General features: G+C 41.1%; 1 protein-coding gene across 1 annotated transcript; it reads right to left on the bottom strand.

Moving 5' to 3' along the window:
- Positions 1 to 229: 229 nt before the first annotated feature.
- SLC35G2 (solute carrier family 35 member G2) lies at positions 230 to 32,779 on the bottom strand. Its single transcript, XM_065876769.1, has 2 exons — positions 32,640 to 32,779; positions 230 to 1,663 (listed from the first exon to the last, which is right to left on the bottom strand). The coding sequence occupies exon 2, from the start codon at positions 1,643 to 1,645 to the stop codon at positions 407 to 409; it is 1,239 nt and encodes a 412-aa protein (XP_065732841.1). The 5' UTR covers positions 1,646 to 1,663; positions 32,640 to 32,779; the 3' UTR covers positions 230 to 406.
- Between the last annotated feature and the right edge of the window lie 28,169 nt (positions 32,780 to 60,948).

Below are 60,948 nucleotides of genomic sequence, written 5' to 3'. Positions count from 1 at the left end.
TTGAATATCGAGGGATTTTTGTTGAACATTTATAGAACATTGGGCATGAACATTTTACTAATTTTTGAACTTCAGGACCACAGAATTTCCATCTGAAAGGAGTCATTTCTTCAAGTCTTATGTTCTTTAGTGATAAAAGTTAACATTTCTCTACCCTTTTATTATTTATAATAAATAATCATTTTTATAATAAAAATTGCCTGTTATTATTAACAGCAAAGAGACCAGATTCATGATATTCCACATAATTTAGTATATGTTTTTAATTTATTAGACTAGAATAAATTTTTCCACATCTGCATATATTAATTATATAGCACTCTGTCAGTTATACAACACATTTCCAGATGAACATTAAAATGTCCATTTACCTATTAATAACTGAACATTAACAATAATCAGGTATTCACTTAATGGGAGAGTCTAGTATTTCCTGGTAATCCTGCCTTCTTAAATTCCTCCAGTAAAGTTTATAGCCAGCAAGGACAAAAACACTAATCATAATGATTACCCCTCCAAAGACATCATAGACACTAGGAAATATATGTAACACTAGAAGCTGCAACACCATGGCTACCACAATCTCCAGATGTTGCACGGTGCTGACCAAAGCTGGATGGAATTTGTCCAAGGCATAATAAACTCCTAAGAAGGCTGCAGTAGAACAAATGCATATAGCAATGAGATAACTCCAGGTTTCTCCATCTAATGGGATGATGGGTTCTTGAAGAACGAACATAGTAGATACTCCCCAGACTGTCCCAGTCCAACCAAAGGTAAACAGTGCAGTCCACATGCTGATCTTCTCCTTAATGGATCTGTATACTATCATGGAAAGAGCAGTGGTCAGTCCAGCCATCACAGTCATAGTGTACCCAAAGGCTTCTTTCCAGGCATTTAACAAAGAATTATCTTCATCAACAATGTTGGGGATCATGACAAGACAAACACCTAAGATGCTGCAAACAACTGTAGCCGTGTCAACATAAGCCATTTTCTCATCTACAAGTAAAAAAGCCAAAATGGCACTGAAGACTGTGGTTGTGGCTCTCCACATAGTGGTCCCATTGCTGGGAGGAACTATTGAAAATGATGTATAAGCACAGGTGATAGAGATGACATTGCATACACCATAAAAGAAGAGTCGCAATCTGTATCCACTGGGTCCAAAGGGGGCTTCCTGGTAGTAACACACAACTAACACAGATAAGACCTGCAAAACAGAACGGATAAAAATCAGTTCTAGAGATGGAACTTTGGAACGATCAGAAACAAGCCTAGTGATAAGAGCTACACATCCATGAGCCAAAGCAGATCCAAACAGCACTATCCACATTTTTCTGGATTGAAAAATATTTTTTTCTGCAAAGCTTTGGAATTGTCCAATCTCATTGGTCATTGGGTCTTCTGTTGGTGGATGTTGAGTATCCATGGTTCCAAAGAAAGTTCTTCCTTTTCTTTTCATTTCACTCAGCAGGCCTTTCTTTGGATTTTCTTCCATAAAATTTCCATAGTCTTCATTGATTTCTTCATATCCATCATCCCCAGGCTGAGGATAATGAGAAGTATATTTCACCATCACCGTGTTTGGGTGTATTTTCACCCGTTTTTTAACTGGATATTTTTTGGAGGGAGAAGTATCCATTTCTTCAGGCAATCAATTCTATTTAAGAGGGAAAAAAAAGACAAATGTACATATTCATCACTTGAAATATAGTTTTAATCTCTATTATAATCATATGTACCAATTCAATAACAGATAGTAGAGGTTGTAACAGGAGTTTTTTTAAAAAAAGTAATAGGAAGAGATGATCTGGCAATATGCCTTATCAGATGTATGAAGCCCAATGAAATTGTCTACCCTTTTTTCACTCTCATCTTAAGTCTGCCCCTATGTCTCATTCTGATTTTTCTTTGTCTCATTAAGCTGTATTTTCTTTACATCACAAACAACTGATATTTTTCCATTTGTTCATTCCTCCCTCTCTACGCATCCAATAAGATAAACACAGAAAAATAAACGACAACATAGATCAAACCTTTCCTTCTCATTGTGTCCATTTGTCTGTATTATAAATTATAATGATTAAGTCCAAATTCTTTTGTATAATCACTTCTGTATGATACCCAAACTAGTCTTATATTACAAATTATAGTGATTTTTTTTAATGTTTATTCTGGCTTCCCATACATTTTCAGATATATGGGATGCACTGAAATTAGAAAATAAATAAAATGGATTTCGTGACATTCATGCATTTTTGCTATATACAGCTTTTCTGATGAGCAACTGGGCAATATGTTTAAGATTTTAACTAAAACTACCCTTTAATTCAGCAATATCACATCTAAGATTTTACCCTAAAGAGATGATCACAAGATGCATTTTACCTTATGTTTTTTTTTAAAAAAAGGAAAAAATAAGGGTACATATTTATATTTGTTTATATAATATAAAAAGTATAACAAGTGAATTATGGAAAGAGACAAAGGAAGCTAATAATCATTGGAGTGGGACAGGAAACAAGAATAGAAGGAAACATTTTTACTGTATACTTTTTACTATATTTTTTGAATCATGATAATTGTTTAAAATTAAATTACAAACTAAAAAGAAAAGTTCATCTGTTATTGAGAAAAAGAGAGCATACAAAAAGGTGGGGAAAATGTATGAATAGGAGAGTTCATTGTAGCTTACCAGAATGACCCTCGATACTATGCTATGCAGCCATTAAAAATGACAATGCGGATCTTTACTGACATAGAAGGATGTCCATGACATATAAAGGATTTGCCATAGTGCTGGCATATAGTAAACTCTCAATGAATATTAATAAATTCAGCTTCCTTTCACCTATAATTAACTCTTTTGAAACACTGGGTGTCTTCTACAATGTTATTCTTTCTTTGAGACCTGTATTTGTTCACTTAGTTCTCTTTAGTTCTTTCCCCTCTCCCCAAGAACAATTTCCTATTTCCTTCCCAATGACTTCACCCCTCCCCTCTAAAACATAAAAAATTTTAAAAAGGAAACCTTTTTATTTTTTGTCTTCATGACATATTCCCTGTTGCTTGCCGAAAACTCACCAGTTCTAGGATCTTAAACCATGGTCCAGAAATCAAATCCTATTTTGTTCTTTAACACCATCTGGGTAAACCAACTGTTCCTATTTACTCCTTTCTCTTCTAAATGACACCACCTTCAGTTGGAAGAGTCATTTTAAAAAACACCACCTGTGCCTCCAAGCCCTTCAGTTCCTAGCATGGACCCCCCCCCCCCACTTGCAGTCCTTCATGCATATTGCTATCAGGCTAATCTGGATGTTCTCTTTTTTCAACTTTTATTAGGATATTTCCACTTCAAATTATGACTTTAGCTTCAATAATCACAAACTGAATTAACAGTCTTGGTCTCCCAAATAGATTTTCCTTCCCTAAATTCCTCACTTATGTTTGAAATACCACCATCTTTCTAGTTCCCCAAGCTAGAAACCAAGGAATACTCAATTATCCTTTCTGCCATCACACTCCATTTGGTCATCAATCTTATTGTTTTTGTCTTTGAAATATTTCTCAGATTTTTCCTTTCTCCTCCAATTCCATTTTACCTTTGTGATTCTGGATCAGGTTTTTATGAATTCCCATCTAGAATATTGCAACAGCATCCTGACTAGCCCTCTTGGATCCCAGTCCTTCTCCCCTAAAATCCAACTATACTATACCACTGTCACATTAATGCCTTTAACAGATTCAAAACAAAACAAAAAACTTCCCTCAAGCTTTCCATTCAAGAACCTACAAGCTTTCCTACCAACTACGTCATTGGTCTCAACTCCTCTGCCTAACTCTCAAGACCCTGCCTAGTCTAGCCCCTATCAATACTTAGCTCCTTAACAAACATACTTTGCTCTGATCAGTCCAGTGTTCTCCCTGTCCTGACTCCCCACATGTGCATGTTTCTCTAAGCTTTTATTCTCACTAGCTTCCCCTCTGCTCCCACTTTCTAAATACTGCTCATCTTTTAAGGAGGCCCAGTCCAAATCTTGCCTTTTAGAAACAAGCCTTCCCTGACCACTGTAGCCACTTATTTTTTTCTTCTTTGTTTAACATCTGCAGTAGTTCTTCTAATTTTTGTAATCTCATCATTTTGTTATTTAGTTGTCTCCATCAGTGGAATTTTGTCTCCAGTCATTGTACCCAAATTTGCTGTTAAATCTCTTTTCCTTGCTAGTCAGCAAATATCTTAATGATACCTCAGTTAGATCCCATAACTTCCCACTTGCTTAAAATTGTTAAAGTTGTGTCTTATATCCTTTCAAAGCTTTCCCCTTCCCACTGCAGGCCAGATTTGTAGCCCCAGGGGAACAAATAGGGGAAGGACATATTCTGTTGGTTTACTCCTTCTCCCTTTCCCTCCTTTTGGAGTCCTTGGGAGGGCAGTATGGTCTGGGACACCTCCTCCATCTCTCTAGGCTCCAGCTCCCCTGGTGTATTGGCATAGGGAGGAAGGAAAAGGAAAGGACACATATCTCATACACTGGCTGCTGTTGTGTGATGGCTTTTTGATATATAAACTTGGCTAGGCTGAACTACATTCTCTAGTTATTTAATCAAACACTAATATAAGTGCTGCTATGAAGGTTTTTGCAGATGTGATAGAAGTCCCTAATCAGTTGACTTTAAGTTAATAAAAGAAAGACTATCCTGGGTGGGCCTGACCTAATCAAGTAAGCCCTTCCAAAAACGGATTAGGCTTTCCATGATTTCACAGATTCCAAACAATTCATGCCATTGGGGTTCTAGCCTGCTCATGACCTTCCTTTCCTTACTACCTGTGGACAAGAAGCTTTGGCCTTTGCTCATGGGTTCCAACACGCTCCTGATCTTTTCTTTCTGACTGCCTGCCCTACAGACTACAAACTTCCTTATCCAGCCACCACAGTTACATTAGCCAATTCCTTGTAATAAATCTCCTATTGGTTCTGTGTCTCAGGTTGAACCCTGACTCTAATACATGGTGAAATTCTCTCTTTGATTATTGTCTTTGTTTCTGTGCTAACTCTGATAGGCCATTGATACTCTGTAGGTTGCAGGCATCCAAATGCAGGCTATCTTACGTAAGTTCTGTAGAGCCTCCCCAGTGCACAAATTCCTGATGTGGGGGAGTCTCCTGCCCTGGGGATATGGCCCACAGGTTTTTTGTTTTTTTTTTTTTTTTTTTTTTTTTTTTGGCTGTGTTGGGTCTTTGTTTCTGTGCGAGGGCTTTCTCTAGTTGTGGCAAGCAGGGGCCACTCTTCATCGCGGTGCATGGGCCTCTCACTGTCGCGGCGGCCTCTCTTGTTGTGGAGCACAAGCTCCAGACGCGCAGGCTCAGTAGTTGTGGCTCACGGGCCTAGTTGCTCCACAGCATGTGGGATCTTCCCAGACCAGGGCTCGAACCCGTGTCCCTTGCATTGGCAGGCAGATTCTCAACCACTGTGCCACCAGGGAAGCCCAGCCCACAGGTTTTTGCTGTTTGGGTCCTCTTGCCGGGTGGGCAGTTCTCTTGGTTAGGCACCAAAAGTATTCACTTGACATAGGAAAGTCACATATCCTTACTACTCCAGTGAGTATATAGGCCACTCACCACTGCCCCCTTCTCTTTCCTCGAGCAAGCAAAGAGCAAATTAAAATGTGCTTTCTAAGCAGACTTCCAATTGGAGAACGAGAAAGCACACCCAATCATTGTAAATAATGATCTGGTAACTTTCACCCTCAGTTGGCTCTAAGGAGGAACATCCCTCTCCCCTCCCCATTAGGAAAAAGCACAACATTCTTCTTAGACCAAGGACCCACAATAGATAATATGATCCCTTTGACAGACTGCATTTTCCAAAGGGAGTCACTAGTCTAGTATCTCCCATACTACATGTCTGGTTTTGTAAAATGTGAGTTTGACATTATTAAATAGAGAGGTAGGGTCTATATTCCCTCCCATTAAAATTAGCCCTGCTTTTGTGACTGTTTCAATGAATAGAGTATGGTAAAAGTGACCTATTATGACTTCTGAGGCTAGGACATAAAAGGAAATATAGCTATTCCTTCCTAGCTGCAATACTTGTGCTTGGAGCTCTGAGCCACCAAGTAAGCAGTCTGACTGCTCTGAAGGCACCATGCTGTAAGGAAGCTCAAACTAGCCCATGTAGAGAAACCACATGGAGAGGTCCTGAGGCCACCTGAAGAGAGAGAAATTCCTGGTAAGCCCCCAGCTGCTCCAGCCCCCTGCTGTTCGAACTCCAGCCACCCATCTGTCTTCAAGTATATAAGAGACCCTGAGTCAGGATTGCCCTGCCAAGTCCTTTCCAAATTCCTGATCTATAGAAACCATGACAGATAATAAAATGATTGTTGTCGTTTTAAGCCACTAAGCTTTGGAGTGATTTGTTACCTGCAATAGATAACTGGAACACCCTATTTCCCTCCCTAGTATTTTAAGGAATCGGAAGGAGGAGTGGTCTTAGTGACAGTTAAAGTAAAAGGCCTCTTATATTTGGACCAAAATGATTGGCTTTTGAAACTGGGATATTTTGTCCCCCATTGTGAGATCCTGGATTCTAATTCTGAGGTAAGAGGAAACTTTTTTTTTTCATTAAAGTATAGTTGATTTAGAATGTTCTGTTAGTTTCTGGTGTACAGCAAAGTGGTTCTGTTATATGTATGTGTGTACATATACATACACACACATATATATAACTGAATCACTTTGATTGTTATATATACGTGTGTGTGGTGGCGTGTATACATATATATATACATAAAATGAAGAGGAAAGTTTTAGTCAACATCCTGTTAGGTATAAATTAATGTATTTAATCCTAGTCCAACTGTATACTTTAAACTGTTATTTGAACTGTGTCATCTTTGTTCATTTCTCTCAGTGGATTAGTCTATAACAGATATATTCCAGGTATTTCTCAACACCATTAATATTATATTGTATAATATAATATTATATTATATATTATATATAATTATATATTATATTATATATATTATATTATAATATTATATTATATATAATAATAAATTATTATAATATTATATTATATATTATATATAATTATATATTATATTATATATTATATATAATCCCTGCTAGGGATTCCCTGGCGGTGCAGTGGTTGAGTCTGCCTGCCCATGCAGGGGACACAGGTTCAAGCCCTGGTCCGGGAAGATCCCACATGCCATGGGGCAACTAAGCCCATATGCCACAAGTGCTGAGCCTGTGCTCTAGAGCCTGCAGGCTGCAACTACTGAGCCTGAAGGCTGCAACTACTGAGCCCACGTGCCACATCTTTTGAAGCCCGCGCACCTAGAGCCCGTGCTCGGCAACAAGAGAGGCCACTGCAATGAGGAGCCCGCACACTGCAACGAAGAGTAGTCCCCGCTCACTGCAACTAGAGAAAGCCCACACGCAACAACAAAGACCCAACACAGCCAAAAATAAAAAAAAATAAATATATATTTTAAAATATTATATTGTATCCCACTGATGCAAAAGCCATCTTATACTAAAGGGAGACATAAAGATTTTTTTTTTTTTGGCCACACCATGTGGCATGTGGGATCTTCCCGTGCCCCCTGCATTGGGAGCGTGGAGTCTTAACCACTGGCCCCCAGGGAAGTCCCAGGATCTTATTCATTCTCCCTAGTTTCATTTAATTTCAGCCTTTGAAATATAATTTTTGAAGAGAATCTGGAATCCTGACTAGTAATTACATTTTTGCACATTTAAGTCTTTCAACCTGTGAACATTTCAATAAATACTAACTGAGGTACCATGTGCCCAGCACCATTCTAGGCTCTATAAATATGAAGATAAATAAAACAGCCATGGCCCCAACACTCATAGAGCTTATAGACTAGTGGAAGAGACAACAAGTAATTCAAATTTAATATTTTAGTAAGTTAATAATGCAAGTAACTACATGAAGTACAAGAAACTGTTGGAGCACATACAAAGGGCATGTAACCCAAATATGGGGGATCTTTGCAGGTTTCCAGGTGGAAAGGATGCCTGAATTGGGACTCTAAACATATGTAACATATAGACAAGTAAAGAGGAGGAGAAAAACAAAACTTTTTTCCAGAGATTAAAAATTTGAGTCAGAAATGTTGGTTTTGAGTTCTAGCTCTGCCACCAACTAGAGCAATAACTATGTCTATTTTAAGAGAAAGTTTTAGATGATAATTGTTGGGGTCTTTTAACTCACCTCTCAGTTTGTCTGTTTAATGATTTCACACTTCTAGTGTTTTGATATCTCTCCCATGTGAGACCACCATGCAATTCAGTGATCACAAATTTCTACCACCTGCTCAAAATTGTTCTGACCAATATGCCAACTCAGTTCCTCCTCCTTCCTTACAGAGAGGAAGAATCTGAACTAATTTCATGGCTCCAGTTCCTCTGACATTTATGTGGGGCTGGCCCCTCCCAGGCAGAGGTGTCCATTTCAGCTGCATAGAGCAACTCAGCTGAGAAGAGGGAATGTCAAACAATAGGACCAGAAGACTAGCCTATCCAGCTACAAATGTATCAACCTGAAATGTTGGACAAATGGACTAAAAGGATACATAGTTTGGTGTCTGCTTGAACAATGGGCGCAATTCAGTATTGCAAGCCTGAAAAAGCAGTATTTGTATCTAAAAGAGGTACTGTTTCCTAAGCTACATCCCACAGCCTAAGGCCCAAGATCACCTCTCTCCTAAGGCTGAGAAAACGAACAGTGCCATCCCTACTGTCTTGGTGGGAATCCTTAGAAAATCTCCTTATGGTGCCTACAGCAAATGCCACTTGGTAATCAGAGCTTCTTTCTTTAGTTACCAGACTGATCCCTAAAATGGTAAACAGTCTTAGATATAAAGCTGGCTAGTACAACTTGATTATAATACAGTGGTTTAAATGTGGGCATTGACGTGGTATTTGACACTCATGAATCAGACTGGCTTTGAACTAAATATTTATCACAAACTGATAAGTTACTACATTATACCTGAGCAGCCCAGTCCTGAGATACCTTATTCCCCCAGTGTGCTTGGACAGTCTTGCCCCTGAATGAAAATGAAAAGACCACACCTAACTGGTCACCTGAAAGGGAAGACCCAACAACCACCTTTCCAGGATATCGTGAGACATCAGGACATGCATAGGATCTGTGCTGTTAAACATATCTCCTGAGAACTATTGAGAGAAGCCATTCATCCCTCCAAACTGATGAAAAGGGGCCCATATTCTGAGGCCTCAAGGCTGTGAGCATGAGTCTACCAATCCTTATGATGAACCCAGCTTAGCATAACCTTTAACACCCCTCTTTGAATAGGGATTCACTCTCCCCACTGCAACTCATGAGGATCAGGAGAACTAGAGGCAGCATTTAAGTCTGCTTGTACTTTATTAATACTCTTTGGGACTGTATCTTTGTGTAAAGGCCCACTGCTTTAGAGAGGAAAGAACCTCCTTCTAAGCTCCAACCTCTGGAACTAGAAAATCAGTTCTTAAATAAACTAATAAAGTAGAACTTGAAAGACAAGAATAATGATAATAAGTGAGAAATAACAGAATAGAAGATAAAGAGCATGCCTTTCTTAAATCAGTCACATTCAGAAAGTGAGGGATTTATCATGAAGAAGTAGATGTTTGCCCTTCTTAGAAGGTTGATAATATTCACATTGTGTGTTAAGTGGCAAATGATCAAAATGAAATAAGTCAAATCATGAAACGGGACAGTTTTATGAAGATGTAAAAGAGGGGCTGCAAGAAAAGTTAATTGTATAATATTTCAAATACTCAAATTAAAAAGGAACTACCATAAGCAAATTCAACCAAAGGGGGAAAAAAGAGGAGACATACCATCTAGTAGTCTTCTATGGTAAACCAACTGAATCTCTATAAAAATATAAAAGGAAATTTCAGAGCAACCAGGACAGAATCATTCTTACTCAGATGTATTACTTAGGATAGATATACCATATATAATGGCAGAAATTGCAATTAGAATAGCATTCATATTGCATCAGATTATTGCCTGACAAACAACAGTCCATCTACGTCTCTCTTAGAAAAGCAAAAAATAAGGCACATTATCAATTTCTCCTTTGTAACACTTAGATTAAAGCATCCTTGCAATAGCTCTCAGAAAAAGACTAAGAAGACAAGATCTTGATTTAGCCAGAGATCATGAAAACATTTTCAGCTCTAATGGAAACAATCAGAATTAGCATAAAAGCAAGAATGGGAAAACAAACAATAAAGAAAGGCACAACTGATGGCTCTAAAATCCAGTGAAAACAGAAGGAAATATGGAAGAAGTCAATAATAACAATACTATCAATAGCCAGATGTATTGATATTTACATTTGTACAGACAACGTGCTAAATTCTAAACATGCGTTAACTCAGCTTTGAGAAGAAGTGAAATCTTAGGAGGTTTTGGAGTGGGAGAGCATCGTGGAAGGGTGGAAAACAAAATATTTGGAGAAAACTAATGGCCTACCTCACTTTGAACTGCAATAACTTAAAAGGAAGTAAAGGTAAGTACTCACTTTAGGAAACTAACTCGGTACATATTATTGAACACTGTATGTGAAGGGCACCAGGTAGGCCACGAGGAGCAGGTCAGTAGGTCTTATTGTTGAAGACAATTTGTCCCAAAGTTTTGTCTAGAACTCTGTCACCTAGTGCCCCAAATTAGTCTCTCCTCCCTGCTCTTCTCTCTCTTTCCTCTCCCCAATCCCCTCCCTCTTTCTCCATTTTACCTTCTCAACGTTACTCCTGTCTCCCACAGACACAGCCCTGTCTGATATCCTAGCCCAGAAGTAACTGCCACTTATTCATGCAAATGATTTCAGGGAAAATGATATTTATTTTATTCCCTTAAAGGACAAAGTATTATCACTGTCAGAGTCACATTCCACTTTCATAGCAGAATAAACTATTTTCATTTTCCTGAAATCATAATTTCTCTGGCAGGAAGCAAGAGTGATGATGACAAAACATCTGTGCAGAAAGTAGGAGAAAAGCCTCAATCATGTGAGCACCCCTGCCACTAGAACTCCACCCTAAGAACTAGCCTCCTGTCATCCAAACCAAAATGTATACATGTCACTCCTCTGGGCCTTTTACCAGTGTCATCTGGTACTTAGCCCCTGCCTCCTTTTGTCATTTTTTAAAAATTTATTTTATTTAATTTTTTTTTTGGCTGTGTTGGGTCTTCGTTTGCTATGCATTGGCTTTCTCCAGTTGAGGCGAGTGGGAGTTACTCTTCCGCGCGGTGCCCAAGCTTCTCGCTGCAGTGGCTTCTCTTGTTGTGGAGCATGGGCTCTAGGCACGCAGGCTTCAGTAGTTGTGGCATGCGGGCTCAGTAGTTGTAGCTCACAGGCTCTAGAGTGCAGGCTCAGTAGTTGTGGCACACGGGCTTAGTTGCTCCACGGCATATGGGATCTTCCCAGACCAGGGCTTGAACCTGTGTCCCCTGCATTGGCAGGCAGATTCTTAATCACTGCACCACCAGGGAAGCCCTCCTTCTGTCATTTTATTCTCCTTGTGTATGACATTGTTAAGTTTTAAAAAGCAATGGTTCCTCAGTTTTAAAAAGCAATGGTTCCTCAGTATGTGTTTTTAGAAAGAGGGACAACCTAGTGCCCCAACCGATGAGTGGATAAAGAAAATATGGTATATCCATACAATTGAATATTACTCATCCATAAGAAGGAATGAAGTTCCAGTACACGCTACAACATGGATGAACCTTGAAGACATTATGCTAACTGAAATAAGCCAGACACAAAAGGACAAATACTGTATGATTCCACTTATATGTGGCATTTAGAATAGGCAAATTCATAAAAAGAGAAAATAGATTAGAGATTACCAGGGGCTGGGAGAAAAGGGAATGGGGAGTTACAGCTACAAGGTTTCTGTCTGGGGTAATGAAGAAGTTTTGGAAATAGATAGTGGTGATGGTTGCACAATATTGTGAATGTAATTAATGCGATTGAATTGAACATTTAAAAAATTTGTTAAGGGACTTCCCTTGTCTCCAGTGGTAAAGAATCACGTTCCAATGTAGGGGACGCAGATTCGATCCCTGGTCGGGGAACTAAGATCCCACATGCTGCGGGGCAGCTAAGCCCGAGCGCCGCAAACTACAATGCCCATGCTCTCTGGAGCCCGCACGCCACAACTACAGAGCCCATGCACTCTGAAGCCCGCATGCCACAGCTAGAGAGAGAAAATCCACATGTCACAACTAGAGAGAAGCCCTCGCACCGCAAGGAAAGATCCCACGTGCTACAACTAAGACTTGACGCAGCCAAAAATAAAAATAAATATTTTTAAAATGTGTTAAAATGGCAAGTTTTGTATTATTTATATTTTACCACAATTTTATTTAAATAGGAAAAAAAAAGAAAAGAGGGGCTTCTCTGGTGGTGCAGTGGTTGAGAGTCCGCCTGCAGATGCAGGGGACACGTGTTCGTGCCCCGGTCCGGGAAGATCCCACATGCTGCCGAGCGGCTGGGCCCGTGAGCCATGGCCTCTGAGCCTGCGCGTCTGGAGCCTGTGCTCTGCAACGGGAGAGGCCACAACAGTGAGAGGCCCGCATATCGCCAAAAAAGAAAAGAAAAGAAAAGAAAAGAAAAGAAACGGGGAAAATGTAGTGCTTCCTCCAGTGTGGGGCAGGGGAGAAAGGAAGGCATTGGTATTTTCAAAAACCTCCCCAATAATCCTAATGTATAATTTTCTTGTGGGAGAACCACTCAACTAGATTATCTAAGGACCTTCTGGCTTTAAGATTTAATGAATCTGTATAGGTATACATATAGCTGATTCACTTCATTGTACAGCAGAAACTAACACAACATTGTAAAGCAATTATACTCCAATTAAAAAAAAAAGATTTAATGACTCTGTGGCTGCTACATGATTAAGGAAGACAGAGAGTGGCACAGGGATGGAAATTTAAAAACAAGGGGGGGCGGGTGGATACTGAAGCCAGACTGTCTGGATTTGAATCTTAGCTACAGAACTTATTAAATATGTGACCTTGGGCAACTTACTGAACATCTTTACCTATTTCCTCTTCTGTAAAATTTCGATATTAATAGGGTAGAATAAAAATATTAAATCAGTTAATACATACAAAACACTAAGTATCTTGCACTTAGCAAGTGTTCAATAACTTTTAAATCTTTTTTCACATGATTCTGTCTGCCTGGAATGACGTGGGCCTCCCCCTTTCTGCCCTTGTCTACCTGTACAGCTCACATTTGTGCTTCAGTGATTTGCTCAAGTGTTACTTCCTCCTTTGCAAAGCCTTCCCTGTTCTCTCCAATTTTTGTGCCCCATTGCCCCTGCATTCATTTGTTTATATCCTGTCTTTCTCACCAGACCATACACTTCGTGATAGCAGACTTTCTCACCATTATATCCTCAGCCCCAACACAGTGTCTGGCACATACTGGCACTCGATAAATGTTTGTTGGATGGAATGGAATGGATTTGAAAACCAAGAAGAGGAAGACATGGAAAAGAATGGGGAATGATGTTGACTACTGACATCTCTATAGGATCTTATAGGCCCACATACCCACTTCTGGTGTCTTAGCATCACTGCTCAATCAATGGTAGGCAGCTGAAAACCTGCAGTTTCCTGTGATCATCAAACTGCAGAACTGTTCAGAAGAACTCTCCCTGTCCTCTGCCTTTACCCTCTTTACTAGTCAGAGTTCTCCAGAGAAACAAAATTAATAGGATGTGTATATATACACCTATATAGAAAGAATAATTTTAAGGAATTGGCTCACGCAATTATGCAGGCTGGCAAGTCTAAAAGCTTCAGAGTATGCCAGCAGGCTGTAGACCCAGGGAACAGTTGCAGTTCAAGCCCAAAGGCAGTCTGCTGGCAGAATTCCTTTCTCCTTGGAGGATGTCAGGTTTTTTTCTTCAGACCTTCAACTGATTAGATGAGGCCCACCCTCCATTATGGAGAGCAATCTGCTTTACTCAAATCCACTGATTTAAATGTAAATCTCATCCAAAAACACCGTCACAGAAACATGAGCATAATCTTTGACCAGCCAGGCTGACACATAAAATTAACCATCACAGCCTCATCCTTTGCTTGTCCTCCATAAGCACAGAAGTTTTGGCTATTCCAAACTGCAGGAAATTCTCTATGTCATGCTCTTTCATGGCTCTGGGTTTTTACATAAGCTGTTCCTTCTTTATGGAATACTCTTTTCCTGCTTTTTCACCTGGTAAATTACTGCTCATTTTTCAAGGCCCAGATTAAATGTTACCATCTCTGGAAAACTTCCCTAGGCCCATTTCCCACCCCAGCCTGAGTTAGATGCCCACCTCAGTTCTTTAATCATAGAATTTATTGAATGCATTGAATTACAACTGTGTTTTTGTCTTTCTCTTATGCTAGATCTGTGAGGGTTTTTACCCCACAGGTATTAAAATTAGATATTATTAATTTTTATATTTGCAGCATCTAGCTCAATGCTTGGCATGAGATAGGTGCTTAATAACTGTTTGTTGAATGAATGGACTACTTTTTAATGAAGCAAATTTTGTTAAGAACAAAATATAAGTAATATAAATAAATGGATTTAAATGGCTAGTAACCCAAATAGGGAGCCTTATCCATTAAAATACTTTAAAGTCCTTAATAACATTTCAAGAATAATAAAACATTAGGGTGAGCAGTTTAGCTATTAAGAGAATGTGTGTGTTTAGCTTCTCTGCCTCTGGCTCTATTTATGCTGCTAGGTCTCCCATATTTTCTTTAATATTAAATTCCTCAGGCATAACTGGAGCTGTTCTTTAAATAAAGTTTATCCACTTTTCTTAATTAAACTATTATCAACCAGTTAAGAAGGGTGTGGAGATACATGTCTTTCAGCATCACCAGGCTGAACTTCAGTTGCTATTTCCCTGCTTCCCAGAGCATGTCTCATAGCTTGGCCCAGTCAAGTGAGTTCCACCAACAAGACCACAGCAGTTCCTCATCAGGATTCCCTGGGCTTGCTCAGGACAAGCTTGACTGAGAAGCTATTTACCACCATCAGCCCTTTAGAAAAAAACACATTTTGTTTATTCCTATTACAAAAGCAATATATGTTTATTGTAGAAAATTGAGAAATGTGAGAAAGCAAAGAAAATAAAAACAACTCATAATCCTACCACCCAGAGATAACTACTGACCCTTCCAGGTCTTTTTCTATTTGTGAACATTGTTTTCCCCAAACATGGTATCAACCACTATATCCTATTTTATAACTTCCCCTTTACTTATCAGTGCATTGTACACATTTTTCCATGTCATTAAATATTCTACAACATCATTTTTAATGGCTAGTTAATATGGATCCAATATTGGGTTCTGAACACAACAGGTCAATCATTAACTTCAGCTTTCTGAGAGTTTAAAGGTAAATGGGATGACCAGCTGCCACCGATCCTTTACACAGGGGTAGATCCATAACCATCACAGGAAAAGTCACATATGTGAAAAGGTACAGATAACAATGTTGACGTTTTCCCTGAATGTAAATGAGGAAACAGTTTTTGATGGCCAGGGGAAGATTGTGAAAGAATAAATAAGAGATAAGTAAAGAGGATTCATGTTTCCTCTTTGCTCTCTGTTCAGACGTCATCTACAGAGAGAAACTAGCTGAGACCAATAGTGAGATAAAGTGTGTCTTCATTCATTTTTTTGTGTTTATTTAGGATCAATACACTGTTTGGTTTTGAAAGGATTTGAGGCAAACATTCAACTAGAGTTAAAGGAAAAATGAAACCACAGGAAATATCAAGCACAGATGCCTCGAAGTACCTGGGAAGTAATCTTTTGGATTGTTTCATCCTGAATATGGCTCTAGATTCTCTAATTATAAGAATAGCTATGATTATTTAGCCTCTATTCTGTGACAGGCATATATTAAGAACTTTATTTTATCATTTAAAGGTCAAAACAACTCTATGAAGTAGGTATTATAATCTCCATTTTAGATATGAGGAAATAGGTTCTGAGAGGTTGGGTAACTTGCCAGTTAGTGGGTGACATAACTAATTAATGGTAGAGACAAGATTCAGGTCCAGGTCTGCCTTCCCAAGCCCTTTCCTCCATACTATTCTGCAAAGTAACCATCCATGGTAGGCAGAATAATGCCCCCCAAGCCCCACCAAGATGTCCACATCCTAATTCCCAGAACTTTACCTTATATGACAAAGGGGAATTAAGATTGCAGATGGAGTTAAGGCTGTTAATCAACTGACCTTAAAATAGGGAGACCATCCTGGATTATCTGGTTGGGCCCAATGTAATCACAAGGACCCTTAAAAGTGGAAAACAGAGACAGAGAAGATGTGACAACAGAAGCAAAGTCAGAGTGATGCAATGTGAGGACTCAGCCTGCTGTTGCTGGCTTTGAAGATAGAAGGGAACCATGAGTCAAGGGATGTGGGCAGCCTCTAGACGCTGGAAAAGGCAAGGAAGTGGATCCTTCCCTAGAATGTCCAGAAAGGAATACACCCTGCCAACACCTTGGTTTTAGCTCACTGATAACCCGAACTGGACCTCTGACTTACAGAACTGCAAGATAATAAATTCATGTTGTTTTAAGCCACCAAGTTTGTGGTAATTTGTTACAGCAGCAAACAGAAAACTCAGACACCATCATTTTGTGAATCTCTAAAGATCAGATTTGTATTCTTAGAGAAAAGATCCAAACACTTAGTACTGGTGTGGAAAAGAACTGCCTGCATGTAATCCATGATTTTCCCCAGAAAAGAACTGTTGATCTTCTTAAGATGTAGAAAAGTGTTGGATGAGACTACAAAGTTCTGGGTCAAGTGACATGGACAAGATTATTTTAGCCTGACATAGAAAATATTTGCTGGCTGCTTACCCCTGTGATACTGTTTGAGACATCTGCTTTTAACAACCACATCCTCATGGATCACCTAGAAATAAAGTGAATTATAAAACACCTCTCAAGGGCTGAGTAAACTGCCCTGTTGGATGTAGTCATTAAATACTGAATCAGAACTCTGGTTGGATACCACCAGATAGGACTTTGGATTAATAACCAATGCTGGGGGACTTCCCTGGTAGCACAGTGATTAAGAACCCACCTGCCAACGCAGGGGACATGGGTTCAATCCCTGGTCTGGGAAGATCCCAAATGCCGAGGGACAACTAAGCCCACGTGTCAAAACTACTGAGCCTGCGCTCTAGAGCCTGCGAGCCACAACTACTGAGCCCGTGTGCCACAACTACTGAATCCCACATACCTAGAGCCCGTGCTCCGCAACAAAAGAAGCCCGCGCACTGCAATGAAGAGTAGCCCCCACTCGCCGCGACTAGCGAAAACCCATGCACAGCAACGAAGACCCAACACAGCCAAAAATTAAATAAATAAATAAATTTATATATATGAAAAAATAACCAATGCTGGACAACAGGTCTAACCAATTCTTGAGGCAGCAGATTTGAGCTTGAATTCTACCTCTATCACTTTCTGCCTGTGCATGTATCGTGTAACCTTTCTAAACTTCAGTTTCTTCATTTGTAAGATGGGCTGATATTACTAACTTGGAAAGGTTATTACTAAGGATTTAATGAAAAGATGGATCAAAAGCATCTAGAATCATACCTGGCACATAGCAGGTGCTCAATAACTATTAGCTTGCTTCCTTCATGTTAGTCAAAGTACTGTGAAGATTTTCTTACTAGTATAGAAGAAATGCTTATTTTCCTCTCTGATTTGTTTCTATAGCAAGAAGGCTTACTTATAGTTTATAAATTGCTAACTTTGTAACTTTTTTAAAGGATAAAACAATGCACTCTAGGAAATGTGCCTGGAGGCCCAGATTAAAATCTGCTCCTCCAGCCCTTCCAATGATTTGAGAGACTTCTGATTCCTTGTATTCTATCTCTTCCTGATTGAAAGAGCCAGAGTGACTTTTGTTATCTGTAACTAAACCTTGCCAGATACACAGATGCACTGTGTATTATACCATGTGATATGTAAAATTGAATCCCACCAGTCAAGGAACCTCTCCTGCTTATTCTGCTTTTAACAATATTATTTTAATACAGATGCCAATAAAGCATTAATATTTTGAAATTTATGGAAGAGTATTCATTCACACGTAATGCCAGTCTAATGAACCAAAGACTGAAGATAATCCCTTCCAACAGTCTTAAATTGCTATTAATTCTTTTCTTGATGAGACAGGGTGGCGAACAACAGTAATTCATAGTAGACAATTTGCTTACATTTTGTTCCTCATGTGGTTATTGTTTCAGAAAAATAGCCTAAAATTTATCAAGAAAGATAGAATAGATTTTTGAAAGCATCAACCAGGATTGGTTGGTAGTCTGGAGTAAGAATAACATCAGATTTTCATAAAGATGGGTAGACAGCACTTTGAGCTCATACTGAAGAAATACATGTCAATTGTAAATAACTTAGGACTGCTAATTAAGACAGAATCCGAATAATTCCTTCAAGCCATCTTCTACTAGAAACCTTTTAAATTTTATGTGATTACTTAGATAGTTCTCTGGAAATACAACTATCAAGGCAAGTTTATTATAACTTCCTTACACATTCTGTCTACTCAAATCTTCATCTAGGCCCAGCTAGCAAACCAGGCCAAGAGACAAATTTTAGAAGTCCTTCAGACCTCTGATTTTTTTTAAGTGCTGTTTCTGAGAAGACTCAGAGCCACAGAGAAGTCAGGAGCCATCACAGTATGACTCCATCTCCTCCCACATCCATGCTGGGCAGGACTTTTCAGCACATCTCAAGTTTTCTGGGTTTTGCAACAGCCCAGGGTAGCTCCTTAAATCTGCCATGCCTACTCTCTCAACAGATCTAGGCACCACCTAAAGGGAGTTTGCCAAGTCACAATCTCCTTTGTGGTCTGTGAGTTCCACGAAGGCAAGAGAGTTCTCATTCATATTTGTATTCTTAGCACACAGAGCACACTTAACAAATATTGAACAAAAATAAAGACTCATTCCTGAACTGCATTCTACAACTGCTCCTTGAACTCTGTCCCATCCTGCTATCAGTTATCACAAGCTCTGCTGTTCATTCTCCCATTTCTGTCCTGGTTTCACCTCTGAGACTGTCCTCACACTGTTATCTTTGCTGCGTGGCTGCAATTCTGAGTCTCTGTGCTAGAGATACTGGTTCCAGAACCCTGAGGAAGCCTTCTCCTGGTTTGGCCTGCCACTGGACTCTATGCTGGCCCCGTGCTGGCCCAGGATTGTCACAGCAGCCCAGCCAAGATATATCTGGGAGAGGGGTCAGCATCCCTGCAAACTTCTTGGATTGAGACAACTTTCATCTGAGATACATTATTGAAGAATTTTCAATCTAAAAATAGGAAAGCCCTTCAACCCCATTCCTCATGCCTCCTTGTCTTGTGAAAGAGATCCTGAACCACCCACCAAGAAAGAAATAAGGAAATGGCAATGAAATCAGACTGAATGAACAGAGGGAGTAAGGGTATTCACTGAAAGGTTGGCATTGAGCATTTGGAATTTAAAAGACCAAAAAAAGTCTTGGTTTTACCTTTTTTTTTTTTTCCATTTTCAAAATGTTTCGGTGGCTAAAATAAGTTATACTTTGAATTCACTTAAGAGCAATGAATGTTAATATATTAGAAGTTACTTCATGAAATAAGGACAATGTCTTTACTTCAAAATACTTCAAAGTAGTCATCTGACTATTTGACAGAAGTATTATATTTTATTAATCCTGTGTTGAAATGATTGCTTAATTACTTAGTATTTTCATTTACACTAGCCAGAAGTGATTACTTTCCACATTTTAGATTTTTCAGAGTAAAAATGATACAGTCTTAGACTGGACTTTAAATTGGCTATAAACTGGGTTTTTTTCACACATAATTTGTGAATATAACTGATGGTAGCTACTCTTAGGTGTTTGTCCCCAAAATGTTACATTGGGGGTCCTTGGGGATGAATTCTGATCTTTATATTCACATTGTTGACCAGTAATAAACTGACATTTGGCCTAAAAATTAGTAGGATATGTAATCCTTCACTCTATCCATGCACTTCTTGCTCTTGAGAAAAAATAATTTACTCTGGGAATCTGACGTATAGCTAGCTTCTTGCATTGTGGAATTTGATTTTGGTGCTCTGACCCTGATAGTCCAGCTCTTCACTAGGGCTCACTTTTGTATTACTGTAGCAACAGCTAGCTTTTGTCTCCATAGTCAATGACTGCATCTCCTGACCCTGCCAACCGTCTCTCAAATTCATCTTCTTTTTTTTGGTTTTTTTTTTTGGGTTTTTTTGCGGTACGCGGGCCTCTCACTGTTGCGGCCTCTCCCGCTGCGGAGCACAGTCTCCAGACGCGCAGGCTCAGCGGCCATGGCTCACGGGCCCAGCCGCTCCGTGGCATGTGGGATCTTCCCGGACCAGGGCACGAACCTGTGTCCCACGCATCGGCAGGCGGACTCTCAACCACTGCGCCACCAGGGAAGCCCTCAAATTCACCTTCTTACTTAGAAGAAACAGGGGAGGAATGTGGATGAACCACTCTAAATCCATCATCATTGCTCTGTTTTGCTGGTGACAGGTCTGTGGTGACATCCTGTGTGAGGATCACTCCCTGTGCTAACAGATGCACAACAGCACCAGAACGGTATGACAGCTCACTCACTCCAGGTGAGAAGAGGTTTGGGGCACACTAGGCTGAATGATAAACTCCTCAGCACGCTAGCTAACATCACTTAGAAGAGGAATACTTAGGTGAGAAAGAATCCTTATTCTGGGCTGAATAGCAGAAGCTGCCCAAGTGGATGTGGGTCAAGGCTCCTTAGATGGAGCTGACATAGGCTGAAGTTGGGGTCGTGGCTGGCTGAGCTGGGGATGAAGGCTGCTTAGCTGAACTAAGAAGGGCAACAGATACTGGATTCCAGAGTAGGCCAGGCCGGGAGGAACAAGGTAGAATGTGGTCTAAGTGAGCTAAGAAGAATTGCGCTATGCTGGGCTATGGGAGAATGAGAGCAAGGCCTCAGGATGTTGCTGGGCTGTGTCAGTCTGGGTTATAGGAGAGGAGAGAATTACAGCTAAAGGACTTGGAGATGAGGTGAGGTAAGGAGAGAGATCGGATGGGATGGGTATGGGGTCGGGGAGAGGCAGGAAGGAGTAGTGGAGAGATGCACCAAACAGGAGGCTTAGCGCAAGTTTGAGCTGGAGACTCAGCTGACAGCTCTAGGGCAGGAGTTTAGGAAAGGGATAGCCAGGGACTATCAGCTGTGCAGGAGCTGCTAGGAGTCAACAGCTGGCTCTGGGAAGGACAAAGAATGAGAAAAAAGAAATCATTAAATTTGTAGGAGCAGAAGGTGGGTGGGAAAGGGAGGTGGGGATGAGAGTTATCATTCTGGTTAGAGCTGGCCTAAATATTCTATGTTACCATCACCTTGGAAGTTCTGGGCATGTTAGTTGCTGTGTAGGCAAAACTGGAGAAGCCCGTCTCCTCTGTACTCAATCGTGGCTAATGACTTTAGTAGACTCTAATGAACCGTGCATACCAGGAAAGGAAAAGGTTAACTGAGATTGAAAAAAAGCCTTATGTGGCAGTTTTCAGATAAGCAGGTTGACTTGGCTTGTGTGAGGGTGATGATGCCTGATTTGGAAAAGAGCAATTTATGTTGTACCGTTTTAAAATCCATTCTGGCACACTGTGATGAATGTGTTGGCTGGCAGCTAAGAACTTGCTGGAATGCAAGAGTCTTTCACCGATTATAATCGACACTTCCCCTTCCAGGAAAGAGCCTTTCTCATCTCTGAAGCAGTGGACTTATCAATTTGCATAAAATATGCCATTCTCATTGAATATATATTTATCATCTACCACTTACTTTCCTACTGTCTTTTTTTTTTTTTTTTTTTTTGCAGTACGCAGGCCTCTCACTGCTGTGGCCTCTCCCGTTGCGGAACACAGGCTCCGGATGTGCAGGCTCAGCGGCCGTGGCTCACGAGCCCAGCCGCTCCGCGGCACGTGGGATCCTCCTGGACGGGGCCACGAACCCGCATCCCCTGCATCAGCAGGTGGACTCTCAACCACTGCGCCACCAGGGAAGCTCCCTACTGTCTTTTTTTTTAATAAAAGCAGAATTAGTTTACAGTGAATCAGCATCTTTAAATTCAGCTGTGCTGGGTGACTCTGTCAAGAGTGGCAGGAAGTCATCGCTAGAAGGGGGAGGGGAAGGAATAAAATGATCCTTTTCTGTTTCCATGATCTTTTCTGTATGTATCTAAGTGGTTAAATCACCAATTAGGTTAGATGCTAATTAAATATAAGACAGATTACAGCGCTGTTCTGATATCTTGTTAAAGTTGTACTTATTGGTTGTTTATTCTTTACCTAATTCTCACTAGAAAGGATCAAATAGCCCAGCTGAGTTCAAAGAAGGCTGCCAACCCCCCAGGTCTTACACCAGTCCCTGAACAAAAAAGGAACACCCAGGATCAACAGCCTACTCTCAAATCCCTCAAATACTACATATACCACCTGCTCACATTTGCCCTGTTCTGGCTGCTGTTTATCCATGAAAAAGCCAAGCCTGAATTTTCTCAAGGCCAAGATTTATGAAAATGCCAAATGAATCAGTTCAAAATTGTACACATTTGGTTTCATTTGATCATAACTGATTCTTCACACTGTAGACACCACTCACATCTCAAATTTTATTAAACTCAAATAACGTAAAGCAATTGAAAAATGGTGAACAGATGGCATCTTGTTTCAGACCAAACCGTAAGTCAGATTTTGAATGAAACTTGACAACATCTGGTTGCTTAAGTGGCATACCTAGATTTATTAAAGTCGTTCCACTCCTTTAATGCTATTTAGAGAACACACACAAATATATAATGCTACTGCAAAGCTGAAAAGAGACTTTATAAAGTCCCATCACTGGCAGGGACATTGTATAGGAAGGAAAAGCACAGTATAATCCATCGCATCAGGAGTTAATTTTACCAGCAACAGTACCAAAATTTAAAATGTGTGAACTCTTTGACCCAGCAATGCCATTTCCAGGAATATATCCTAAGGAGATCACTAGTAAAGTACATAAAGATGGCAAGCAATGATATTCATCATGGCTTTCTTTACACAATGAAAAACTGGAAATAACCTAATTGTCCTTTAATGAGGGACCTGTTAAATAAAAACATCAATGCAATATTATGCAGTCATCAGAAAAGATACTGTATATGTATATATATTGACATTAAAAAACCTTCATGTCACATTGCTAAGAAAAAGAAGGGTATAAAAGAGTATTCATGGTATGACTTTACATAAAACAATTTATATATATACTTACAGATGGTGAAATTTCAATTATTCAGCACTTTCTTCTTTTTACTTTTTAGGTTAATTTTCCACATAAGCATGCATTTACTTTAAAATCCAGGAAAAAAATCAAGCTATTTTCATTAGAGGAAAAAAAGTCATTACTCGGTATTTCAGTTAGAAAAAATGTCACCCAGGAAGCCAAATGTAGCTCTTACATTTCTGTGCCTTCTGTTGCAAAGAAAATTGTGGATAAACAGACCATATTACAGAGAGAAACTGGATGGATGGTGTGTAGAACCCAAACCAAAACAAAGGTGAAATACTACATAAACTAAGGAGGATGCCTTTATTATACATAGTGTTTGAAAGAATTAATTCATTGCTCATGTGTGCGTGCATTACTATATTTTCAGGACTAACAAAAAAAATCGTATGGATTCTAAATGGCAGCAAAGAATATAATCAACACTGGTTTTTCTTACATAAGTTACCACTCTATAAATCTCTGTGTTAATGTGGAAAAATCTGACCTCAACAGATGGACCTCATGCTGTTTTCTAAAACATGAACAGATTTCTGATCTTCTGGACCAGGAAATGGAGTCAGCACTAAAACAGCGGACACCATCATCCATCTCCTAGAATTTCAATTTAAGGAGCTGCTAATAAAAGCAATATTTCCTCTTTAAAAATAATAGCACAGTGATATGTTTGTGTCCTAACGGAATGTGCTCTCAATATAGTAAAAACATAGTGGAGATTTGTTGCAGTGGAGGTGCTGGCTGACTGATTACTGAACTGCACCAATTTTGGAGAATCCCCTGTCGTTCTTGGCAGGTAGCATCATTTGGCAGCTTCCATCCTTCACTCTCCAAGTTTCTAATGGAAGGCACAGTCCTGAGGGCTGCCACTCTGCCTGGTTAAATCTTCATCCCATTAGCCCAAGGGCCCCCTTTCCTTGAGCATCTTCACAGGAGCAGTTTCACAATAGATACCCTTGGGCTTGAAGTCCCAATAAAGGGCTCTCAGTCACGTAATTAGCAACTTTGCATTTTTCCCCCCCAGCTCCACCACTTTCTAGCTGTGTAACTTAAGGCTGTGAGGAGGCTGGTGGAGGCAGCAAGACTGGGTCTGAGGAGGAACTGGGGCCAAGGGGATGGCCCATGAGGTCAGGATATTGGTTATATAAAGGGAGAATGAGGAAATAGTTCAATACCCTGAAGATAATGGGAACCAGATTTCTCACCATCAGAGAAAGAAGATACAAACAGAAAAAGGGTGAAGACTAGAATGAGCACTGTGGTGTTGGAGTGCAGTTGAAGATATTAGAATAAACACATTTTAATATAAATAGATGAATAGATATAGAAATAAATATAGATGTGCTGAAGAGTTTCCCAGTTCTGTCTGCTAAGATGGCCCTAAAGTTACAATACTCCAGTAGCAATGACCACACCTAGCACCCAGATCTTGCATTCTCTACTAAAAGGAAGCTGGGCTCTTTGGAAAAATAGCTTTTGAAATGACTGAAATGGTTGGGGCAGGAAAAGTACAAGACTAGCCTGGAACATCCTACACTAGAAAGTACTCTGATCATAGAGATGTCAAAACAACACAAGAAGCAGCTTGAATGGGATTCGAATGACCAAATCCGTAACAATTTCAGCATCAAAGTCAATAATCATTAATCATAGTAATTGGTTATAATCCACCTAATAGAATAGAAATCCACAAGTCCAAACTAATGTAAATAAATGAATAAACAAACAAATAAATAAATAAAGGAAGAGAAAACTCTCCCTTACAACAGAATACCAACTAGTAAAGGTCAAATGAATGTTGGAATTGGAAAAATTGCCATTTGGCAATCATCATAGTAATAATTTATTTGAACAAGAACCATCATAAAATAAGTGACCGAAAGACTGTTGAAGAATAGGATGCTTACATAGTCTCAAAGTGCCCCCCACAAAAGGCTTATAATTACAAAGGGAAAAATAACAACTTTACAGTGGAGAAGTTATCACCTTAACCAAGTCATCAAAGTTAACATCACCAGCAAAAAGACAAATCAATATTGTATCCCTTAATAAGATCCACTGAAAAAAACAGTATTGCTTCTATCATCTTCCTGACAAAAATGTGTAACTATGCCCAAAATGCATAACGTGCATCAGACAAACCTAAATGAGGAACATTTACAAAATTAATGGCCTGAACTTTCAAAAATGTCAAGGTCACTAAAGACAAGGAAGAAATGAGGAACTGTCACAAATTAAAGATTAAAGAGACAGGACAACTAAATGCAATTCATAACCCTGGATTTAACTCCAGACAAGAAATAAAAAACATTTTTCTGAAGAGGAAATTATTGGGGGAAATGGCATATATTGAAGGAGGTCTGTGGATTCAATGGCAGAATTATATCAATCTTAAGTTCCTCACTTTGGTGACAATTCTGTGGTTATGCAGGAGGGTGTCTTGTCTTTAAGGAAAACTACTTAAGTGTAGCCTTCCTACTTAAGTACTTAGGGGTAATTAGGCATCACATCTGCAGCTTATTATCAACTGGTTCAGAAAAAAAGAGAAAGTATATGAATGAATGACAAAGCAAGCATTGTAAAATGTTTATAATTGGAGAACTTGGGATGAAGTATATGTAAGAATTACCCTTCACCCCAAGAGTTCATTGGACTATGCATGCAAGTTTTCTGTAAGTTTGAAATTATTTCTAAATAAAACATGAAAAAATATACTGGGGATAACAGAATCTACCTAGATTTTTTGGGAGAAGTACATGAGTTAATATGTGTGAGGTGCTTAAAGCAGAGCTAGGTATACAGTAAATGCTAAATAAATGTTAGCGATGATGGTGATAGTGGTAATGAAGTCCTGAACTTTACATCACAACTCATCTGAATCAGGACAAGTTGACTCTGGTTCACTTACTTGTTTTCTCTTTTTAGATTCAATTTAGAAATTGAAAAAAATATTTATTTACATTTGAGATGCTAACAACATTATTAAACTTGTTTACTGTAGTTTAAGCACACAGTGTTCATGTAGAACAATATTTTATAAACTGTTGTCCTCAAGAAAAAAGGATGTTAGTAGTATGTTTTAAATAATCAAGTTTTTGAAATTTTCATCCTTCATTAATTTAGGCAATATGATAATAATGAGATTATATGATAAGTACATACATATATATATATTTCTTTATCCAAATACAGTATATACATTAACATGTGTATGTTTATTATAGGGTAACTATATACAAATTATAATAATATGCATAGAATTAAAGACCATGAGAGTTGAAAAAGGCTGTGGAGTTCATCTACTCCAATTTCTTTGAAAGTAACTCTAGCCTCTACAGCAACCCCAACAAATAGTACAGTTTCCATTTGAACTTACAGTCACAGAAAACTTATTCCTTCTCAAGGCAGCCACCTGGGAGTCATTCTGATTGTTAGAAAATTCTTTTTTAACATTGAGTCAAAAATCTCTCTATATGTAATCTCCAGTGTCTGTTCCTACATATTTGCTCTGGGATCACTAATTAATTCTCTCTTCCACATGACATTTCAGTATCAGGAACTACTATTTCCTACCCTCCCCGTCCCAGGTCTCCTATCATGAGTTTTCTCTTCTACAAACTGAAAATCTTCTCTTTCTCAATTATTCCACGTATAATCGTGGTTTTCATCTTACCACCTTAACCATTCTTCTCTGAACATATACCAGTTTCTATGATCTCTCCGAGTCAGGAGATCCTGTTTCTATGAGGGCAGCCTGAGATCACACCAGCTATTCTGGCAGCCTCATGCATTTATGTTTATTCCTTCACTTGGTCAATATTTACTAGGTGCCTATGATGTGGAAGGCACTGTGCTAAGATAGTATGAGAGATAAAATTAAGAAAACAGGGGGCTTCCCTGGTGGCGCGGTGGTTGGGAGCCCGCCTGCCGATGCAGGGGACGCGGGTTCATGCCCCGGTCCCGGAGGATCCCACATGCCGTGGAGCAGCTGGGCCCGTGAGCCATGGCCGCTGAGCCTGCGCGTCCGGAGCCTGTGCTTAGCAACGGGAGAGGCCACAACAGTGAGAGGCCCGCGTACAGCAAAAAAAAAAAAAAAAAAAGAAAACAGGGACTACCCTGGTGGCGCAGTGGTTAAGAATCTGCCTGCCAATGCAGGGGACACGGGTTCCAGCCTTGGTCCGGGAAGATCCCACATGCCGCGGAGCAGCTAAGCCCCTGCACCACAACTACTGAGCCTGTGCTCTAGAGACTGTCACAACTACTGAGCCCGCGTGCCACAACTACTGAAGCCCGTGCTCTGCAACAAGAGAAGCCACCACAATGAGAAGCCCACACACTGCAGTGAAAAGTAGCCCCTGATCACGGCAACTAGAGAAAGCCCATGTGCAGCAATGAAGACCCAAGGCAGCCAAAAATAATTAATTTTTAAATTTTTTAAAAAACAGATAATGGTAATAAAAGATAACATTTTTAAAAATCTAGAAAACATACGCTTTCTCTTAAAGAACTTACATGTTCATTTTGGAGAAAAGAAATATGCTAACAAGTACCACAAAACAGACACAACAAGTGCTATGCACATTAAAGGAAGTTATACAATTAAATATGTATTTGCTTTAACATCAGAGTACTAGAGAACAAAGCAAAAGTAATGACAATTTCAGACTAGACAATTTCAGACTAGCATGAGAACCAGTAAAAAGCAGCAGCTTGTGATTTAAGCAACATTAAGAGAGAAATTTCCAGATTAGGAGAATTATTCACAGATTCAGAAGACACAAACGGTTCATAGTTTTACTCTTAAGAGCTCTGACAATGGGATCAATAATCACTTGTCCAGAGTGATTTACATGCAACTTTATAGAAAGGCAAGAAAATAAATAGACTAGACTACTATGCACCAGGCTTATACCAAGGGCTCAGTGTGTATTATTTTACTTAATCCCACAACAACCCCAACAAGGCAGGCACTAATGTCAGTCCCTCTTTAAAAAGAAAAAAAATTAGTGAAGATCAGCAAGCTTCAGTAACTTGCCCAAGCTTACAAGGAGCTTACTATAGCAGTCAGCCTTCAAATCCAGACTGTCAGCTTCCAGTCCAACTTAAGGCCATCAACTACTTACTACCCAACAAAGCAATATCTGGCAAATTCCCACCCACGTCCCCAAAAACTTCCAGGCGAACTACTTGGAGAAGGCTCTCACTAAACAATCTGTTCCTCCTCTGGACTCAAGAACAGTTTCTACAGGACTCTGTTACAGTCCTTGATACAAGGTATCAATGTGAATTGTGTATGTAACACAAACCCCTGATAAAGTGTTCCTGCTCCAAGAACAGAGATTGTGTCCTTATCTTCTTCTTGGAATCCCCAGGCCCTAGGGCATTGCCAGACTCAACAAATGCTAGGAGAATGGCATAGCTGGTCTCCTTTGAAGAAAGTCACCCGTTTAACCAGAGACCTCTAATTCTGGGTCTAGTTAGTTGTGGTACAGAGCATTGGTTGCCACAATGCTGCAACCTAACTCTATCTTCTATCTCTTAACTCTAACTAAACTAAGGGAATCTGGGAGTTCCCTGGGAGTCCAGTGGTTAGGACTTCACATTTCCACTGCAGCGGGCACGGGTTTGATCCCTGGTCAGGGAACTAAGATAATGCGAGCCTCATGGTGCAGCCAATAAAATGATTTTTTTAAATTTTTTTAAAAAAGGGAAGGGGAAAGATATATTTGACTACATAAAAACTGAAATTTTCCATACAGCAGAAAATATCATAAAGTTTAAAACTAAAAAATCAAGAAAAGCTTGCAACATGTAACAGAGTCTTCAGTATACAAAGAGTTTTTACAAATAAGAAAAAGAATATAAGAAAAATAGAAAAATAAGGATATGAGCTGGAAACTCACAAAACAAAAGTAAGTATGACCAATAAATATATAAAAAGATGCTCTTTACTGCCTACCCAATTGGAAGAAAACCCTGATTTTGGTGATAGTGTGGGGATACTGACATTCTAATTCAGTGTTTATGTTGGTATATATTGGTACATCTTTTCTGTAGAACAATCTAGAAATAGTGTTCTTCCAACAAATATTTCTTGAATATACATATATTTGACACTGTGTAGATACTGAGAACATAGTAAAGAATAAAGCACACAAGGGAGGAGACAGGAAATAATTGAACAAATAAATAAACAAATCAATGTATCAAAGCATAAAATGTACATATCCATTGAACGATCAATTTCACTTCTAGGATTTTTTTTCTAAGAAAATAGATAAGTGCACAAATGTTTGTTCAAAGATATTATTGCAGAACTGTCTAATAACAGCAAAAATTGGAAATAAATAAGTGTTCATTATTATAAGGTTGCTTAAACAAATTATGTTCTGCCCACATAGTGCAATATTATACAACACTTAATGATATGACCTAGTTTTATATGTATTGGTTTGAAAGACATTAATGATAAATTACATAGTGAAAATGCAACCAACAGAAGATTGGTCCATTTAAAATGCATGTGTGTTCATCTAAGAGAAAATCTGTTAAAGTATGGAAGTTCCATAAAAAACTAAAAATAGAGTTACCTTATGATCCAGCAATCCCACTCCTGGGCATATATCCAGAAAAAATGAAAGCTCTAATTCAAAAAGATACATGCACCCCAGTGTTCACAGAGGCACTATTTACAATAGGCAAGACACTGAAGCAACTGAACTGTCCATCAACAAATGAATGGATAAAGAAGATGTGAGATATAGAGATATAGGTATAGATATAGATAGATAGATAGATACACAAGGGAATATTACTCAGCCATAAAAAAATGAAACAATGTAATCTGTAGCAATATGGATGGACCTAGAGATTATCATACTAAGTGAAGTAAGTCAGACAAAGACAAATATTATATGATATCATTTACATGTGCAATCTAAAAAAATAATACAAATGAACTTAATTACGCACAGACCTAGAAAACAAACTTATGGTTACCAAAGGGGAAGGGGGAATAAATTGGAGTATGGGATTAACAAATGCACACTACCATATATAAAATAGATAAATAACAAGGATTTACTGTAGAGCACAGGGAACTATATTCAATATCTTGTAATAAACTATAATGGAAAAGAATCAGAAAAAAGAATATAATGCATATATGTATAACTGAATCACTCTGTTGCACTCCTGAAACTAACACAATATGGTAAATCAACTATGCTTCAATTTTTTAAAAATCTATTTACAATGGTTTTCTCTGGTTTTATGTATTTCTCGGTCACCTAAATTTCTTACAGTGAGCATACATTTTATGAGAGAAAAACCACAGATATTCAATGTTTTGAAAAGTATATATGTAATCTTTACAGAGTTCACAAACCATATCCCACCAGTATATTTGAAATTGTCAGCATTATGATACATCTTAGTCATATTTTCTTCAGATTATAACTTTCCATAAGATTGTTAGCTAGCTATTGTTCTGTATTAAATTTTTCATTAATTCTTCTTGTTTAAACTTCCTTTAGCAACATCTTTTTTGTATCAATATCAATTTTACATCTTTCTAGACTATCTTTGTTCTGGAATTTAAATATGTGTAAATACTTCGTTGCTCAGCAAAATACCAAACACTTTAATTCACCTGTTTCCAAGGTTCTGTGACTTGGGAACAGATAACTATGGAAGTTAATGGTTCTGCGGAGTTCAGAAACACTTAACCTGTCAAAAAATAAAGATGGATTACACAAGAAGCTCTGGGAAAAATGTGTGACTTGTAGTGTGTGATGGCACTGAAAAGCAATGAGTGTATTTACATGTGCGTAATGTTTGTGTGCATATACACATACATGCATCCTACATATGCTATGCATATGCATAGGTGAGAGTTCATGTTTATGCTCACCCTGTGTCCTCCCATGTAGGTAAATCAAACCTGTTATGCATATGCTTTATCTGCACCCCAGGGCGAGCCACATTTGCCTTCATGTTATCTGCGGGAAACCAGCATCAACCCATCCGCAAAGGGTTTCAGTGTCGAGCCAGGGAGCCGGCGCCACTCTGGCCACCTGCCTTGGAGAGCGGCTACTCAAAGGTGCGGAGTAGAACCGCAAGGCAGGCCGCCGCCCGGGAAGTAAGCCGACGAAGGAGCTTGAAGCACTTCAGCACCACGGACACGGGCAACCCCAATCGAGTCCTTTCGAGCCGTAAAGCTGGCGGAGACCGCCCCTTCCCCAGGCGCCCCCAGCCCTCTTCGCCTAGTGCGTCACTATCTCCGGGCCCTCAATCGTCACTGAGACGCCAGCTTTCCATCCCGCTCCTCGCCAAGCCCGGCAAAAGCCTGGCCGGAGATGCGGGTCCGCGCAGCGCTCCCACTCGCCCTTCCTGCTGGCCCGCGGCACCCTGCCATCCTCTTCTCTCTAAAGAGGCCAAACGGGCGCACGAGGCGTAGAAATTCTACAGCCCGGAGCCGGGTCAGGGAGGGTCCTGTTTTCCTCCCCGGTGGTGGGGAAGGCTGAGCGGACTTGCTCTGAGCCTCCACCCGCTACATTCGGCCGCGGCCTGGCCCTTCCTCCTTGCCCTCGCCTTTCGTTAGGCAAAGATTTCTCCAAACCATTTAATCTCCGCGAAAATCTCAACCCACATAGACTGGCGTCCAAGAGGCAGAGACAGACAACAGAGTAAAGGCAAATACTCATTCTCGGCCCTATTTCTAAAACCATCCAGCATTCTTAAAAGTTTGTATTTGAAATTGATCCCATGGCGCCATAGGGACTCTCCCTTGTTTGGGTGGGTTCCTGGGCGAAAGGAAAGCAGTAGCTCCTGGCCTTTATCAGAGAGGCTGGGGAAGGACCCATACATGCGACGGTGGCAGGAAACGGGGGCGCACAGCTGATACTGACCCTACCGAACCCGCGTCCAGGTTTTCCAAGAGAGCAGTGCCGGGAAGTGGCGGCCCCGCAGCCGTTCAGGCGTCGAGCAGAGCCTCCGCAAAGGCTTGTAAAGGGGGCGGGGCGCTTCGCCCAGGGCCCGGCCTAACCCCAAAAGAGGGACTCGGCCTCTTAAGTGCCTCGGCTAAAAGCGAGCGTGTGGGGTTCGGGGTACGCTCCCACTCCTTACGGGTGGGGCGGCCCGGCAGGCAGCGTCAAGGTCCCAGTCCACTGCTGCCGACCGGCTGCCGGGGCCCGGTTACCTGTGCGTCGCGGCGAGGAAGGAGCGCCCGGTGCTCCGGCCGGGGCTGCCCGCTGCCGCGCGCCTAGTCCAGGCTCTGAGCCCACTGAGGCCACCGCGCGCTTCGCCAGGAAAACCGCGGCAGGGGCGGCTGAGGCCGCCTGGCTGGGCAGGGAGAGCGGCGCCACAGGCACAAACCCTGCGCCTGCGCTCTCCGCTGCTCCCCCTCGCTTCCCACCGGCAGGTGCCCAAGTGGAAGACCAAAGGGGAGCGCCGGGGATTTGTGCCCCTTACTCGCGCGGTGGGAGGGCCCAGGCGCCGCGAAAGTGCCTTCCGGGATCGCTTTAGCCTATGCCCTTCGAGAGACCGGGTCTGCCGGAGTGACATGGTTTTGAAGCAATCGCCGGTCTGCCGGAGTGACATGGTTTTCTGGAAGGGGGCAGGGAGGCAGCCTCAATCCATTTCCACCTGTCCCTTTGCGTTTAAAAGTCGCAAGTCGATTCCTTGATATTTAAAACATGTCTAGCATCAGTAAATCGTGGTCCGGGAAGGTCTTCGGGCATCCCCCGGCTCCACCTGGTGTTTTACCGATGAGGTCTCTGGGGCAAGTGTCTTGACGCTGCAGATCTGGTTCCTGGACGGAGGTCTATATACCCCAATCCCGTGCTGAATGAATACAGCTTCTTGGAAACAGGGTCACGAGGACAGGCAGGAAGGCCATCAGCATAGGCCAGGCAAGAAAGGGTGAGGCCTGAACCAAGGTGCTAGCTGTAGGAAAAGATAGGAAATGACTGCTGGTTTTTCCTCTGTCCTTCCAGATCCACTCACCACCCTGTTCTGTGACTCAGGACTGACTTTTATGGACGACATCAACTGTCCTCTGGCTTTTGTCTGGTTTTGGCCAATGGGAGGCATGTGCAGGAGGTCCATCACAGGGCAGAGTGTTGATCACAGGGCAGGATGTTACTCAGGACCTCTCCCCTACATTCTCAGAGGGCCATTCTATTAGCAGTGGCTGCATTCTTTATCCGAACGCCATGACTCCAATCCTGTGGCCCTCTCCTACAGTTCATTCTTAGTCCTGTTTACCACTTGCTGCCCTTGCCCCTGCAGGCCTGGCTCCCAGATGTTTCCTTTAAACCTGCCCACACCTTTTTAAATAGCCTCTTCCTTAAATTCTCAACTATCCCCTGGATGTGCCATGCCATCTTTATCCTACCACCTTTTTCCTACCATTCCAGGACACTATAATACTTCACTGCAGTTGGGAAGATTCATGAGAAAAAAAAATGTGTCAAAGAAAGATGAGACTTTTGGGACTTCCCTGGTGGTCCAGTGGTTAAGACTCCATGCTCCCAGTGCAGGGTGCCCTGGTCAGGGAACTAGATCCCGCATGCTGCAACTAAGAGCCTGCATGGCACAATTAAAATATCCTGCATGCTGCAACTAAAGATCCCGCATGCCCCAACTAAAGATCCTGCATGCTGCTACAAAGATTCCACATGCCACAACTAAGACCTGGTGGAGCCAACTAAATAAATAAATAAATGTTGGAAGGAAGGAAGAAAGAAAGAAAGAAGGGACTTTTAAAAGGTGAGATGTCTCCCAGAGTCATCTTGATAGCTCCCAGGCTCCAGGCAGCCATCATTCTAGGTGATCTCCCCACCAAGTCCCCCAGCCTGAGGGTATCAAAGACAGTTTGAATAGACCCAAGAATGGGATTCAGACTACTCAGAATCAATGTGTTCCACAAAAGGGCTGGGGGTCATCTAAGTGTCCAGCACAATAGAACTTTTGGGTGCCTCTTGATGGGAAGAGACAATCTAGATCTTTATGGAGCAAGTGCTGGTGCTCTCCCAACTGCAGCTGGCCTGCTTTTGAATGAGTTGATATCCTTAGGACACTTAAAAGAGTCTTGGGCACAGTGTCTGGAAAATGTGTTTATGAAGGAGCTGCTGAGTGATGCGGTTGTTGATGAGAGTCTCTGGCTGTTTCAGTAGAAAACCCAAAGAATGTTCCCAAAGAGGGAGGAAATAAAAGGCAATAGAGTGAGTAATGATTGCCCCTAGCACTCCATGTCAGCTGGGTCTGAATCCAAGGCCTGACCATCTCTCTGGCTTGTAAAAATGTTCAAACTGGTTTAACTAGTTTAATTCTTTCCCCATCCCACCCCTTCAAAAAGCACACAGACAAAAACAAAACAAAACATCGAGGCATTATCTTGGTAAGACTTACCCAAAGGTAACCCCAGGAGTAGCTGCTTGCAAACAGAATTAATATCTCCCCTATTTGTACTGAATACAAATGAGACCAGAACAGAAAATTAACAAGTATCTTTGGCCTTGCTTCATTTTGAAGAGGAAGGATCCTTTGTTGTTCAGAAAGCAACCTGGGCATTAACTGTGCTGATCTAGGTAAGGAGTAAAGGAACAGAAGCAAAAGGAGCCTCAGAAGGCTAGACTCATCCACAAAACTCAGCTAGATTTTATGTTTCTCTTGGAGGAAGCGGGGGAGGAAGAGAGCCAGAAAAGTTTTGAGGATGCGATTGAGAAAAATGAAGATGTAGAGTGATCTGAGTTTGAGAGGTTTAAGACTAGGAATTTAGCACAGCTGCCATTCTGAATGATACTGAGAGACACTGAGAAACAGGAAGAAGGATTTTTAGATGTTTTGTTATGTGTAATAAGTGGAATTCTTCTTTTGTGCTATAATATTGAGGACTTTTTCCGACAATTGTCAAAAACGCAAACTGATTTAACTGAAAAAAATCTATAAATAGATAGCTTCAGGTGTGGCTGGATCCAGGGTGCAAACAATGTCATCAGGATATGGTCACTCCTTCTCTCTCTGTGGACTTCAAAGAGTTTATTCTCATGTAGTGATTTTTCCCCACCTCCCCACCTTTCGCCAGTGTTGAAACTATATCATCCTTATAGCTAATCATTCCAGTAGAAACAAAGCACATATTTCCAAGTAGTTCCAATAAAATCTTATTACGTCTCATTAGCAAATTCTGGATCATATACCCAACCGTATGCTTTAGTCTAGGGACAAAGAATGGGGGAGGAGTCATTCTCCAAAGGAAACTCAAGGTTCTATTATCAGTAAAAAACCCATAAAGTGATGGGCAAATTTGGGTGTCACAAACTGTGATAACAATATGAAACAATTTCTAAGAATATACTGTTAAGATAGGAAATACACAAACAAACAACAACAAAAAAAAGAAGTACAGACCAGTGTGGACTGTAAGTTGCTGTTCGTGTAAAAGAGGGGGACTAGGGCTTCCCTGGTGGCGCAGTGGTTGAGAGTCCGCCTGCCGATGCAGGGGACACGGGTTCGTGCCCCGGTCCGGGAGGATCCCACATGCCGTGGAGCGGCTGGGCCCGTGAGCCACGGTCGCTGAGCCTGTGTGTCCGGAGCCTGTGCTCCGCAATGGGAGAGGCCACGACAGTGAGAGGCCCGCATACCACAAAAAAAAAAAAAAAAAGAGGGGGACTAGAGAGTGAGAAATGGACAAACAGACAGACCAATAGGCAGGTAGAAACATAGAAATGTATAGGGACATACAAATATACATGCCTAGACAGAATATCTCCAAAAGGATACACAAGAAAAAAAAAAAAGTGATGAGCAGATGAAAAAAGAACATGTCCATTATAGGTACCTCTCAAAGAAACTTCTGTTAAGATTTATACTGCTTTTCAATTTTTTGATACTAGACTAGTGTTTCTTTTGAAAATGACATCATGTTGACATGGAGAGCAAGGCAGCTGAAATTCTTTCAACCTAAAAAATAAAGTGAAATATTTTGCTGTTCCTACAGAAAGAGATGTCAGAAAAGATTTTTTAAATATATTTTGTTTTGTTTCCATATACATACAGCCTTTGTTCAAGAGGCCTGTTTTCTGATCCCAAAAATTGATTCAAATTCCTCAAAGCCTGAAGAAATTACTAGAGTTCCTGATTACCATTGTGAAAATACGTGTTTCCCCCATCAGCACCACCACCACTTCACTCTTGCAGTTAGACACAAAGCTCAGTTCTTGTAGCACTCTGGGCCAAGCAACTAAAAATTGGTTTGTATATCCACACAGGGAGGCACACAGTAACACCCCATTTTAGGAACATTCAGACTTTTATCAACCTCAAATACCTGGCACACCACAAATCTTGAAGTAAGTGAGGCAACTTGCTGTCTCAAAATTCAAGCACTTGCCTTAGTCTTCAAATTGTGTACAAAACAAAGGGCACCAACAATAAGCACAGTTATCTATTTTCCCCCAATCAATTCTTTCTTCATTATCATTTACTACTCTATTACCACATTTGCTCACTTCACCAATTACTAGTTCTGAGCTTCAGATTCCTCATCAGAAAAGGGGACAATAATAACCTACTATACAGGGCTGTTATGAGGATTAAATTAACTAATACATGTAAAGGGCTTAGGACAGTGTTGGGCACCCAGCAAGCACTAAATTAATGTTTACTATTAAGATTAGAGGGGCCCAAAAGTAAATCCCTCTAGATAAGTAAAACGAGTAAAAAGTCTGTATGGAGATCATGTCTGAAGAGAATGCTGTATAAGGAGAGTAGCTGTTTGTTCAGCTTCAGAGACCATAAGGAAATGTGAATCCAGTGTTGAAAGATCTTCTATTTTTTAAATATGGGATAGAAATCTTGATTTTTTTTAAAATTCTTTCTGGGATAGATTTTTTTTTTAATTAATTAATTTATTTATTTTTGGCTGCATTGGGTCCTTGTTGCTGTGCAGGCTGTCTTTAGTTTCGGCGAGTCGGGGCTACTCTTCGTTGCAGTGTGCAGGCTTTTCACTGTGGTGGCTTCTCTTGTTGTGGAGCACGGGCTCTAGGCACACGGGCTTCATTAGTTGTGGCACACAGGCTCAGTAGTTGTGGCTCACGGACTCTAGAGCACAGGCTCAATAGCTGTGGCGCACAGGCTTAGTTGCTCCACAGCATGTGGGATCTTCCCGGACCAGGGCTCAAACCCATGTCCCCTGCATTGGCAGGCAGATTCTTTTTTTTTTTTTTTGCGGTACGCAGGCCTCTCACTGCTGTGGCCTCTCCCTTTGTGGAGCACAGGCCCTGGACGTGCGGGCTCAGTGGCCATGGCTCACAGGCCCAGCCGCTCCGTGGCATGTGGGACCTTCCCGGACCGGGGCACGAGCCCGTGTCCCCTGCATCGGCAGGTGGACTCTCAACCACTGCGCCACCAGGGAAGCCCGGCAGGCAGATTCTTAATCACTGCACCACCAGGAAAACCTTGGCTTGTGGGATCTTAGTTCCCGGACCAAGGATCGAACCTGGGCCCACAGCACTGAAAGCGCCGAGTCCTACCACTGGACCACCAGGGAATTCCCAGAAATCTTGATTTTTAAATGAAATTTTCTGGTTATTAAAAATGCAAATGCATTCATGATTTTTAAAAACTCAACAAACTAAGAATAGAAGAAACTAACTCACCATAATAAAGGCTATATGTGAAAAACCCACAGTTAACATTACATGCAATGGTAAGAGACTAAAAGCTTTTCCTCAGGAATGAGACAAGGATGCCCACTCTCACCACTTCTATTCAACATAGTACTACAGGTTCTAGCCAGAGCAAATAGGCAAGAAAAAGAAATAAATGACATTGAAATAGGAAAGGAATGATTTCTGTTCACAGATGACATGAGTTTATATGTAGAAAACCCTAAATACTCAAAAAAAGACTGTTAATAAATTAATTCAGCAAAATTGAAGGATACAAAACCAATGCTCAAAAATCAGTTGTATTTCTATACACTAACAATGAACACTCTTAAAAGGGAATTAAGAAAAAAATCCGTTTACAATAGCATCCAAAAGAATAAAATACTTAGGAATAAACTTAACCAAGGGGATGAAAGACTTGTACAATGAAAACTAAAAAAACTTGGCTGAAAGAAATTAAGACAAAAACAAACAGAAAGATACCTTGTGTTCATGGACTGTATGATTTTAAATTACTAAGATGTCAGTACAGCCCAAAGTGATCTACAGATTCAATGTAATCCCTGTCAAACCTCCAATGCTGTTTTTTGCAGAAATGGAATCCATCCCAAAACTCATACAGAACCTTAAAGCCAAAAAATGTTGAAAACAAAGAACAAGTTTGAGGTCTCACACTTCCTGGTTTCAAAACTTACTGTAAAGCTACAGTAATCCAAATAGTGTGGTATTAGCACAAAGACAGCCACATAGACCAAAAGAATAGAACAGAGAGCCCAGAAACGAACACATATATGGTCAAATGATTTTTGACAAGGGTGCCAAGACCATGCAGTAGGTAAAGGACAGTCTTTTCAACATTTAATGTTGGGAAAACAGAATATCCACATGCAAAAGAATGAAGTTGGATTCTGCCCTTACACCATATACAAAAATTAACTCAAAATTGATCAAAGACATAAATGTAAGAGATAAAGCTATAAAACTCTTAGAAGAAAACATATGGCAAAACTCCATGACAATGGATCTGGCAATAATTTTTTGGATGTAACACCAGAGGAACAAGCAAAAAGAGAAAAGATAGCTAAGTTGGACTTTATCAAAATTAAGTGTCTTTTGTGTGTCAAATGACACTATCAACTGGGTAAAAGGCAACCCATAGAATGGGAGAAAATATTTGCAAATCATGTATCTGATAAGGGATTGATAACCAGAATATATAAAGAATGCCTACAACTCAACAACAACAACAAAAGCAACTGATTAAAAAGTTATCAAGGACTTCCCTGGCAGTCCAGTGGTTAAGACTCCCCACTTCCACTGCAGGGGGCGTGAGTTCGAACCCTAGTCGGGGAACTAAGATCCCACATGTTGTGCAGTGCAGCCAAAAACAAAAAGTTATCAAAAGCCTTGAATAGACATTTCTCCAAGGAAAATATACAAATGGCCAATAAGCACATGAAAAGATGTTCAGTATCACTAACCATTAAGGTAATGCTAATCAAAACCACAATGAGATACCACTTCACACCTATTAGGGAGATTATTATCAAAAACAAAAACAGAAAATAATTAATGTTGGTAAGGATGTGGAGAAACTGGAACACTTGTGCATTCCTGGTAGGAATGTAAAATGGAATACTGACTACAGAAAACAGTATGGCAATTCCTCAGAAAACTAAAAATAGAATTACCATATGATCTAGCAATTCTACTTCAAGGTATTAAATGTAGTGAAAGCAGGGACTTAAACAAACATTTGTAAACTCATGTTTGTAGCAGCCTCATTCACAATAGCCAAAAGGTGGAAGCAATGCAAGTGTTGTCAGATGAATAAACAAAATATAGAATGTACATAAAATGGAATATTATTCAGCCTTTAAAAAGAAGGAAATTCTGTCATATGATACAGCATGGATGAACTCTAAGGACATTAGGCTAAGAGAAGTAAGCCAGTAACAAAACAATTAATGTCGTATGATTTATATGAGGTACCTAGAGTAGTCAAATTCATAGAGACTGAAAGTAGAATAATTGTACCTGGGACTGGGGGTGGGTGGGGGCTGAGGAAGAGAGGATGGGGACTTAGTGTTTAATAGGTACAGAGTTTCAGTTGGAGAAGATGAAAAAATTCTGGAAATGGATGGTAGTGATGGTTGCACAGCAATGTGAATACACTTTAGAACTGTATACTTTAAAATAGTTAAAATGGTAAATGTATGCTATGTATATTTGCCATAATTTTTAAAAAGTTAACTTAAAAATGCAAATACATAAACACTGTCAAGCACATCCACAAGTCATAGTACTCACAGAGGAAACTATGGGCTTACAAAAAAAAAATTAAAAATCACATGAGGAATCACCAACAGAGAGAGTCAAGGAGATGCAGCAGGGAAGATTAACTCTGGTCCTGGTTGCTTCTTACTGGCACTATGGATCCCCCGATGTCTGGCTGTGACTCCCAGAGGATTCCCAGCCCAAGTAATTTGCAAGTGTCTTTTGGCTGCGAAGTCACTTTGCTGCCACCATGGTGACAGACCAACTAGCACCATCAGCTACTTTCTATATCCCTCACAGTGCAGGCAGGAGCCCCTGGATCACTTCCATACTACACAAGAGTATGAGGAGAGTCACCTCGATGACTCCTTGTCTATGCCACACTGCACTTTTCCTCTGCTTTCGTCATCCTGTGTTGGTGCAGAGGCACCTTGGGGGGCTTCCTCCTCCCACATTCCCGACAGGGAGTAGAACAGAAGCCCCTTCTACTCTCAGCTTCCTCCACAGTCTATTCAATAGCCTTGGAATTTCTGCCTGGAAAGTTAAAGTCACAATACAAGGGTCTACCTCTTTACTCCCAATCTCTCTCACTTTCTTCTCCTTTCTGCACTCAAATAGCAAAATGAACTTTGACTCTTTTTTTTCTCATTAAACTCCTTTTTTAGGAGTCCTAATCCTCCCCACCCTCATGGTTAGTAGGTACCTTTGGCTGACTAGAGAGAAAGTCATATACATGGAAATGCAAAAGAGATGAACATGTTGTGTATTATTTTAAATTAAGTAAAATGGACAATGGCAATAAAGGGTTATAATTGCTCGTATAACTGAACAGTCCAGAGTCTTAGGCCAGGCTTTAAGCAAATGCTTAAATGATGGGATTAGGACTCAGTTTCTCTCTGTTTCTCAAATCCACTTCTTCATTGTTGGCTCCATTCTTTGCAGGCTTCTCCCCTCGTGGTTTCAAAATGACTATCAGAGGCTCCAGGACCCACATGTTTTCATCAGTGTCTGTCCTTGCCCTAGGGCATGGTTTGAACCCTAGGGGCTTTACAAGGAACAGGAGCCTGCCCATGTGGGCAGGCTGCCAGTCTATGTGTCCACACCTCCTTAAAGATCATTAAAGTGGTTAATAAACCGCCTAACAGCCGAAGTAGAGTTTGCTCTAATTTTTATCACATTCATTATTATTATTTATTTATATTAATAATATATGTAATATATGGATCTTTCTGCTTCAATTTGACTGTGAAAATACTCACAAAGTAAAAGAAGGGGGTCTGCTGGGAGGTAGGGGTTCACCAGAACCAGGTCCAGCAGAAGTACTAGGGGTAGAGGGGGCTCACCCCGGCTTCCTACCTTTGCGCCTCTGCCATTTCATTTTTTCTCCCCTCTGCACCCTCTCTAAACAGGTGAAGAACAATAACCAGCCTGCCACCAAACTTTCTATATGCAAAATAAGTTCTCTCTTCTCGCTCCATTAATCCTCAAAGACTTTTCCACTTTAGAACTTGAGATGTGATTGCTCACACTGGGTATTTAATATCATTTGTAATAATCAGTGTGATAAAAATTAGAGCAAACTCTGCTTCAGCTATGAGGTGGTTTATGAACCACTTTAGTTATCTTTAAGGAGACATGGTTGCGCAGATGGGCAGCCTGCTCGCGTGGCAGATGGCGTTGGGCACAGGCTCCTGACTGTGGGGTCGGGGGGTGGGGGGGAGGCCTGAGTGGGGAGGCCTGAGCTCTATTGTTAGCTCTGCTGCTCTGCAACTGTGTGACCTTGAGCAAATCAATTAACCCCTCTGGACCTACCAGTTCCTCAGCTCTAAATAGCAGGATTAAACTTGATGTTCTCTAAGCTCTTTTCACCTGCAGCATTCTAAAATGTTCAGAGAAATTGATTTTGTTTTGTTTTGTTTTGTTTTGGGCTGTGTTGGGTCTTCGTTGCTGTGCGTGGGCTTTCTCTAGTTGCTCTGAGCGAGGGCTACTCTTCATTGCGGTGCGCGGGCTTCCCCTTGCGGTGGCTTCTCTTGTTACGGAGCAGGCCGATAGGTACACAGGCTTCAGTAGTTGTGGCACGCGGGCTCAGTAGTTGTAGCTCGCGGGCTCTATAGAGTGCAGGCTCAGTTGTTGCGGCACACAGGCTTAGTTGCTCTACAGCATGTGGGATTTTCCCAGACCAGGGCTCGAACCCATGTTCCCTGCACTGGCAGGCGGATTCTTAGCCACTGTGCTGCCAAGGAAGTCCCTGATTTTGTTTTTAACAGTTCACAAATGAGAAGTTACCAGTAAAGAGTTCTTATCTTTTCTAGAACTGGAAAGATTGCCAAGAGACACTCATTCAGGCTGAAAGGAGTTAAGGAAGAGGTGGAGTGTAAACAGTGAACTAAGGGGTGATCAGATGGTGGAGGACAAGCTCCTGTGTGGGTCCTGACCCTCCTCTGAGTCTCCAGTGAGCCTCAGAGAGCACCCGCACAACCTCGTTGGCTGTGTGCACTTAAGCGCAAGAATCCCCGTGCTCTTTGGCCTGGAGAGAGGTTGCATATTCTAGATTCATAGGATTCCCTTCTTCTGAAGCTCCTCCAGAGACCCAGTCCTCTCTCCCACTATCTCTGTTTCCCAGAGGAGGGCCCTAACTAGGGGGAACATCCAAGGTGTGGTCCCATGACACCTAAATTAGGATGACAATTGGAAAGTTTGAAGTAACCTCTGCTCTCGCTCAAATATCTCACTAAAACAACTAGGAGGGGATTTTTTAAAAAGACATATATCTACAAGGACCAAGAGAAAAGGAGACAACAACAACGGAATTTTGGAGGTTAGAAAATGCTTGAACAAGCAGTAACTGTCTTAGCAGACTCTAGTAAATGGAATCCACAGTCAGTGATGGTGGAAGGTAAGAAACAGCCCAATTTACACTGCAAAACCCAAAAGATCATGAATTGGCAGCACCAGATACCACTGGAAGTGAGGTTGAAGTAAGGGATAGAGATAAAAGGGATGGATTGAAGGTTCTTTTAAGAAGTTGTCAGTTCCCCAGATGTCCCTCCCAATCCACACAGCAAGGAAATGACCTCACCCCCACTCTCGAAGGAGACTGGAGGCCTTCCCTCTGAGAGCAAAGAGGACTGCTCTCTGGAGAAGGAAAATCTGAGGATCTCTGCACTGGGGGACATCAGGCCCAACTGGGGATAGGGAGATCCACATGGAAAACAGGAGAGTGTGAATGTTCACATACTGAATGTTAAAACCACTAGTTCTCTTCTATCTCTTACCTCCCAGAATAATGGCAGCCAGGCATGTACTCTCCAAGAACCTGGAGGATCCTTCTCTGAGTATTCTAACAAGCTCAAGAATGAGACTTCAAAATTCTGACATAGGGATTCGCTAACCACTGGCCCTGCTAGACCACTGTACAGTGAAACGCACAACTGACAAACCCCAACCCATGCTCTCAGAGCTCCCAATCAGCTTTTTATGCCTTATCTTTAAATATTAGCAGAGGCCAAAAATCACCACATATCTGAGGAAAGCCTCACAGAGACCAAAACAAACAAAGATAATTTTGAGGAAACAGAGCCTAACCTGGGAGAAAAAAAATTTTTTGTAATAACCAAAATTCTCAGAGAGAGTAATATTACATCAGTGAAAGAGGAAAAGTGTATATTTATAAAAAGGAATATTCAGAGAACACAAAGGGAGACTTGAAAATTTAAAACATGATAGTAGAAAGTTTTTTAGAGTTAGTAAAAAGATGGAAAGGGACAGTTTCCCATGATGTGAAACAAAAGGACAAAAAGATGGAACACTGGACAGAAAAAGTAAGACAATTAGAACACCTACTCAGGAAATCCAAATAAAGAGTCCAGAAAGATAGAACAGAGAAAACAGAAGGGAGGAAATAATCCTTGAAATAATTCAGGACAATATCTTAGAGTTTGCAGATCGAAAGGGCCTATAACCCCACATGGTTCTCAAAAACAGGCTCACTTCAAGGCATATCTTAGTGAAATTTCAGAATCCTAGGGACAAGCAGAACATCTTCAAGCTTCTAGAAAGAAAATAAACAAAAACAAAAAAAAATTTTAATAGGACATATAAAAAATTAAAGACAACACAAACAGATGGAAAGACACATTGTATTCTTGGACTGGAAGGATTAATATTGTTAAAATGACCATAGTACCCAAGGCAATCTACAGATTCAATGCAACCCCTATCAAAATATGAATGACATTTTTCACAAAAGTAGAACAAACAATTTTAATATTTGTATGGAAACATGAAAGACCCCGAATAGCAAAAGCAATCTTGAGAAAGAAAAACAGAGCTGGAGGAATCAGGCTCCCTGGCTTCAGACTATACTGCAAAGCTACAGTAATCAAAACAGTATGATACTGGTACAAAAACAGAGACAGATCAATAGAACAGAATAGAGAGCCCAGAAATAAACCCATACATTTATGGTCACCTAATCTATGACAGAGGAGGCAAGAATATACAATAGATAAAAGACAATCTCTTTAATAAGTGGTGCTGGGAAAACTGGACAGCCATATGTAAAAGAATGAAATTAGAACACTAACACCACAGACAAAAAGAAACTCAAAGTGGATTAAAGACCTAAATGTAAGACCAGAAACCATGTTTCCTAGACGAAAACATAGGCAGGACACTTGTTGACATAAATCATAGCAATATTTTTTGGATCCATCTCCTAAAGCAAAGGAAATAAAAATATATAAAGGGGACCTACTTAAACTTAAAAGCTTTTGCACAGCAAAGGAAACCATTAACAAAACAAAACGACAACCTACTGAATGGGAGAAACTATTTGCAACTGATATGGCCAGTAGGGGTTAATATCCAACATATATAAATAGCTTATACAATGCAACATCAAAAAAACAACCTGATTTTAAAAATAGGTAGAAGAACTGAATAGACATTTTTCCAAAGAGGAAATGCAGATGGCCAACAGGCACATGAAAAGATGCTCAAGATCACTAAACATCAGGGAAATGCAAATCAAACCCACAATGAGATGTCACACCTGTCAGAATGGCTATCATCAAAAAGAACACAAATAACAAATGTTGGTGAGGATGTGGAGAAAAGGGAGCACTATTGTACACTCTTTGTGGGAATGTAAATTGGTGCAGCCACTGTGAAAAACCTTCATACAGTTTTTCACAGTGGCTGCACCTATTTACATTCCCACCAATAGAACTACCGTATGACTCAGCAATTCCACTCCTGGGTATATATCTGAAAAAAACAAAAACACTAATTTGAAAAGATACATGCACCCCAGTGTTCAGAGCAGCATTATTTACAATTGCCAATATATGGAAGAAACCCAAGTGTCATCAACAGATGAATGGATAAAGAAGATATCATACACACACACACACACACACACACACACACACACACACACACACGTATACAATGGAATACTACTCAGCCATAAACAAGAATGAAATTTTGACATTTGCAGCAACATGGATGGACTTGGAGGGAATTATGCTAAGTGAAATAAGTCAGATAGAGAAAGATAAATGTATGATATCACTTATGTGTGGAATCTAAAAACTACAGCAAACTAGTGAATAAAAAAAGAAGCAGACTCACAGGTATAGAGAACAAACTAGTGGTTACCAGTGGGGAGAGGGAAGGGGGGAGGGGCAATATAGGGGCAGGGGAGTAAGAGGTTCAAACTATTATGTATAAAATAAGCTACACGGATATATTGTACAACATGGGGAATATAAGCCAATATTTTATAATAACTATAAATGGAGTGTAGCCTTTAAAAATTGTGAATCACTCTTTTGTACACCTGTAGCTTATGTAATATTGCACATGAACTATAATAATCAATCAATCAGTCAGGAATTAGAATTCTTAGGGCTTCTTGACAAAGTCCCTGCCATGTGCTCCAGGCAAATTTTCAGGGCTCTACTTGTCTCTCTTTCTTTTTTCTTTTTTTTTTTCTGGCCATGCTGCACAGCTTGTAGGATCTCAGTTCCCTGACCAGGGACTGAACTCAGGCCATGGTTGTGAAAGCCCAGAATCCTAACCATTAGGCAACCAGGGAACTCCCTTCATTGCTCTACTCTTAAATATGAGTCAAAGACAGAGGCCAAAGGAAAATTATAAATGATGGTAGTAGAAGACTAAGACTTAGAAGACTAAGTACTGTTTAAAAGTTTAAAACTCCCTCCCAAAAAAAAAAAAAAAACAAAAAAACTCCCTCCCCTCTCCACTACTCCCTGAGCAGCCAGTGGGATGGATAGGGCCAGAGCCAAGGACCTGCCTGCAAGCCATCTGTTCACTTTTCCCTCAGACTTCACCTCTGTCACCCAACCCTTCACTATTCACTGCCTCCACCTCTCTCTCTCTCTCTCTCTCTCACTCGCTCTCACACACACACACACATGCATGCGTGCTGGCTTGATTTGAGAACATGCATCATGCTGCTTTTCTTGATAGCAAACATTGTTAATTATGGCTCTGCCTAGGAAATAGGCAAAGATCCCAAGAGCTCAGGCTTTGACAGTAGGGAGCTACACTTCTTTCTGGACAAAGAGTCAGACTAGATTTAGTGACAAATTCTAAATTGCTATGAGAATTTCCCATTTCCTTGAAGCATAATGCTCCATCGATTGATTGCAAGCTGAGTCATATACTGAGTCTGCTTCTCACACTGTCAGTGGGAAGTGTAATTCCTGAATGACTCCCAGCAGACATTTATAGATTTTTCAGTCTGTTGAGTTATAAAAGATATCCAAAGCCTTTTTTTTATGAAGACCTTTAAATAAATCTTGATCTTAACAGCTAAGTCATTGAACATAATTACATTCAACACACTGGGAGTAATCTGCATAGAAGCAAGAGTTAAGTTAATGAGGATAGAAAAACAATTAAGTAAGTGTGTAAAGAAACAAAGAACAGAGGACTGGAGACTGGAGTTCTGCCTTGCAGTTTGCTCTTGTTTAAGAGGTAGAAGAAAGAAAAATAACTGTTTAAGGAGATAGGGCAAAGAAGGGAATAGGGACTTGGTTAGAGTACCAGGACAGAAATCAGAGAAAAAGAATACTTCAAGAAAGTGCTGGGGAATTAGTGCTTCCCCATCCTCACTACAATGCAACAGCCCTTAATCAATGACTAACTGAAGTTGGTGTATAAATATCCTGGATCCCACACTCCTTAGGATAACTCTGAGCCCATGTTCTACACTGACTCCCAGAGTTCCCCAGAAGCATTAAGTTCTAGTCACTCACATTGGTAATTGACTTGACAGGGTACCATTTATTGGCTTTCTTCCTTTTTCTTTCTCACTTTCCTACACCCCTACTGTTGCTTCCTGGCATCATCTCCAAAAGACTGGGATGAGAAAAGGCCACTGATAAGATTCTTGATAAGATTCTTGAGAGATCAAGATCTGTAGAATGGAAAAGGCAGAAGCCATGCTGCTGGATTCTAAGGGGAGAGTTGGAGATGAGGAATAAGAGACAGGAATGGAAAACTGTTTCCAGAAGTTTAGCATTTAGAGGAAGTAAAGAAATGCGGGGGGGATATTAATGGGGCAATGGGACTGGGCAAAATTTTTTTGTTTACATCTATCTATGAGAGATCCAATGCACATTTTTAGACATTTGGCTCTAGGACCATTTGTGTCTTTCTGGAAGCTCCCCTCCCTCTTTAGGTTCACCTTCTACCTCTCTTCTGTTTTTATCACCTCTTTGGATAGCTTCTCTTCTTTGCCCAGCTTCTCTTCTTTGCCCAGATTTGAATGTTTGTTTTTCTGAGGATTATGCACTTGGCCCTCTCCTCATCTTTTTCATACCCTCTTTCTGGGTAATCTAACCCTCTCTCATGACTTGAACTTCCACCTATACACTGCTGATTTCTAAATTTGTATGTTCAACTAAGACTCCTTTCCTGGACTCTACACCCAACTGCCTACTTTATCTATCCAGCAAGCAGCTCAAAATAATCATGCAAAAATTGAACTTCCCATCTTCTCAAATTCATTTTTTCTTTGTATTTGATTGGTGAATGGTACTAACATTCATCCAGTTACCCATATTGGAAAAGTGGAACTCATCCTGAACCCCACCCTCTCTTTCATCACCTTCATTCAGTCAGTAATTAAGTTGAATAACTCCTTTCCTTTTCTTTAACATTTCCCAAGTCCACCCATTCCTTCCATCTCCACTGTTCCTGCCTGAGTTCAGGCCATTAGCATCTCTTCCATGATACCATAAAGGTCTCTTAAGTGGTCTCACTGCTTTTAGTCTTAACCCATTCATATATTCTTCACACTCCTGCCAGATAGATTGCCTGCTGTTTAAAACATCTCCAGTCTTTTTCACATGCATGTGTTGGGTGGGTGGGGTGGGGCAGGGGGCACTGTATGAGAGAGAGAGAGAAAGAGAAAGACTCTACAAGAATATTCATGGTCAGAGTTGGGGAAAATTGTGTCAAGGACCCCAGAATTCTGGGTCCGTTCCCATCTCCCTTTCTGTAGGTTCAAACCAAGATAACAACTCTACCAAAGGTAATTATTCCATTGGAATCTTTTTCTGGGTTTAGCCCCTGTGAAAGAGGATAAAGATAGGAAAGACATCCCTGGTATTTTTTATCTATGGATGATAGCCACCAGTGGAGGGCCCAAGGTTAAGAAGCAGAGCTGAAGGAAGGTCATGATACAGAGACAGAAAGCTCAAGGTACAGGAGCCCTCCTAACACAAGCATCTTCAAGGCAAAGGCCAACATGGCAAGACACAAGAAGGGGATTTCTTTTTTCTTTCAAAACTCTTGTTTAGAAAGTTGATCGTGGACTGGGGAGGTAGACATTCCCATCCTAGATCCCACATGGATCAGCAACAACATCTCCTAAGACAGTGATCTTCAACCTGAAGCCTGTGTAGCGCTAGAGGCACATGAAGACTTTATTTCTTTTTTTCTAAATGATTGACGTGGGTTTGTACCCTGCAGGTTCTCCTATCCTACCTACTATTTTACAGTTATCCTTCTCTCTCTTTACAAAAGAAAGTCAGACCTGAATCTTACTGTGGTGCACCAAACAAGGGTGTGCATGTATTGGGGTAAAGGGGGTACATGTTTGGGTGTTGGTGCTAAGAAAGTAAATCACTGGATAACAAAACTTTTTGTAAGCCAGATATTTCCTATTCTTTCTTCAATAAAACTGTAGGAGGATCTAAGCAAGCTATCAGCTGACAGCTCAAAGAAAATAAATTTTTATAATATATCATTCTGTTATTTTGTGGTGTATAACTTAAGAGGAGTTTGAAGCACTGAATGCATTTGTTTATAACAAAATGCCTTCCATTTCCATCATCTTATTTATATAAATAAGATTTTCAGGGCTCACACATATATAAACAAACAAAAAAGGAATATGATTGATACTGGATACTGTCTCATTCCAGCAATAAATAATTTTCATCTATGCATTCATGAACCAATTTTTAAAATAGCCCTCTACCTCATTAATAAACTTACTTCAATAAATTTTAGTTTTGATATTTAGTATTACTTATCAAAGTCTGTGATATATTTATATTGTTTTAATCAAATATGTACTTATATTAATTGTAATGATAACTCAATCCAGAAGAAATATTTAAATGAAGTGTAATGGTCATAGCAAATGTTATAAAATTCCATTTCAATTTATATACATAATTTTGTCACAAAGAAATATGATACTGTGATCAATAAAAGATTTTCAAGCATAAAAATATAATTTTGTGAAGGAAGTGCAATGGAAGTATAAGTTCAAGAAGAAAAAATAGATGCAATGCAATTTTGCAATGCAAAATTTTCTACTGAAAAAGACGTTGCTCGTGTATGTTTTAAATGAACATTGGTTGGAGGATGGTATTGCATTGCTTGGATATTTAGATTCCACAGGATTCATTTAAAAGAGTGATATAACAGTTTACTTACTTATTTATTTATTTATTTATTTTTGGCTGCGTTGGGTCTTCGTTGCTGCACGTGGGCTTCTCATTGCGGTGGCTTCTCTTGTTGCAGAGCACAGGCTCTAGGCATGCAGGCTTCAGTAGTTGTGGCACGTGGGCTCAGTAGTTGTGGCTCACAGGCTCTAGAGCACAGGCTCAGTAGTTGTGGCGCACAGGCTTAGTTGCTCCACGGCATGTGGGATCTTCCCGGACCAGAGCTGGAACCCGTGTCCCCTGCACTGGCAGGCAGATTCTTAACCACTGCACCACCAGGGAAGCCCATAACAGTTTTTTGTTTGTTTGTTTGTTTGTTTGTTTGCGGTACGCAGGCCTCTCACTGTTGTGGCCTCTCCCGTTGCGGAGCACAGGCTCCGGACGCGCAGGCTCAGCGGCCATGGCTCATGGGCCCAGCCACTCCGCGGCATGTGGGATCCTCCCAGACTGGGGCACGAACCTGCGTCCCCTGCATCGGCAGGCTGACTCTCAACCACTGCACCACCAGGGAAGCCCAACAGTTTATTTTTAAATGCCAATATTTATAAAGTGCCAGAAATTATATCCTTTGCCATGATTAAACTTATGATAAACATGTTAAAGGTCAACTCAAAAATATGCAAAATATGCACAGTATATACAGTTTTCAAATAATTTTAGGGAATTTAAGAGTAAAACTGTTTGAAGCCCACTGAGTTAAGATTCTGTTTTGTTTTAAGTTAACCAAGAGCAAAAAGACCACCATCACCATAAAAGTGTTCCCGGTCCTGATAATGCTCCTTACCACTGGGGATAAACTTCTTAGCATTGAGCCAGGATCATAAAGTTCTGGCCATTTCAGATTCCATCAGCTTCCTATTTGGCTAGCCACCTCTCTTCGCCTCATTTTCCACTCAGCATCCCCTGTCAACTCCAGAGTAGAGCCACATGAGATCCTTACAACTCCCCCCCAGAACACCATCACATTCCAAACCTCAGGCCTTTGCTCAAACTGCTCCTTCTGCCTGGGATGCCCCTCACCTCTCTCCTCAGCTCCCCTTCTCCATCCAACAGGGAATTTCTCCCTCAAATTGTCATTCATAACTGGCCCTTAATTTAGCATGACCAACCATGCCAGTTTTCCCAGGACTGAAAGGTTTCCTTGGGGGACTTCCCTGGAAGTCCAGTAGTTAAGACTTCGCCTTCCAGTGCAGGGGGTGTGGGTTCGATCCCTGTTTGGGGAGCTAAGATCTCACATGCCTCGCGGCCAAAAAACCAAAACATAAAACAGAAGCAATATTGTAACAAATTCAATAAAGACTTTAAAAATGGTCCACATAAAAAAAATCTTAAAAAAAGAAGAAAGATTTCCTTGGGATGAGGGACTTGCAGTGCTAAAACCAAAATAGTCCCAGGCCAACCAGGATGACTGGTCACCTCACTGTTCTACGTTCAAGGGACTGACAATTTGGCTTGGGAAAAGTGACCCCAACTTTAGGGTGTTAACTTCTGTCTTCTTCCTACTGACCACCTTTCACCTGTGGAAGACAATCAGTCTTCCATGCTCTGAGAGCACATTCTTAGGATAATACAATTCAAATGCTTTAAGCATTTAAGTCACTGTATTCCCAATTACCAACTCACACTTCAAAGAGCAGTTACTCCGTGATCTTAAAAGAAACACTCTCTTCTAATTAATTAAACTCATTAAGCTTGCATATTCAACTCCTGCCAGTGCATGCCTTAGATTACCACTCCAAAATAATTTATCTACAAAGATTGGGACTCTTAATCTCCTAAAAATAATTTTGGGAGAGGCATTATAAATTTCCTGTGACTGTATGAATCTGTGTTTGGGGACGTGGAAGATGGAAGGTTGATTCTAAACCACTGAAGAGTTTCCAGAATTTCCCAAGTTAGAATGTAGTCAGAAGGGAAGAAGCCATAGAGACATGTTACCTGACTGAACCTCAGTATCCAATCCAATAAGCCTAATAACACCTATTTTATTAAATTATTGAAAGGATGAAAAGAGGCAGTGCAGCAACTTAGTTAGGATCACAGATTCTGGAGTCAGGCAGCCTGGGTTTGAATGTTGTCTCTATAGCTTACTAGCTATGTGACCTTGGGCAAGTCACTTAACATTTCTGTACCTCAATTTCATCAGATGATGAAATTTACATAGGAAGGGCTAAGTAAGCGTTTGCTATTAAGTGCGGATAACAATAGAAGATGCCTCGTAAGCTTGTTATGAGAATTAAATGAATTAATATGTGCAAAGTGCTTAGAGCAGTGCGAGGCACATAGTAAGCGATATATGTGTTTGTCAACTAAGTGCATGGAAAGTACCTGCAACATTAATAGGAGCCCAGGAAATGGAAGCTATTATTGTTTTTATAGACATTCTTTCTTAGTGACATCTCTAAACTTTCAGAGAATAACTGGATTCAACAGAAGTTCAACAAATTACTGAACCATGAGAATAGATTTTCTAACTCTGCACTGAGAGTCCTTTGTTCATATTATTTAGGGCTCACTGAGAAAAGACTTTGAGAGAAGAGGTTTTTTTGCATTGATAAGAAAGTCTGACAATTGACAACATAATTATTTTAAATAAATTGTTTTATATTAGCAAGGGTATTGCTGAGGTTTTCATTCCAAGTATTTTATATCCATCATTGTTCTGCCTGTCTGGGAAGAGAAGCCAGCATTTGCAGCATGGTTCAGAGTCCAGGTCAGCAGGCAGCCTTCCTCAGCAGGGCTCCCCTTGGTACACAGGACTGTGAAACCAATTTTGGGTTACCATGGTGACTAAGGGAGCTTCCGGAAATTTTTCCAAATGAAACATTCATTCAGGACATCAACAGTCATGGCCTGGAGGGAGGAACAAAAATGTGCTGTCCCTGACCCCACCAAGTTCACAAGTCTATTGGAGAGCAAGAGTATTTTCTCAAAAATCATTATCTTAAAAAGATGATTTTAAAACATTTTAAAGCTTCTGAAATCAGATGTGTCAATGGATGAGTTCTTTTAATGTTATAGGTTCCCGTGACCCAGATATCTATTGCTAAGTTAATAGATTAAAAGATGTCTTACAATCTGTAACTTTTGGGAACTGAAGAAATTTGGTATACTAGTGTGCCCTTTGCTATGACTGAAGCCCATACAAAGGACAGAAGGGACCAAGCATTAGAGGGAGGGAGAAGCAGCATGAGTGTAATTGAGCTCCCCAGGAAGCTTTCTGCAAACTTCTGCCTTGGTTCTTTTTTTTTTTTTTAAATACATTTATTTATTTATTTATTTTTGGCTGTCTTGGGTCTTCATTGCACAGGCTTTCTCTAGTTGCAGCGAGCGGGGGCTACTCTTTGCTGCGGTGTGCGGGCTTCTCACCGCAGTGGCTTCTCTTGTTGTGGAGCACGGGCTCTAGGCGCACGGGTTTCAGTAGTTGTGGCACGCAGGCTCAGTAGCTGTGGCTCCCAGGCTCTAGAGCACAGGCTCAGTACTTGTGGTGCACAGGTTTAGTTGCTCCGCGGCATGTGGGATCTTCCCGGACCAGGGCCGGAACCCGTGTCCCCTGCATTGGCAGGTGGAGTCTTAACCACTGTGCAACCAGGGAAGTCCTACTGCCTTGGTTCTGAATTATTTGGATACAGAGAAAGATACAAAACTCTACCAGCAGGATGCAAATCAAATTGCCATCTCTCTCTCTCTCCCTCTCTCTCTCTCCACATGGCATACCAGTCTTACCTTATGACAGAAAGATGAGAGGAACAGGACTTGGTGGTGGCATGGCTCGTACCCACAGATGGCCAACCTGTGAGCACTCATCCCTGGCTCTTGCAGCCCAGGCAGCAAGGAGCAGACCTCCTTGAGGAGACTCTGTAGCATCAGCTTTTAGCGTGCTGATCAGGGACACCTCCAATCACACTAATAAGGAGCTCTACAGTTAAGGCCCTACATACACCACAAAGTGTCAGCACCGTACTCCTTCTTGTGGACTGGAGGGATAGTACTGTCCAAAACCAAGAATAGCAAACACTTACATAGCCCTTCCTATGTAAACACTCTGACACTGTTCTAAGAGCCTTACATAGCTAATTCATCTAATCTACACAACAACTTTATAGGTAGATACTATTACTATCCCCATTTTACCGATGAGAAGATAAAGGCATAGAGGTGAAGTAACCTGTTGGCAGCCCCACATTCTACAGGGTGCTGAGATTTGAACTTGGTCTGACTTAAGAGTCCAAGTTCTCTACCTTCTGCTGCCTCTCAGCCTTGCTGTGAGTTAGACAAGCACACATGGGGAGTCCAGGACCACGCACAGACAACTCTTTACTTTGACTTTCATGGTATATTCCCACCCTTAGAGAGTAGAGAGCAGGGAGAAGGAGTAAAGGTGGGAAAGCCTTCTATTGAACTTCAATGTTTAGTAACTCCCACAGGTGTGGGATGAGGTGGGGTGAGGGTCCCTGACTCTCAGACCACCCCATGTGGCCAACTCCTCATAGCTGAAAAAGGAACTTCTCCCCTTTGCATCCTTTCCAGCCCTCCATCCACAGCGCTTTCATTCATTTACCCAGAGGCCTTCAGGGGCCAGGAATGTTAACATAAATAGAGAACTAAAGAACAAATTCTCAAATTTAAAAACATTAAAACCTATGCCTGACAAAGAAAACACTTCTGGAGATAGAATGTAGACTGGGGAAGTTGCCACGTTGCAATCGCTGGTCTATTTCTTTGTTTCCTACTCATAGCCAGAGCCTCACCCCTTTCTGGTGCTCAGCCTCCAAGGAACTGTCACCTAGTCATCCTGCCCCATCTTAATCCCTTGCAGGATAGGCCAGATGAGGCTTCGTTGATCTGGGTCTTAAAGGATGGGTAGGAGTTTGCCAGGGAGTAGTCTGAGAATGAAGAAATATGTAGAAAGAAATAGCGAGAGCAAAGGCTGAGAGCTAGAAAACTTAAGAGACTCCTTGAGGGTCTGTGGGTATTTTATGTGACTGGAGAGTGTGGGTATCACATGAGGCTGGAGAGGGAGGCAGGGCCAGGTGTCAGCAGGATTCCAGCATCTACTGAAGAAACTTAGCTTTTGCCCTGGTGTCGGTGAGAAGCCCTCAGAGATTTTAAGTTGGAAAGTAAGATGCTCTGATTTCCATTTAGAACCTTCACCCTGACAGCTGGGAGCTGCAAGCAGGCCAGGCTGTTTGAACCAAAGCAGAGGCTCTCCGGATAGAGTGCAGAGGTGCCAGAGATATTTAGCTTGTAGGAATGATAGTGTTCAGTGATAGGGGAGGAGAAGGGGAGAGAAAATTGCAGTGCAGATAAGGTTAGAGCTGGCTCAGGAAAACAATCTAGAACATGATACTTGAATGTCTTCGTACAATCTGTACCATTTTGACTTAAACTTACCCTTGAATTGTCTCAACCTACTATGAGTAAATCCCTGTAGAACTGCTTAAAAAGCTCATTCTTTTCCAGTCCAGTTGTAATTGAGATGTCTAGTAGAGGAAACAAACACAGAACCGGTTTGTGAGGAAATGTGGAGGTAACACAGGCAGTAACATGGCAGCAGCTGATGGGCACGTAGCCTGTGTGACCTCCATGATTCCTGGTGGCTCCCATGCTCTCTTGGTTTCTCTCTCTCTCTTTCAGAGCTTCCAACTGGCACTGCCCCTCTTCAGTCCTCCAGTCTTTAATTAACTGGATCCTCAGGGGCAGGCACCTCTGGACTATTTAGTCAATGCCCTGATAGGGCGGAACAACACCTAGTCAGAGGGACTCCAATATCTCCAGATTCAGGACAATTATCAGAAGAGTGAAGGGCCAGAGGGTAACAGGGAAAACTGCTCTTTGAATTGAGGTCCCCCTGGGGAGATGAGCTGTGGGTGACTCAAGGCTCAAAGGTTTTGTTCAGAATGAACCATAAGGATTGGGAGGCATGACGGTCAGCTTTAAGCCACTTCACAAGGGACAGTGCCTGGGCACCAGAGAGATGAAATTCAGCAAATAAGAAAAGGCTGTGGCCTTTAGCTGCAGGGGTAGCGAATCCAACTGTCTACAGGGACCATGCAAGAGTGGAATGGGCTAGGGAAGACTGTGGCACCCTGCAGCAGGGGTGCTTCATGTAGAAGGGCCAGCTCCTACTCAGATCCAGCCAAGACCATGTGGGAAGGGAGAGCTGCCAACTTCTCAAGAGGAGGGAGAACTTCAGAGTTTTATGAGCCATCTCCTGATTTGGGGATGCTGGCAATTAATTCAAAGTTTAAAAACATTGAGCAGGCCAAACAAAGCTCACTTGTGGGACAGATTTGGCCCAGCAGCTACCAAGTTGCAACCTCTGCTCAGAAACTTGGACATTAAGCTCTGAATTCCAACAATCTGGAGCTAGAGCAAGAAAGACGGTGGAGCTATTAGGAAGTTGGAATAAGGCAAATGGTTCATCAGACCTTAGGAGTCATTAGACCAATTCCTAATTGCATAGATGGGGAAACTGAGGCTTGAGAAGACAAGTACTGAAGGGCACGCGGTTTCAGGCAACCTATGGCATTTGCAGCAAGAACAAGGAGACTCAGATCAGGTTCCAGAAAAGCAGCACTGAGCCAGCCTGACTGGCATTTGCTCCTCTCCCCTCAGTCTCCTGTTTGCTTATTTGTTTCTGTTGCCTACTTTGCAGCTGTGACTGATACATACGTCCTCTCCTGAACTCTGCATTCTCCCCATCGGACTCCCGGAGACTGTCTTGAGCTTCATCTGGAGCCCTGCCAAGACCTCTCGGCCTGGAGCTGGTGCTATTTCTAAGTCTGCTGGCACTGTGGGCGCCACACACACACCCCCCCCACTGTCCCTGGGCTCCTCCCTGGGCCTGTGTGAGCCCCACCTGTGCCGGCTGTGACACACAGCTAGTAAGGGGCAAAAATATGGCTTGATCTCAGTCTGCCTGAGTCTTATGTTCTGTCCACTCAGACACACTGCTTCCCAGGCTTACTATCTCCCTGCAGAATGGAAAGGCAGGTTTGAATATCATTTTTGTGTGTGAACTATAAAGTGAGTTTGAGTACATTTCAGTTTTGCTTTTCCTTGCCCGTTTTGCCCTCTCATAGTCAGGGACAACTTCCCCGTTAGGCACGGCAAGCACAGTATCGAGGGTCCGTGGTACTCTAAAGGGACCACAAAATGTTTTCATCTTCATTTCTGTAAAACTCATAATAAAAATAAATACAATGAATATATAAAACCGAATCCAGTGTACTTAATGCCAGTGAACTGTACACTCCAAACGGTAAATTTTCTGTTATGTGTATTTTAACACAATAAAAAAAAGCGAATGCAGCCTGGATTGTATTCATCTTTATACCAACACAGTCATAAAATACAATTTTTAATATTTTTTATGGAAAAAGGGTCCACAAATTCAAACTTCCAGGGCCCATGAAAGTCATAATTCAGCCCTTGCTAATAGTGAGTATTTGGCTAATTCATATCAAAGATAAGTTTCATACTTATGGACCAAACCATATGGACTGCCACTTGTCCATGGCCTTGAGAGCCTAAGGTTACATGTGTGAAGGTTACACACCATGATCCAGGCTCCTAGCACCTGTCACCTGGTGGCAGCTACAGAGATTGTTCAGGTGAGATGCTGAGGACAGTGGCTATGAGAACTTTGTTAGTTCCAGTCTCCACAGTACAGGTTCCCCTTTCACACAGTGAAGCCAGATCCTTGGAGGTGATCAATTTTATTCCAGAGGGTTTTTTTTTTTTTTTTTTTTGGCCGCACCGTGCAGCATGTGGGATCTTAGTTCCCAGACCAGGGATCGAGCCCTTGCCCCCTGCAGTGGAAGTACGGAGTCCTAACCACTGGACGGCCAGGGAAGTCCCCCAAACTGCATTTTTGACGCTTTTTAAAATTAACAAATCTTCCTCTTGGTTTACCAAAACAGCCTTCTGGTGGCTCTCCCTGACTTGACTTTTGCTCCCATCCAACCCAGTATGACTTTTGTAAACTTTTATCTCCCTAAAATAAGATTATTCAGTGACTCCCAATATTGTCATTATTTCAAAAGCTTGATGGAAACCCCACTTTTACTCATGGCAAGTAAAATGAACTAACTCGAAGTTGCTTGAGTTTGGGCTAGAATTGTACCAGCATACTTGGTATAATTAATAAATTTTGAGAAAACAAATGGATTTTTTTCTTTCACACATGGGCCCTTGGGGAAAAGTTCATGAATGGGTCCTGGGAAGTGCAAAGGCCTGGGGTTCCCTGGAAATGTCTCAGCAGAGCTGGCCTGACCCTTCTGGGAGGTCAGCTGCTACTCTAGCCACAGAGAAATTACTCACTAGCTGACTACAGGAGAGGGGGAGGGGACGATGAGGAAACATCACATTAAAATTCAATGCAAAGTGAAAGCTTGTCTTGAGCAAGAGTGAACGACTCAGCAAGAAACCTTTTTCCAGGATTTGGTTACTGCTCTCTGCAATTCCTATATTAAATAACAAGCACATACTTATTATTTACTTGAAGTAATTTCATTACTCACCAGATGGCAAATAAGCAACAAACACACTTCCTGGAATGCTTTTTAAATCCTAAAGCGAAAGGACTGCTTAGGGTCACAGATACTTGGTGCATCTGGTCATTGAGGGGAACTTGGCCTTTGGCACGTGAAAGAGGTTTTGGTTTTTAAGTCTAGTTCTGCTTGTTTGTCTCTATAGTACATAGTTATCATCTCCCCCTCCCAATTTTGGGGGGAAATAATAAATACATACTCAGTTCACTCTTTTCTTTATTTAAGTAATACTTACTAGATATCTTCATTGTGCTATTCTGGACCTAGGGGCTGCAGCAGTGAACAAAATCAAGGTCCTTGATGAAACAAATTCAGGAGTTCAGGTTTATGCGGTATAGGTGGGCATGTGACCTTGGTTATTCCTTAGCATAATCTCTCTCCTTAACCATCATTCAGTAACGGACTCAGAAATGTGCATGTGTCTCAGATGAGGTTCCCTAGAAGCAGAGCCTGAGGCAAGGATTCAGATGTAAGGATGTGCTCTTAGGAGAAACACGTAAGGGAGTGAGGGAAGCAAGATAGAGAAGAGGAAGGAGACGAGAAGAAAGCTGATGTCAGGTAAAGCCCAGATTTGACCTGATTTTGTTTCTGGAAGGAGAAGCTTGCCTCTGGAACACAAATTGCACAATAGAGTTGTTTCTGCCTGGAGGCAAGGTGCTGCCCTTTTGTACCTCCTTGTCTGTCAGTCACTGGTCTAGAGATAGAGGCAGTGTAACTTTCCAGGCATCCTTGGGTTAGGAGGCTCTTATTAACGAAGGGCAACTCTCATAAGTTAAGGTCACAGGTTTAAGCTGCTAGCCAAAGCCTCAAAACAGCTGTGGGTGGTAGGAAGAGGGATAAGGATGGGAAAAGTGTAACAGCTGATAGAGGGGATCTGGATGGAGCACCAAAAACATCTACTACTCTGTGTGTCTCAACCAGGCTAATCTTAGACTGTGAGATTCACTTCTGCGACTTCTGTGGGAACCACTGGGAAAATAACCACTCATTTTGCTCATTGTGAAATTAGTAGGATGTATGCCTGCAGCTGCTTAAGCCCAGGAGGAGTCAACTGAAAGGAAATAAGTATAGAGAAATGTAGAGAGACAGAGTCCTGATGACACTGAGTCTCACAACCAGCTGTACAAACAGGCACGTGGCCTTGGCCATGAGTGATGTCCAGCTGGGCAGAGTGTAAAAGCTGAGTCCCAGGGGCACAAATATTTAAAGAGAGAACCAAAGAAGAAGCAGTCATGGAGGATACTGGGGTGTCGGAGAAATGGGAACCTAAACTGAAGAAGACGTTTTGAGCCTGTATCAGTAAGGTTTTGCATAAATTCCTTTAGGGAATTAGTTTAGTAGAATATTTCTGGGTGGCACATTCCCCCTTTTTCTAGATCTCCTGCGACTGCGAAATGAACATGTTCATTTTTGCCTCAACACCCCCTCTTGGAAATGATCCCTTGCGTAGCTCCTACTCAGCCTGGGATCCTGCCTCCTCTGGCCACATTTTATTAGAACCTATGGAAACCAATCCAAAGGCAACCAAATTCCCTGAATAAGCTAAGCTGAAAAGCCCAGTGATTGTCTCTGATGGATATTTTAATTAAAAAAACATACAGTGTGAGCCTAAATCAGCACGGGGACAAGCCAGCACCACAGCTAGTAGGAAGCTAAAATAATGAGAGAAGAGTCACCTTGGGAAGAAAAAAGAAACCGGTCCTCACAAAGAAACAGATTAAATAAAGCAAATGCAAAAGAAGTGGAAACCAAGAGCCATGCAACTTTGTGAGAACTGGAGGGGTAGCATCACATCCTGACTTTCGGTTTTGAGTCCCATGTCACCAGCACAGTCTCATTTCCTGACCTCAGATGCTTAAGACATTGACGTCTTATAATAATGTATGCTCCACATAAGGTAACTCAAGTGACCTTCTGTTCTGTGGCCAGTCCTCTCTGAATTATGAGACAAAATGCCTATCACATCTATGTGGCCCACTAAACAGATGTGTATTACATTTAGACAGTATGGT

Source organism: Phocoena phocoena, chromosome 4 (assembly GCF_963924675.1).
Source record: "Phocoena phocoena chromosome 4, mPhoPho1.1, whole genome shotgun sequence".
NCBI lineage: Eukaryota > Metazoa > Chordata > Mammalia > Artiodactyla > Phocoenidae > Phocoena > Phocoena phocoena.
Note: the sequence above shows the minus strand (reverse complement) of the source record. Positions and strands in the feature narration are given on the sequence as shown.

Coding starts and splice junctions, on each gene's coding strand:
- SLC35G2 (XM_065876769.1), bottom strand. CDS start 1,645: ATGGATACTTCTCCCTCCAAAAAATATCCAGTTAAAAAACGGGTGAAA.